Genomic DNA, 72,089 nt, shown 5'->3' with positions numbered 1-72,089 from the left:
CGGGTTTCCTACCACACTCACAAGACCTACTAATAGGATGTTTAGATTGTGAGCCCCAATGGGGACAATGTTGATGATGTATGTAAAGCGCTGTGGATTTAATAGAGCAATATCAATGAAAAAATATTATTCTTAATATTATGTCACAATACCAGGATCTGAGAATCTTCTGTTTCGAGGTCACAAGCTCTCTGATGAGATGTTGCTGCCTGTCTCGCTGTCTTCCTCTTTTGACACTGCAGTGTGGTGGACAAGAGAGCATTAACTGGTTAACAGCAAGAAGTATGGTGTCTGTACGAACTGAACTATAAACTATCCCCATACCATGTCCAGCAGACATTGGAGGATTACCCGTATATACTCGTGTATAATCCGACCCATGTATAAGCCGACCCCCTTAATTTTGCCACAAAAAACTGGGAAAACTTATTTTCTTGCGTAAAAGCCTAGGGTGGGAAATGCAGCAGCTACTGGTAAATTTCAGAAATAAAAATAGATACCAATAAAAGTAAAATTAATTGAGACATCAGTAGGTTAAATGTTTTTGAATATCCATATTGAATCAGGAGCCCCATATAATGCTCCATACAGTTCATGATGGGCCGCATAAGATGCTCCATACAAAATACGCCCCATATAATGCTGCACAAAGGTTAATGATGACCCCATAAGATGCTCCATAGAATAATATGCCCCATATGCTGCTCCATAAAGGTTATGGCCCCATAAGACGCTCCATAGATTATGCCCCATATGCTGCCCCATAAGATGCTCCATTGAATATGCTTTCATATGCTGCCCCCATAAGATGTTCCACTGAATATGCCCCCATTAAATGCTCCACTGAATATGCCCCCATATGCTGCCCCATAAGATGCTCCACTGAATATGCCCCCATATGATGCTCCACTGAATATGGCCCCATAGGCTGCCCCCATAAGATGCTCCATTGAATATGCCCCCATAAGATGCTCCATTGAATATGCCCCATATGCTGCCCCCATCAGATGCTCCACTGAATATGCACCCATAAGATGCTCCACCGAATATGTCCCCATAAGATGCTCAACTGAATATGCCCCCATATGCTGCCCCCATAAGATGCTCCATAGATTATGCCCCCATATGCTTCCCACATAAGATGCCCCATAGATTATGCCCCCATATATTGCTGCTGCCGCTACTGCAGGTGTTAAAAAAACTAAAAACTGCTCAGTCTCCCCCCGGCCCCCATTCTCCCACTAGCACTCATTAAACCCCCCCTGCTCATTCCTCTCCCCGCTGCTCAGTCTCCTCCCGGCCCCCATTCTCCCCCTGGCACTCATTCCCCCCTCATTCCTCTCCCCGCTGCTCAGTCTCCCCCCCGGCCCCCATTCTCCCCTTGGCCCCCATTCTCCCCCTGGCTCATTGCCCCACCGCGACGCGCATTCCCCCCGCACTTATCTCCCCCCCTGATCATTGCCCCCCAGCGCTCAGTCTTTCCCCCGGCCCCCATTCTCACCCTGGCACTCATTTCCCCCCCCTCATTCCTCTCCCCACTGCTCACTCTCCCCCTGACCTGCATTCTCCCCCTGGGTCATTGCTCCACCCCGGTGCTCATTCCCTCCGCGTTCATCTCCCACCCTGCTCATTGCTCCCCCGGAGCTCAGTCTTCCCCCTCGGCCCCCATTCTCCCCCTGGCACTCATTTCACCCCCCTCATTCCTCTCCCCGCAGATCAGTCTCCCCCATCCCCCATTCTCACCCTGGCACTCATTCCCCCCCTTCATTCCTCTCCCCGCAGCTCAGTCTCCCCCCAGCCCTCATTCCCCCCCTCATTCCTCCCCCCGCAGCTCAGTCTCCCCCCGGCCCCCAATCTCACCCTGGCACTCATTCCCCCCCTCTTTCCTCTCCCCGCAGCTCAGTCTCCCCCCGGCCCCCATTCTCTCCCTGGCTCATTGCCCCACCCTGGCACTCATTCCCCCTGCGCTCATTTCCCCCCCTGCTCATTGCCCCCCCGGCGCTCAGTGTTCCCCCCAGCCCCCATTCTCCCCCTGGCACTCATTTTCCCCCCCTCATTCCTCTCCCTGCTGCTCAGTCTCCCCCCCGGCCCCCATTCTCCCCCTGGCTCATTGCCCCACCCCGGCGCTCATTCCCCCTTACGCTCATCTCCCCCTGCTCATTGCCCCCCCGGTGCTCAGTCTTCTCCCAGGCCCCCATTCTCCCCCTAGCACTCATTTCTCCCCCATTACACTCCCTGCTGCTCAGTCTCCCCCCCCCGGCCCCCATTCTCTCCCCAATTCTCCCCCTGGATCATTTCCCCCCCGGTGCTCATTTTCCCCGCGCTCATTTCCCCCGCTACTCAGTGACCCCCCCGGCCCCCATTCTCCCTCTGGCTCATTCCTCTCCCCGCAGCTCAGTCTCCCACCGGCCCCCATTCTCATCCTGGCACTCATTTCCCTCCCATTCCTCTCCCCGCAGCTCAGTCTCCCCCCGGCCCCCATTCTCCCCTGGCACTCATTCCCCCCCATTCCTCTCCCCACTGCTCAGTCTCCCCCCCGGCCCCCATTTGCCCCACCCCGGCGCTCATTCCCCCGTGCTCATCCCCCTCCTGGTCATTGCCCCCCACGGCGCTCAGTCTTCCCCCAGCCCCAATTCTCCCACTGGCAATCATTTCCCCCCATTCCTCTCCCCACAGCACAGTCTCCCCCCTGCCCTCCTTCTCACCATGGCACTCATCCCCCCCCATCATTCCTCTCCCCGCAGCTCAGTCTCCCCCATCCCCCATTCTCCCCCTGGCACTCATTTAAATTCCCCCCTCATTCCTCTCCCCGCAGTACAGTCTCCCCCTGGCCCCCATTCTCACCCTGGCACTCATTCCCCCTGTCATTCTTCTCCCCGCAGCTCAGTCTCCCCCTGGCCCCCATTCTCATCCTGGCACTCAGTCCCCCCCTCATTCCTCTCCCTGCAGCTCAGTCTCCCCACGGTCCCCATTCTCACCCTGGCACTCATTTCCCTCCCATTCCTCTCCCTGCAGCTCAGTCTCCCCCCGGCCCCCATTCTCTCCCTGGCTTATTGCCCCACCCTGGCGCTCATTCCCCCTGCGCTCATCTCCCCCCCTGCTCATTGCCCCCCCGGCACTCAGTCTTCCTCCCGGCCCCCATTCTCCCCCTGGCACTCATTTTCCCCCCCTCATTCCTCTCCCCGCTGCTCAGTCTCCCCCCGGCCCCCATTCTCCCCCTGGCTCATTGCCCCACCCCGGTGCTCATTACCCCCTACGCTCATCTCCCCCCTGCTCATTGCCCCCCAGCGCTCAGTCTTCCCCCAGGCCCCCATTCTCCCCCTGGCACTCATTTCTCCCCCATTCCTCTCCCTGCTGCTCAGTCTCCCCCCGGCCCCCATTCTCTCCGCCCCCCGGCGCTCATTTTCCCCCGCGCTCATTTCCCCCGCTGCTCAGTGCCCCCCCCGGCCCCCATTCTCCCCCTGGTTCATTCCTCTCCCCACTGCTCAGTCTCCCCTGGCCCCCATTCTCCCCCTGGATCATTCCACCACCCCCCTCGCTCATTCCCACTCGCTGCTCAGTCTTCCCCCCGGCCCCCATTCTCCTTCCAGCTCACTTGTCGTGGCGCGGTCTGGTCCCTGGTCCTCCTGCTGCTGCATCATGTGCCAGGAGCCGCGGCATCGGTATCTTGAGCACTCTTCCTGTTTGTGTCAGCGTGCGGTCACGTGGTACCGCTCAGTAAGATCATGAATATGGGCGCCACGCCTACGAGAGAGGAGTGGCGTCCATATTCATGTATTAATGAGCGGTACCACGTGACCGCACGCTGATGCAAAAAGACAGATATCGGCGCAGCCGTGCAGGACCATCTGAGCTGCAACAGGCACCGCTGGAGCCTGGAGGAGGTGAGTATGATTGCGGAGGGGATGGGGGGGTGAACGAGGGGGAGGGCCGACCCCCGGACCCAAAAAAAAAAAACCTTGCTCAGGTGCCGCCCTCCCGCTAAATCCTGCCCAAGGCACGTGCCCTCCGGTGCCTAATGGTAAATACAGTCCTGCTGGCCACAGTGGAGCAGGATCCCAGGGTTGCTGCTGGAGGAGGCAAAAGTGCTGAGATCTCATTTCCCGAGATCTTGGTGCCGAGATCTTCATCTGCGCATGCCCCAGCAGCCATTTTCCTGGAGTCCACCGCACAGTAAACCATATAAGTGCGGGGACTCTGGGCTTTCACAAAATGTCGGCAGAGTCCCTGCACCACTGAACACCCGCAGTGGAGCACATCGGAACACCCCTCATCCCAGCCTGCGGCCTACAGCAACGCTCCACTCTTGCCTTCTCCAGCAGCGACCCTGGGAACCCGCTTCACCGCAGCCACCACCCCCGGTAAGCAATAAGATGCATGGATTATAAGAAGCATCATCATTTTATATAAAAAAAAGTTTTTTTTCTTATTTTTCTACTCAAAATTTGGGGTGCGTCTTATAATCTGGTATGTCGTATAATCCGCAAAATATGATCTATCTGTCTTTTTATCTCTGTTTGTTTACCAGTCTGTCAATCTATTTCTCATCTCTGTCTGTCTAGGGGCTGGCATACTATTGATGCAGTGAGCTCAAGAGGTAAAGGGGCCCATTTCCACCTCAAAAGCATGTTGGAATTGTGCATTATGATGAGCAGCACAGGACCCATATACTGTTCCTGCACAGGGTCCCTCTATCGTCTGTGTCCGCTCCTGTATTTATCTACTGTACATGCAATACTTTTGCAGCATTCATGGTAGTTCCTGCACATGGGGGGGTGCAGTGACCCTGGGCCCGTCACTCAGAGGGACCCACCCGGAGCAGTCGCCTCCCTAAACTGTATAGGCGTGTGCCCTAGGTATTACTGCCCTTACTGATGAATGGTGCCCGATGAGCAGAGGGGGCCCGCAGTGGGCGCCCTCTACTCTGTTCACTGGGCCCCAGTGGCATAATCTGCCTACTCAGTAACTGATCGTGCGTCCTCAGACACACGGGCAGTTAAAATTTGCTGAGGTATGGGAGATTCCTCCCACACGGAAACAGTTAACAGCCACCAGCTAATCACAGGTTGTCAGCTGACACAAGTGGGCATGTTGCCAGCGTATGACGTCACTGTCATATGCCGGAACGAAGGTCCGCGCCTCAGAAGTATCGAACGCAGGACACTGCTGGATCTCAGCCAGGTAAGGAGAATTTTTTTGATTTTTTTTTTGTAAAGCCACGGTATGGGGCGCATTATATTATGGGGGGTGAATTATACTACTATGGGGCTGCATTATACTTCTATGGGGGTGTATTATACTATGGGGCTGCATTATACTATGGGGGTGCATTATACTTCTATGGGGGTGCCTTATTCTACTATGGGGGTGCATTAAACTATAAGGCTGCATTATACTATGGGGCTGCAATATACTATGGGTGTGTATTATTTTTTATAAAAAAAAAAATAATTAACCCGATCACTGAATGGCGTAGTGAGAAAAAAAGTCAAAACGTCAAAATTACATATTTTTGGTTGCCACGACACTGCATTAAAATGCAATAAGGGGCGATGAAAAGCACCAAAATGGTATCATTAAAAGCATCAGCCAGGCACGCAAAAAATAAGCCCTCACCCAACCCGAGATCACAAAAAATGGAGATGCTACGGGTATCGGAAAATTAAATTTTTCTTTTTTTTTTCTTTTTTTTAGCAAAGTTTGGAATTTTTATCACCGCTTAGATAAAAAAGAACCTAGACATGTTTGGTGTCTATGAACTCATAATGACCTGGAGAATCATAATGGAAGGTCAGTTTTAGCATTTAGTGAACCTAGTAGAAAAGCCAAACAAAAAACAAGTATGGGATTGCACTTTTTTTGCAATTTGCACTTGGAATTTTGTTCCTGTTTTCTAGTACACGACATGGTAAAACCAATGGTGTTGTTCAAAAGTACAACACGTCCTGCAGAAAATAAGCCCTCACATGGCCATATTGACAGAAAAATAAAAAGTTATGGCTCTGGGAAGGAGGGGAGTGAAAAACGAAAACGCAAAACCGAAAAAAACTCAGAAGGTTAAGGGGTTAAACTACTATGGGGCTGCATTATACTATAGGGGTGCATTATACTGCTATGGAGCTGCATTCTACTGCTATGGGGGTGCATTATACTGCTGTGGGGGTGCATTATGCTACTATGGGGCTGCATCATACTACAGGGTGCATTATACTACTAATTGGCTGCATTATGCTACTATGGGGGTGCATTATACTACTATGGAGCTGCATTATACTATGGGGTACATTATACTGTTATGGGGCTGCATTATACTATTGGGGTGCATTATACTGCTATAGGGCTGCATTATACTGTTATGGGGATGCATTATACCCCTATGGGGGTGCATTATACTACTTTGGGGTGCATTAAACTACAATGGCACTGCATTATACCACTATGGGGCTGCATTATTCCACTATGGGGGTGCATTATACCGCTATGTGGGTGCATTATACTGTTATGGGGCTGCATTATATGGCTATGTGGGTGCATCATAGTGGTATGGGGTGCATTATACTACTATGGGGGTGCATTATGCTACTATGGGGGTGCATTATACTATATATGACTATGGGGAACATTATACTATTATGGGGGTGCATTATATAACTATATATAACTAACTTGGCCACAGTCTTCATCCCATCTCTAACACACCTCTTCAACCTTTCACTTACAAATGGTGTCTTTCCCTCATCCTTCAAACATGCCTCAATCACACCCATCCTCAAAAAGCCCTCCCTTGACCCATCCTCTGTGTCTAACTATCGCCCGATATCTCTTCTCCCTTACGCCTCAAAACTACTGGAACAGCATGTATATCTTGAACTGTCCTCCCACCTCTCCTCCTGTTCCCTCTTTGACTGGTTACAATCTGGCTTCCGACCGCATCACTCAACTGAAACTGCCCTAACTAAAGTCACTAACGACTTACTAACCGTCAAGAGCAAGCGACACTACTCTGTCCTCCTTCTCCTGGATCTGTCCTCTGCCTTCGACACCGTGGACCATTCCCTCCTGCTACAGATTCTCTCATCTCTTGGCATCACAGACTTGGCCCTATCCTGGATCTCGTCATATCTAACAGACCGAACATTCAGTGTCTCCCTCTCACACACCACCTCCTCACCCTCGCTTTCTCAAACTGAACATGGACAAAACAGAATTCATCATCTTTCCCCCATCTCACTCTACCCCTCCACCAGATCTATCCATCAACGTCAATGGCTGCTCTCTTTCCCCAGTCCCGCACGCTCGGTGCCTTGGGGGTGATCCTCGACTCTGCGCTCTCTTTCAAACCACATATTCAAGCCCTTGCCTCCTCCCGCCACCTCAAACTCAAAAATATCTCCCGGATCCACTCATTCCTCAACCACGAAACCACAAAAACACTAGTGCATGCTTTTATCATCTCCCGCCTCGACTACTGCAACCTCCTCCTCTCTGGCCTCCCCTCTAGCACTCTGGCACCACTCCAGTCCATCCTACACTCTGCTGCCCGACTAATCCACCTGTCTCCCTGCTACTTCCCAGTCTCCCCCCTATGCCAGGCCCTTCACTGGCTTCCTATTGCCCAGAGGCTCCAATTCAAAACCCTAACCATGACATACAAAGCCATCCACAACCTGTCTCCTCCATACATCCATGACATGGTCTCCAGGTACCTACCCGCACGCAACCTTCGATCATCTCAAGATCTCCTTCTCTACTCTCCCCTTATCTCTTCTTCCCACAACCGCATACAAGACTTCTCCCGTGCTTCCCCCTATACTCTGGAACTCTCTGCCGCAACACATCAGACTCTCACCATCAACGGAAACCTTCAAGAAGAACCTGAAGACCCACCTGTTCCGACAAGCCTACAGCTTGAAATGATCCTCGGTCTACTGAACCACCGCATGACCTGCTCTACCCTCTCCTACTGTATCCTCACCCATCCCTGTAGACTGTGAGCCCTCGCGGGCAGGGTCCCCTCTCCTTATGTACTTGTGTGTCCCTTGTCTTACACGTTTATTATACTTGTCTATATTTCCCCTTTTCACACGTAAAGCGCCATGGAATAAATGGCGCTATACAAATGCACAATAATAATAATAATATATGGCTATGGGGTACATTATACTATTATGGATGACTATTGGGGCAATATGGAGAGACATGGAAGTATGGAAAAACATGAGGCAGAATGGGAGGACATTATTACTGTAGGGGCTAATTAAAAGATATTATTTTTGAGGATACTGTTTTGAGTGTGTGGGTGGAGAGTTCCTACTACTGTGCAGGGCAATACGGTCACTTTCTGTATCATCTGGCATAGTGTAGAGGTTGGGGAAAAATTGGGAATGTGCTCTAGATAACTGTTATTTTCTGCAGAGACGAATCCTGGCTGGAAGAAGAGATGGTGGTCTGACCTGGATGAAGGAGAAAAGCGAAGATGAAGGACTTCAACTACAGGTATCAATGGTGAATCAGTGTATTACCTGTGCACTGACACTATAAACTATATACTATATAGAGAACTCCTGTGTATAATGTCACTGGTGATTGCTGTATTACCTGTACACTATATACAGCATTCATGTGTATAATGTCACTGGTGATCCCTGTATTACCTGTACACTGACACTATATGCTGTATACAGAGCTCCTGTGTATAAAGTCACTGGTGATCACTGTATTACCTGTACACTATACACTATATACAGAACTCTTGTGTATAATGTCACCGGCGATGACTGTATTACCTGTACACTATACACTATATACAGAGCTCCTGTGTATATCACTGATGATTGATGTATTACCTGTACACTGACACTAAAATACAGAGCTCCTGTGTATAATGTCACTGGGGATCCCTGTATTACCAGTACATTGACACTTGTTGTGAGTTCATTTTCCCCTTCACCGTCGATGTCTGATGAACTCCCTCTTCTGGTGAAGGAAGGTAGTGAGGCTGATTACCAAACACCTGATCTGGTAGATGATGACTGGGTAACAGGAACTTCTGACTGGATATAAGGCAGCCGACGCCCTTCTGAGTCGCTGGTGATTTCTCTGCTGGATTCTGGGAGACCAGTCTGATTCCTGATTCCCAAAGATAAGTTTTTGCTCTGCTATTGAACTTATTAGTTTTGTTTTGTTTACCTTGTTTTTTGGAGTTCAGTCATCCCCGGTCGGGGTTGTGCTGAGTTCCATTTTTGTCTCTGATCAGTTTGTCTCTTTGCTCTGTCTTCAGAATTTACCTGAGTGCTGATATAGTCATTTTGAAGTCCTAGCGACTTCAGGGCCTGTTTTTCCTATCAGACGGTTGGGACATTTTTTGGTAGGGTTTTTTACGGATTGCAGACAGCAGCTTTTCTATCCTGTCCTTTTTAGTTAGCTTGGGCCCCATCGTTTGCTCAACCTATCTTTCTATCTGTGTTAGTGTTTTCATCTTGCTTCACCGTCATTATATGTTGGGGGCTGCCTATTGTTTGGGGTCTGCTCTGGGGCAGTTTAGATTTACCCTTTCTTTCTTTAGGCCTATTTAGTTCTCCGGCTGTGATCGAGGGGTCTAGGGCATCGTAGGAACCCCCCACGGCTACTGTTAGTTGTTGTGGATAGGATCAGGGGTCTGCAATCCAATAGCTACCAACCTCTCCGGTTTTCTGGACTTAGCTTGCATTTTTGTTTTTTCCTCCTTCGGTGACTCATTCATAACAGAATCACCAGCCATACCGCAGATCCTAGGGTACGCAATAGCAGGAAAGAATTGTAAAAAAAAAAAAAAAAGGAGTTTGTCAGAATTTTTTTTTTTTGTGTGTATATTTTTTCCTCTATGTCTCTGAGGCCGTAGGGGGAATTTTTTTTTTCTCTCTCAATGGAGATGAAGCAATTGTCTGATTGTGTGGAGCAGCTCACTGCTGAAGTGCGGGTAATTTCCGCCTATCTTGCTCATTCACATGCTGCTGAACCAAAGATCGCCACTCTTGATGTGTTTTTTGGGGATCGGTCTAAATTTTTGAATTTTAAGAATAATTGTAAATTATTTTTTGCCTTGAAGCCCAACTCATCGGGGAGCTCCGCGCAGCAGGTTAAAATTGTCATCTCTTTGCTGCGCGGCGATCCCCAGGATTGGGCGTTTTCTTTGAAACCTGATGATCCTATTCTTACTAATGTGAACGCATTTTTTCAAGCCTTGGGGTTGTTGTATGATGAACCTAATGCTATTGATCAGGCTGATAAGGCCCTGTTGGCATTGAGCCAGGGTTGGGATTCTGCAGAGTTGTACTGTCAAAAATTCCGAAAGTGGGCGGTCCTTACTACCTGGAATGATGGTGCCTTGGCAGCTCTCTTTGGGAAGGGTTTGTCAGAAACCGTAAAAGATACCATGGTGGGATTTCCTGTTCCCTCTGGTCTTGACGATTCTATGTCATTAGCCATTCAGGTTGATCGCCGTTTGCATGAACGCAAAACCGCACGAGAGGTGTTGCCACCTGTTGAACAAATGTCTGAACCTATGCAATGTGATAGATTTTTGTCTAGGGCGCAACATCAGGAGTTCAGAAGGCGTAATAAGCTGTGTTTCTTCTGTGGTGATGCCTCGCATATTATTTCTGTCTGCCCTAAACGAGAGAAACGTTTTGCACACACATTTGCTGTGGGTGGTGTTCAACCTAAGTTTCTTCTGGCAATTACTCTGATCTGCTCCCTGTCCACATTTTCCGCTAAGGCTTTTGTGGATTAGGGAGCAGCTCTGAACCTGATGGACTTGGATTTTGCTAAACGTTGTGGATTTCCTATGACACCTCTGCGGACGCCTATCCCTTTGAGGGGTATTGATGCTACTCCTTTGGCGAAGAATAAACCTCAGTTTTGGACCCAGGTGGTAATGCGGGTCGCCCCAGACCATCAAGAGAATTGCAGATTTTTGATGTTGCATAATTTGCATGATACCATTGTTTTGGGGTTTCCCTGGTTGCAAATCCATAATCCAGTTTTGGATTGGAAATCTGTGTCTGTTGTGAGTTGGGGTTGTCGGTGTGCCCTTAGTGATGCTCCTGTTTTCTCCACCTCTCCCCAGTCGCATGATGTTCCTGACTATTTGGCTGATTTTTATGATGTATTTAGTGAGAATGAGTCTGCGTCTTTGCCTCCTCATAGAAGTTATGACTGTGCAATTGAGCTGAGCCCTGGGTGTAAATTTCCCAAGGGTCGACTTTTCAATTTATCTGTATCCGAGCACGAGGCTTTGCGATCCCTATATTAAGGAGTCGTTGGAGAAGGGTCATATTAGACCATCCTCTTCACCCTTAGGTGCTGGGTTTTTTTTCGTGGCTAAGAAAGATGGGTCATTAAGGCCTTGTATTGACTATCATTCCCTCAACAAAATTACTGTTAAATATCAGTATCCGTTACCCCTGATTTCTGATCTATTCTCCAGAGTTAAAGGTGCTTGCTGGTTTACAAAGCTTGACCTCAGGGGGGCGTATAATCTTATTCGCATTAAGCATGGGGATGAATGGAAGACGGCGTTTAATACTCCGGAGGGACATTTTGAGTACCTGGTGATGCCTTTTGGGCTCACTAATGCCCCTTCTGTCTTCCAGTGCTTCATGAATGATATTTTCCGAGACTTGGTGGATAAATTTTTGATCATCTATCTGGATGATATTTTGATCTTTTCCAAGGATTGGGACTCTCTTGTGGAACATGTTCGGACTGTGTTCCGGATTTTGAGGGAGAATTCCCTGTATGTCAAGGGATCGAAATGCCTTTTTGGTGTACAGAGGATTTCATTTTTGGGATTTATTTTGTCTCCGTCAACTATTGAAATGAACCCTGCCAAGGTACAGGCCATTTATGATTGGGTTCAGCCCACTTCTTTGAAGGCCCTCCAGAAGTTTTTGGGTTTTGCTAATTTTTATCGAAAATTTATAGCTAATTTTTCTGGTATTGCCAAACCATTGACTGATTTGACTAAGAAGGGTGCTGATGTGCTGAATTGGTCTCCGGAGGCTGTTTCTTCCTTTCAGGAGCTGAAGCGAAGGTTCACTTCTGCTCCGGTTTTGCGGCAACCTGATGTCTCACTCCCGTTTCAGGTAGAGGTGGACGCTTCTGAGATTGGTGCAGGAGCTGTTTTGTCCCAAAAAGATCCTGTAACATCTAAAATGAATCCCTGTGCTTTCTTTTCCCGAAAGTTCTCCCCATCTGAACGTAACTATGATGTGGGGAATCGGGAACTGTTAGCCATGAAATGGGCATTTGAGGAGTGGAGACATTGATTGGAGGGAGCTAAACATCAAGTCGTGGTCCTTACTGACCACAAGAATTTGATTTACCTGGAGTCGGCCAAACGCTTGAATCCTAGACAGGCTAGGTGGGCCTTGTTTTTCACACGTTTTGATTTTGTGGTCTCTTTTCTTCCGTTCACTAAGAATGTCAAGGCAGACGCCCTCTCTACGAGTTTCTTTGCTGATTCTCCTGTTGTGACCAAGCCTGCTACTATCTTAGGTGAGGGGGTAGTTCTTTCTGCCATCTCGCCCGATTTGAGACGTGCTCTGGAAGAGTTTCAGGAGGACAAACCTGAGCGTTGTCCCATTGGAAAATTGTATGTTCCTGACCAGTGGAGGAAGAGAGTGATGTCTGAAGTTCATTGCTCTGCATTGGCTGGTCATCCAGGTATTTTTGGTACTAGAGATTTGGTGAGTCGGTCTTTTTGGTGGCTTGCCTTGTCTCGTGATGTCAGGAATTTTGTGCAGTCCTGTGGGACTTGCTCTCGGTCTAAACCTTGTTCTCGCTCTAGTGGGTTGTTGATGCCTTTGCCTGTGCCCAGGAGGCCATGGACCCATATTTCAATGGATTTTATCTCTGATATGCTTGTCTCTCAGAGAATGACTGTTATTTGGGTGATTTGTGATAGATTCTCTAAGATGGTCCATCTCGTACCACTCCCTAAGTTGCCATCTTCCTCAGAGTTGGTGCCCTTGTTTTTTCAACAGGTGGTTCGCTTGCACGGGATTCCTGAGAACATTGTATCTGACAGAGGAGTTCAGTTTGTGTCTAGATTTTGGAGGACTTTCTGTTCCAAGCTGGGAATTCAGTTGTCCTTCTCCTCTGCGTTTCACCCTCAGACCAATGGGCAGACGGAGAGAACAAACCAGACTTTGGAGTCGTATTTGAGATGTTTTATTTCTGCTGATCATGATGATTGGGTTTCATTTTTGCCCTTGGCCGAATTTGCTTTAAATAATAGAGCTAGTTCTGCCACTTTGATGTCACCTTTTTTTTGTAACTTTGGGTTTCATCCTCGATTCTCTTCAGGGCAGGTGGAGCCTTTTGCCTGCCCAGGTGTTGACACTGTGGTGGAGAGAATGCACCAGATCTGGGACCAAGTGGTGGATAAGTTGTCTCTCTCCCAGGAAAAGGCCCAGCGGTTTTCCAACCGGCATAGGACTATTGGTCCCCAGTTTAAGGTGGGTGATATGGTTTGGTTGTCATCAAAGAATATCGCTTTGAAGGTGGCTTCTCCAAAGTTTAAACCTAGATTTGTTGGACCTTACAAGATTTTGGAGATTATTAATCCAGTCTCTTTTTGATTGGCTCTTCCTGTTATATTTAAGATCCATAACGTGTTTCATACGTCTCTGTTAAAGAGGTTTGTTGAGCCAGTAGTTCCTGTGGTGGCACCTCCTGACCCGGTATTGGTTGAAGGTAATGTGGAATATGAGGTTGAGAAGATACTGGATTCTCGCCTGGCTAGACGGAGACTCCAGTATTTGGTTAAATGGAAGGGTTATGGCCAGGAGGATAATTCTTGGGTCCCTGCATCCGATATTCATGCCGAAAGATTGGTTCGTGCCTTTCATCGGGCCCATCCTGATCGCCCTGGTGGCGTGGATGAGGGTTTGGTGACCCCTCCTCAAGGTGGAGGCACTGTTGTGAGTTCATTTTCCCCTTCACCGTCGATGTCTGATGAACTCCCTCTTCTGGTGAAGGAAGGTAGTGAGGCTGATTACCAAACACCTGATCTGGTAGATGATGACTGGGTAACAGGAACTTCTGACCGGATATAAGGCAGCCGACGCCCTTCTGAGTCGCTGGTGATTTCTCTGCTGGATTCTTGGAGACCAGTCTGATTCCTGCTTCCCAAAGATAAGTTTTTGCTCTGCTATTGAACTTATTAGTTTTGTTTTGTTTACCTTGTTTTTTGGAGTTCAGTCATCCCCGGTCGGGGGTGTGCTGAGTTCCATTTTTGTCTCTGATCAGTTTGTCTCTTTGCTCTGTCTTCAGAATTTACCTGAGTGCTGATATAGTCATTTTGAAGTCCTAGCGACTTCAGGGCCTGTTTTTCCTATCAGATGGTTGGGACATCTTTTGGTAGGGTTTTTTACGGATTGCAGACAGCAGCTTTTCTATCCTGTCCTTTTTAGTTAGCTTGGGCCCCATCGTTTGCTCAATCTATCTTTCTATCTGTGTTAGCGTTTTCATCTTGCTTCACCGTCATTGTATGTTGGGGGCTGCCTATTGCTTTGGGGTCTGCTCTGGGGCAGTTTAGATTTCCCCTTTCTTTCTTTAGGCCTATTTAGTTCTCCGGCTGTGATCGAGGGGTCTAGGGCATCGTAGGAACCCCCCATGGCTACTGTTAGTTGTTGTGGATAGGATCAGGGGTCTGCAATCCGATAGCTACCAACCTCTCCGGTTTTCTGGACTTAGCTTGTATTTTTGTTTTTTCCTCCTTCGGTGACTCATTCATAACAGACACTATATGCAGAGCTCCGGTGGAAAATGTCACTGGGGATCCCTGTACAGGTAACATTGAGACTATATACAAAGCTCTTGTGTATAATGTCACCAGTGATCAGTTTATCACCTGTACACTGACACTGTATACTAAGTACAGATCTCCTGTGTATAATTGAATTAGTATTATTTCTTTATTAATGATCAGTATTGTAGTATTCGGTCACTATGTGGTGGTAATATGTGATCTGGTCATGGTGTGGTGGTATTTGTCCCTTGTATGTGGTGTTATTCGGTCACTGTGGTGGTAATATGTGGTCTGGTCATGGTGTGGCGCTATTTGTTTCTTGTATGTGGTATTATTCGGTTACTATGTGGTGGTAATATGTAGTCTGGTCATGGTATGGTGGTATTTGTTCCTTGTATGTGGTATTTGGTTACTATGTGGGGGTAATATGTGATCAGGTCATGGTGTGGCGGTATTTGTTCCTTGTATGTGGTATTATTTGGTCACTATGTGGTGGTAGTTAGAAATGAGCGAGTATGTTCGGGTCCCTTCTTATTCGGCAAGCTATAGCACTTACCGAATAAGCTCCAGAGGGAACCCAGCTACCTGGATTATTATTATTATTATTTATTATTATAGCGCCATTTATTCCATGGCGCTTTACATGTGAGGAGGGCTATACATAATACATACAAGTACAGTAATCTAAAACAATACAAGTCACGACTGATACAGGATGAGAGAGGACCCTGCCCGCGAGGACTCACAATCTACAAGGGGATGGGTGAGGATACAGTAGGCGAGGGTAGAGCTGGTCGTGCAGCGGTTTGGTGGATCGGTGGTTACTGCAAGTTGTAGGCTTGTCAGAAGAGGTAGGTCTTCAAGTTCTTTTTGAAGGTTTCCATGGTAGGCGAGAGTCTGATATGTTGTGGTAGAGAGTTCCAGAGTAGAAGGGATGCGCGGGAGAAATCTTGTATGCGATTGTGGGAAGAGGAGATAAGAGGGGAGTACAGAAGGAGATCTTGTGAGGATCTGAGGTTTCGTGCAGGTAAGTACAGGGAGACTAGGTCACAGATGTACGGAGGACTCAGGTTGTGGATGGCTTTGTATGTCATGGTTAGGGTTTTGAACTGGAGTCTTTGGGTAATGGGGAGCCAGTGCAGGGATTGACAGAGGGGAGAGGCCGGGGAATAGCGGGGAGACAGGTGGATTAGTCGGGCAGCAGAGTTAAGATTAGATTGGAAGGGTGCGAGAGTGTTAGAGGGGAGGCCACAGAGCAGGAGGTTGCAGTAGTCAAGGCGGGAGATGATGAGGGCATCGCTCCTGCTGATCAGCTGTCCAGCGCTGCAGCTGCATGTGTCACGGCTGTTTCACTGTTACAACACATGCGTGGAGAGCCCAACAAAAAGGCTCTCCATGCATGTGTTGTGAATGTCACACAGCTGTGACACATGCAGCTGCGGCACTGGACAGCTGATCAGCAGAAGCGATCTAGATAGTTGAGTTCTCTCTGCAGCTTATTCGGTAAGCTCTAGTGGTAATATGTAGTCTGGTTACGGCGTGGTGGTATTTGTTCCTTGTATGTGTGTGGTATTATTGGTTACTATATGGTGGTAATATGTAGTCTGGCCATGGTGTGGTGGTCAGGGCCGGCCCGAGAGATTACGGCGCCCTAGGCGAAACTATTTTGTTGCGCCCCTACTATTCTTGGCAGTAGATGAAACCTTGGGATTTAAATTTAGGAGCAAAATAAACCACAACAACAATGATTAATTAACTCTCTCCTAACTCTTTAATCTTCTGAGAAGTTGTATAGGACAAATATATACAAAGTAATCAATAACACAAAACAAAAACGACCATAGGTAATTAAAATTTTTGTTTCCTTGCCTTTTTTTTTTTTAAAAGGATGACACTAAGTCACCAAGATTAATTTGTTTAGCAACTTCAGATTCTATCGAAATTGTTGCCAACCCAACCAACCTCTCTTGCGTCATATTTACCCTTAAATATGTACACTTTTCTTTCCATCCCTAAAACTTTTTGCCTTTTGAAAAGATTTTTTATAATTTTTTCTATTTTTTCTCTGGCGCCCCCTTTTGGTCGGCGCCCTAGGCGGCCGCCTCGTTCGCCTATATGTTCGGGCCGGCCCTGGTGGTGGTATTATTGGTCATCTAGTGGTAATATGTGATTTGGTCATGGTGCAATGATATTTGTCCCTTGCATGTGATATTATTGAACATTTTAAAAATGTAAAAATAAATAAATATATACCTAAAATTGTATTGGATATTATACCAAATGTTTAATAAGTTACTGTAGAGTAGAGCCAGGCCAAAAGAGTCTACCTTGTCGTGGTGGCGGATTAAAAAATCTTTTGGCCAAAACAAAAGCTGCTGACTATGTATGTGATCTGGTGATGGGAACTCTTAATGTGTGATTGGTGAGGACATGGTGCAGAAAGAGGATGGTGGGACTGTGGAAGGCTCGAGGGGTGGAGGTGGGGCTAGGGTGGTTCCTGGGTGGAGTTTCAAGGGGGCCCCGAAAATTTTGCCAGTACGGGGCCTGAAGTTCCTAGTGGCAGCCCTGCATGCGCCACTCTAAACTGTATTAGGCTATCATACAGTATGGGAGAATACTGGAGTCCATCATTCAGTGTGAGGGTACTGCTGGGGGCGATCATATAGTGTGTGGGGGCTACTGGGGACCATTATACAGCGTGGGGGGACTACTGGGGCCATCATTCAATACAAGGGGGCTACTGGAGGCCATCATTCAGTGTGAGGGTACTGCTGGGGGCGATCATATAGTGTGTGGGGGCTACTGGGGACCATTATACAGCGTGGGGGGACTACTGGGGGCAATCATTCAATACAAGGGGGCTACTGGAGGCCATCATTCAGTGTGAGGGGGATTCTGGGAGGTATCATTCATTATGAGGGCCATCACACATTGTGGGGAGGATTGCTAGGGGCCATCATACAGTGTGGGGGCTACTGATGCCCATCATACAGTGTAAAGTGACTACTGGGGGCCATCATTCAATGGGGTGGTGGCTACTGTGGGGCCCATCAAACTACGTATATTTAGCTATGTATGGGTTGATCATGTTTTGAATGTGGGAGCTGCGGTGGGCATCATGCTGTGTAGAGGGGAATTATATATGGAGAGACTTAGGTGACTTTATTAAATGTTAACTGGGCACTTAACAAGCATAATTGTTATAGGGGCACTTGTTATTGTGACTGTCAAATGGGCACACAGGGGGCATTATTAGTTTCTGGGGGGGGGGGGGGGCAAATCGGCCACAGCTTTCTAGGGCATCTTCATTCATATTATTCAGGGCACAAATTTTACCATATATAGGGCACAAAGGAAGCATTTTACCCTGTAAGGGACACAGTGGTGGGCATTATAATATGGGGTACAAAGAGGATCAGTAATAGGGACACATATGGCAGCAGGATGTGGAGTTTGTGCAAGTTGGGTGATGGTGCTGGAAATGTGAGAAGTCAAATGTGTCTTTGATGTAATCTCTGCAGATGAATTGTTGCTGGAGAAGTCGTGATATAGGCCTGGACCAGAGAGAAAAAATGGAAAGTGGCAAACTCCATCAGAAAGAACGTCAGCTCCATATCATCATCAGTAACTGCACGGTAATCTCTTATGTGTTCAGCAGCACTTGTATCTACCACTATGTGGTCACTATATGGCGGTAATATCAGTATGAATCTTTGTATGGAGATTGAGCGTTCCCTAGATCCATGATTGGGGGCGCCACCACAGTTGTAATCAGGGTTACTGGTTAGATGTTTTGCTTCTCTCCCCCGAGCTGATCCCCTGCTAGCCTCCACCTTCATGTGCATCAGTTGATTATGCGAAACCAGGACAGGGACAGTGATTTGCGTCCTTTAGATGCCACTCATTATTGCTTGTGAGGAGTGTGTGCAGGATTATTCCTGTGTGTCTGTGTGGTGACTGCTGGCCCCTATACGCGTCTGCATCAGACAACATGTCATTACGTTCTAGTTATTTCCATCCCAGGCCACTTGGCAGTGACACTGTTGACAGTGGTTACCATGGAGACAAGAGGCCTCACCATCGCCAGAGCTTTCTGCGGACTGAGAGCCAATCAGAGGCGTCGCTGCGGGTCACCTGACGTGCTGCTTTATATTGGCGTGTCGCCGGCTCGTCCGCTCAGTTCAGCGCTGAGCTCGGCTGGACTCGGTGTCGGCGGCACGATGTTCGGGAGCCTGCTCAGAGACTTCGAGGATGATCCATTTTTCTCGTGAGTTGCTTTTGTTTTGTCATGTGCCGGAGACTCCCCGGCGTTTTCCTCACTGTACCCGGTGCTGACACTCAGCGGGCGCATGTAACAGACGTGATGCATGGCCAATGACAACTGAAAACATCAGCACGGGCTGGGGCACTACAAAGCTCAGCAGGTGCTAGAGACCATGTGTGCATGATGTAAAACTACTAGTCCCAGCATGCCCTGTAGTGTGATGCGCATATGTCACAGTGTGGAGGCCACCTGTCATCACCATTGTGACCTTTACCTGCAGAATTCATCAATGAACAAAGAGCTTCCCAATATCCTAAGCTGCATTCACATGCCTGCGGGCTTCAGAGCAGAACTCTGGGCATCAGGGTCTGTGCTGAGCCTAGTGGTTGATTTTCCTTCTGTACAGTGCTGATCTCACAGCTGGGTCTGGGCTGTGATCTGGTCTCACTGCCATACAGGAGGTGAGCGAAGCTGGCGGAGCAAACATGCTGACTGTTTCCACTATAAGTGCTAATGCTGCTTAGAGGGGACATATATTCTCCTTATCTCTATGGGACAGCTCCTCCATTGTAGTGATTAGGACTGGAATAGCCCACTAATGCCGACCTCTGATAAGAATCAATGAGACGGTCAGAGATGGGTCACAGGTCACTTCACAGCTGTCCAAGATGTGTTATTAGGCGTCCATTCTCCCAGCGGCCGCGTCTCAGCATCGGTGTCTACATCATCTACTCTAAAGGATTAACACTAATGGGCCATTCCCTGCTCCACTGAGATGTCCGGGCAATGCCTGGACTCTATCAGGGCCGGACTGGCCATCTGGCAATTCTGGCAAATGCCAGATGGGCTGGTCCAGTTGTGGACCGCATTGACGGCTATGCTGTTAACAGTATCAGTGTCCTCAGGGTGCAGCTGAGACGAAGCATCAGGAGGGAGGAACAACATGGGCCTATGTGCTTTCAAATGCCAGGGCTGAATTTCCCTCCCAGTCCTCCCTGACTCTGATGATGCACTGTATGTTGTTCGTATGATTTGTGCAGCTGCTGCTGTGGGGTTTAGCTCACAGAGCATTGCCTCGAGTGAATAAAAAGTGGATCCGCCTCTAGGTTTATACAGATTTGTTGCCTCTATGAAACAAACATTGTTCTCATTCACCGACAGCAAACAGAAATATTGTAAATGATGAGAACTTAAAAAATAAAATGATAATGTAGTAAAACTGTATGCTTTTTGGATTGGGACATCCATCAGATTCTGTCATTTTCACCAGAAAATCTTTGTAAAATAATGGATAACATTACAAAAATGCGATGGATCCTATTATGAATTAATGGTGCCGCGTTTGCCATATTTCCACCTTCTACTCCTGATGCTGAACGTAAAAATAGAATTCCTAACACTCATTTGAACCCAACGATAACGAAATCCAGATAAATCCAGCGAATCTGTCTGTAAATTCACACTGTCCGAACCACGAGCAGCATGAATCCGATCCTCGCTGCACGACTGCAGACAGGAAGGTTCTTCTCTGAATTACTTCGGCGTTTTCACAGAAAACATAGTTTTAGGCTGTGTACCCACGTAGGCGTTTTTTTCACGTTTCAGCATTTTTACCGGCAAAAAAGCTTGCAAGAAGCATCCCATTCATTTTAATGAATTCCGCACTTTTTGTACACATTGATGTTTTTTTTTTTCCACGAAAAAAACGCATTGCGGTAAAAAATGCAGCATGCTCATTAATTTCGCGGAAAAATCCGTATTTCTAACTATATTCTATGAGCAGGAGGCTGCTCCTGAAAAAAACGCGCAAAAAAAGCACTTTTTTCCTGGGAAGGAGTCTGTTTTACTGCATATGTCGGTACATAGCCTAAAGAGCTGGTCAGGGACCACAGCGGGAGACATGACTAGTTCAGCATTGCTGGTGGCCGACTGCCCTCCTATTGCTGTAGATTGACAGGTCTCTCTCATGAGTGTAAATATCGAGAAGGGAAAGACCTATCAGTCAACTAAAGTGGTGAGGGGAGAAGCCATCCAGCAATGACAAAGTGCAAGAGTGACCAAAACAGCCAAAAAGGATGAGAATAGAGAAATGGTCTGTGGTCACCCCCTGCAGAACCACTCCTTTAGAGGTCTTGTCTTGATAATTGCCTATAATTTATATTTGTTTTCTGGTCTCCTTGCTCAACAGCAGGAGAAATTGATTCACAATCAGTGTTGCTTTATAACTTGACAGGTTGATTTCACAGAAGTGGTATTGACTTGGAATTGCACCGTGTTAAGTGTTCCCTTTATTTTTTTTTTGAGACTTGTATATCAGATTATGAAATAGGAAAAATGTCCATCCTTACTTCAAAAATGTAAAAATTGGGTTGTCCAGTCCCATGAAAACTTAGGTACTTGTGTTGGAAATGCAAATTTAAGAGGTATTCCAGCACCGCTCACTATAAGCACCCATCCAATGTGGGAGCAGTGCTGGACAACCTCTATTAACCTATTAATTTGTTTTCAATTTTATGGTTATTATCCCAATGTTCTCAATTTAGTGCCTGTTTCTCTTTAGGGATTATTCCGACATAGAGAGCGCCACGTCCTCCCTGTGATGGCACGTGATCAGTCTGGCCTCATTGTGATAGTTAAGCTAGTCGTCAACCAGTCACCTTCAAGTATGTGACTACTTATGGTTCAAAAAGGGGGAAGCTGCCATTCTGTGTCAGAACGAGCCCAGAAGCGAATGCCAATGCTTGTAATCGGTTTGCTGTTTTTTGTTCTATTTTTTATCTGCCTGAACAAGCCCTTTAAAAAATAATCTGTGCTGTAAGAAAAGAAATTGTTGCATGTACACATGTTAAAAAGAAAGAAAAGTTTATTTGGCCATCATTGGACTAGACCAATATTCATAGAAGGACAGCTGAGTGCCCCTTTATAAAGGGTCAAAATTGGTGGTACAGACAAACATTAGAAGGCTACATTCACACATGCGGTATACACGTTGGTGTGCTGTGTATTTTTTGTTTTTTTGGAAAGCACCCTGATGCATAGTTTTTATGATCCATACATATCAGTTTTTTAAAAATTAATCTCAACATCGCGCCTCATTCTGGTGCATGATCTTCACCTTTCACCTACGTGTGCCATCCATGGTTTTCACGGTTAGAGCACTAACCCTTTATAGTCTGTGACTGTTCACATCTCTGTAGGGTTTTTTGCAGACTGGATGATGGATAAGAAAACAGAGTCATGGTTGTTTTTTTTTTTTTTTTACCCGAATTACAGATCAAACTTGTTTCAACTCAAATAAGTGTGTATGTGCTAGAACCGGACAGCATATGGATACCATGCTTGTGTCATCTCAGTTTTGTCTGTTTTTTTTTTGACTGTTTAATGCAGTGGTCCCCAACCTTTTTTGCACCAGGGACCGGTTTCAAGCAAGACCATTCTTCCATGGCCCGGCAGGGCGGGGATGGAGGTGTGGCAGGGGCGGGGCTTTGGTCATAAGAGGGCGGGGCTATGGACACGGTTGTAGTGTAGCAGTGCATACTTATAATTAAATAACATTTATAATGTGACTCAACTCACCATAGGTTTTGAATAAGTGCTCCATCACCCCCTTCTCCCCATCATTGCCTTCACCCCATCACTCCCTTCTCCCCATCATTGCCTTCACCCCATCACTCCCCTCTCCCCATCATTGCCTTCACCCCATCACTCCCTTCTCCCCATCATTGCCTTCACCCCATCACTGCCGTCTCTCCATCATTGCCTTCACCCCATCACTCCCCTCTCCCCATCATTGCCTTCACCCCATCACTCCCTTCTCCCCATCATTGCCTTCACCCCATCACTCCCCTCTCCCCATCATTGCCTTCACCCCATCACTCCCTTCTCCCCATCATTGCCTTCACCCCATCACTGCCATATCTCCATCATTGCCTTCACCCCATCACTGCTGTCTCCCCATCACTCCCCTCATGGCCTTCTCCTCATGTCCCCATCTCCTCCAGGGCCAGGCTACACAAACACAGACCAACACACACACACACACACACACACACACACACACACACACACATTATACATACACACAGACACCACCTCTCTCCTCTCACCTGCCCGCCGCCCGCGCTTCCTCGCTCTGACACAGCAGCGGCGCGCTCCTCTCTGTGTCAGTCAGACAGGAAGCGCGGGCGGCGGGCAGGAAGCTGGACGGGTCCTTGCAGCTCCGCTCCTGCTATTCCCTCTTGCAGGCAGCGGAGCTGCTTGGATCGCTCCCTGGCCGCCGCTAAGAACTGCTGCGCGTCGCCCCAGCCCCCGCTACGCCACTGACCGCCCCTGGCTCCCCTTGTGTCCGCGGACCGGCAAGGGCACTGCAGCGGCCCGGTGCTGGGCCGCGGACCGGCGGTTGGGGACCCCTGGTTTAATGGATAGGAGAAGGAAAATTGCACTCTGCACTGATGGTAAAAATGGAAAAACAGACCAAATTGGATAAAATTGCATCTAGCAAGCCAGTAAAAAAGTCACTTTGTTCATATGAAAGAAAAAAAGAAATGTTATACTAGTTTTAGAAAAAATATCAGCTGTCATGAGATGTGCCAAATTCATGAAAATGTGTCAAATTAATTAATTGCCTATGCCATCAAAGAACCGAAGTAGATGTCTTCTATAACTGATGCAACTTTCTGGAGTAAATTAAAGTGAGACCATCAAGCTGAGAATGACAATACTCATTTACCAAACCCCAATTACTTGTTAGAAAAAAAATTATAGGCTGGTGTAGAAATTGGTGGTCTGACAAACTGTCAAAAAGTGTGGTGTCACGAACCAACACGGTTAACATCCTGCGGAAGGCAGAACTAACACAACAACAGGATGGAATGGTGAGAGGAAGGCCCTCTCAGTAGGGAACAAGGGATGGGGCACCTCCTAAGCTCCAACCTCTGCCTGTCCCTAAACTCACCTAACTCCCTAAACTGGTCCTTCCCACTGCCACCGTCATGTGCCTGGTCCCTAATTGTCACTTCATTACTCCCTGGCTAGTGCACTGGCTGGCAAGGATGCTAGACTCACCACTGCGGATGGTGAACATCACAGGGAGAGGGACAACAACAAGACAGCAAAAGGGGAAATGGTACTTAACACCGTCCCTGCTGTAAAGCACCACACAGCTGAGGATAAGGCACCCGGACCACAAAGTCCAAGAACACAGCAGATGCACCACTGAAACCAGAGAGCTCTTTACTCCAGGCTTCGTCAACATAGAAAACTATCACTGACAGCTGATGCGTCATGTGCCTTTTTATAGGATGGTGGGAGTGGTCACCACCCACATCAGCTGACCAGCAACAAAACAGCTGCCAGCAAGGAAAACAGACAAATTATAGTGGAACCAGAGCGGCCACAAATCCAAAAATGAATTGTGACAGCACCCCGTTTTCAATGAGGGGCCTCTGGACCCGCAACACCAGACTCACCGGAAATGACGTTTCCACCCACTAGGATTCACCTCCGCAGTCACCTGATCCTCAAGGTTACGGTAAACGCAGCCCGATGGAGATGGCAATAACGTAAGCTCTGGAGGTACAACAAATCTCCAGAGCACCGACCTGTGGAATACGTTGTGTACCTGCATTACTGGGGGGATAATTTCAGCTGGAAAGCCCCCGGGCTAAGAATGGCTGACACCCGCTACGGCCTGATCAACCTAGAACTCCAGGTCCCAGATGCGTACTTCCACCTGATGTTTTTGGTGGACGCCCACACGTATTCATTCACAAACAGGTCCGGACCTGAAAGTTTATTTCCACACATACGTTTGCCAAAAGATGATGATCTCTTTGAGGAATAGACAACAGAAGCATCCCCCTGTGTCACCAGACTCATACCCTTACTACATTCAGGGGGAACAACCACCCTCCCCTGATCCCCTCTTCCTGAGAGGACACCGAGACTAAGGGTTTACTTGTGATGAGGGTTGAATCCTGCCTCTACTCCCTGGTAGCACCTTAGCTGCTCCCACTGGAGAAGAAGAGGTAGGTTTGAGAAGGACGGCAGAGATCGTAGCTCCCAGGCTGCAGTCTTAGAAGACTGGGCCTAACTGACTACTTCCCTGGACCGCCAATTTATGACCGGGTTGTGACTCTTCAGCCAGGGAAGGCCTAAGACTATGGGATTTGGCATACCCTCCAAGACGTAGCACGACAGGAACTCTTCGTGAAGCGTCCCTATCTGCAGGTTAATATTATCTACGACTTGGGTCACACTCCCATGGCTGAGAGGGGCAGAGTCAATTGCCCGAACGGTAATAGGTCTCATCAGCGTCCTACTGATAAGACCATGGGTCTGAACAAAGTGAGAATCCACCAAATTGACTCCAGCCCCCCTATCCACAAGAACCGGTATAGTCTCGGCTTCCCCACCAACCACCACTTCAGCCAGAATGGTAGACTGAGACGTAAACGTGGAGTAAATATACACACCCTGGTCGTCTCCCTCAACACGACCAGGGGAATGCAGCTTTTGAGATGAATTACATACTTTGGTGCTATCTGGGTAGATATTGATGTAATGATCAGTCAGGCTGCAGAAAAAACATACCCCAGTCCCACGGCAAACTGCAGGCAACCTAGTTGGAGAGAAGGCTCCTTCCACCTGCATTGGTTCGTCCATCTGCACCAGTGTCTCCTCCTCTCTAGAAAGAACAATAGGGGGCAGATTTGGGGTATTTCTCTCCCTGAGGCATCTATCCACCCGGGTAGCAAGGGCCATGGTGGCGTCCAACAACCCAGAAGTAGCATACTGCACCAGAGTATCTTGAAACCTAGCTGACAGACCCTGACAGAAATGGATCCTAAGTGTCAGTGGCCCGTCTCCAAAACTCAGAGCAGTACTCCTCAGCTGGCCGGCACCCCTGCTTGATTTTATGGAGTCTAGACTCAGCCAGGGAGACGCCATCAGGATACCCATACGCCAGCGTCAAAGTTGCGAAAAACTTGTCCTCCGACCGTAAAGATGGTGAATCGGTCAGCAGAGGAAGGCCAAGGATTGGGGATCACCCTTGAGAAGGGAGACTATAATCCCCACACACTGTTCCTCACTCCCTGAAGGAGAGCAAAGCCTGAAATAAATTTATGGTCTTCAAAGAGACCTGTAAATTGTATCTCTCACTCCAGAAAATCTGGCAAGCAGAGATACTTTAGGTTCCGGTTGAGCCAGTACTTGAGTCGAGACAAAGAACGCCATCACCTGCTGAAGCTGCAGCACCACCTGAGTCCGTAATTCGGAAAACTCATCCGTGAGGAACTAGATCAGGTGAGCAAAAGCCTCAGCATGAGCCATGGGTTTGTAGTAATGGCAGGTACACAGGATGCAGTGACGAAAAGGGAGACGGGATGAACTTAGGATGCAACTATATATATATATATATATATATATATATATATATATATATAATTAGGCTAGCTTGAGCAACCATCAAACAGTGCCGTGGTATGGCCGCCCATGGGTCCTAAGTATTAACTACAACATGTCACTTATCCTCTCTGATGTCCGGCAGAGTAATGGTCGGTGCTTCTTCGGCGTTTCAACCGCTGGGCCCAGCCGACGAGGATCTGGCGAAGACTATGGGCGTTCCTACGCCCCGGCGAAGTGGGGGCACAGCAGACCCCTGAAGACTCCCTCTGCGTTGCACCTCCTGATGGAGGCGGGTCGGCGTAGCCTGGGAATCGGAACGTGCAAGCCGCGGCCACCAGCTGCGGGCGGGCAGCAAAGGCCGTGGGAGGTAGTGAACAGTCTGCAGCCGTGGGCCGGAGCTGAGCTGCGGTGACCGGGGGTGGCGGCGGACAGGCCGCGACTGCTGGCTGGATAGTAGCGGTGACAGCTGTGGGCGGTCGCGGCCTGTCCGTGCTGGAGCAGCTGTGGACGGCAGAGGACAGGCCGCAGCTGCGGGCTGGAGACAGGCAGTAGCGGCCGCAAATGCTGGGAGCGCTGCCGGGCAGTCAGTGTCTTTCTGCTGGGCAGCTCGGTCTTGTACACCTTCTGTCGGTGGTGAGCCTCCCTTCAGCCTCTCTCGTTGCTGTGCTCTCCTTCTTGCTCTGGCTCTCTGGCGCCCTCTAGCTTCCTGACTCCTCTCCTGTTCTGGCGTCTGACGTCTCTTGGCTCCCTCCCCTCCTTTTATAGTCGCTCTGCCCCCAACTGTTCTGGAATCCTCTGTGGTCCGTCCTCTAATTCTGTCCCCTGGAAACAGTCCCCCTAGGAACCTTGGTGACAGTCCTCTTGGTTCCGGCCCGGACACATAGCGGGGACTCCTCCTCCTACAGGTTCACCAGAAAAAAAGTATGGGTCAGAGATAATGTCACAAACCGACACTGTTAACGTGTGGCGGACGACACAACAGACACAACAATGGGATGGAATGGGGAGAGGAAGGCTTTCACAGTAGGGAACAAGGGATGGGGCACCTCCCGAACTCCAACCTGTGCCTGTCGCTAAACTCCCCTAATGCCCTAAGTGGGTGTCCCCCCCATTGGTGTCACGTGCCTGGTCCCTAATTGTCACCTCACTACTCCCTGGCTAGTGCACTGGCCGGCAAAGACTCTAGCATCACCTCTATGGATGGTGAACAACACAGAGAGGGGGACAACAACAAGACAGACAGAAAAAGGGTAAATGGTACTTAACACCATCCCTGCTGTAAAGCACCACAGAGCTGAGGATAAGGCACCCGGACCACGAACTTCAAGAACGCAGCAGAAGCACCACTGAAACCAGAGAGCCCTTTACTCCAGGCTTGGTCAACATAGAAAACTCTATCACCGACAGTCAGCTGATGGGTCACGTGCCTTTTTAATGGATGGTGGGAATGGTCACTATCCACATCAGCTGATTAGCAACAAAACAGCTGCCAGCAAGGAAAACAGACATTAACCCTTGCTGGCCCGAAAGGAAAAAAGGTACTTTTAAATTATAACGGAACCAGAGCGGCCACTAATCCAAAAATGAATCGTGACATGTTTGATGAATGCAGGTAATGGAATGTGTGTTTTATCCTATTGAAGATAGATATAGCCATTATTAAAATGACAGATATCACAATGCAGAAAGATATCCCAGCACTGAACAGTGTATGGATCTATTTCAGCTGAGCTTAGCGCTGTTACATTTTCCATTTTTCATGGTATTTTGAACTTACCGTACATAATTTGGTAGTTTTTACTTATTACTTCATCATGTTATATTTGTTACTTATAAAAGTATCTAATACTTACATAAATGTTCAAAAAAATGTGAAATGTCATTCCCACCTAAATGTGAATCTAAGCAGCGCTTTGTGCGCCCATCTCATCACTCCTGCTGATGAAGACTTTGGTCTGGAGCTGAAAACTGGTTTGTGATTTTTGAAAACCCTAAGTAAAAGGTATTTAATTTTAATTACCGTGTCCTCTCCATCTCCACTGGCAGCGCACCAACACAACCTTCTATGTTTTTATCTCTCCTGGTTCTATACCACGGATATTGTTGGGTGCTGCACCTCCTCGCCTCTACTCCAAAGTGCTACCCCCCCCACACCATTGGATTTATCAGCCATTTCAGCGCCACCCTCCCCACTCATTTTTTAATGTTAGATCACAAGGCACAGATGCCCTGTAAAGGGAAAGTATCTTTTCTAACTATATTGCGCCCAGATTCACTGTGACTTCTACATTGGTGTAATGGATCGGGACAAGCTCTCCCCTGTCAATGTCTGCTGTTTATGAACATGATGTTATTATTTTACCTGATAAATGGTGGAAAGCTGATATTGTAACTTGTAGCCAGCACGGTGCTGAAATCTAGACATTTTAATTGGAATGGAGGATGACGATGGTGTAGAAAGGAGTAAATATACCAAAGCCTGGCGGGAGGTCACCGTGGCCTCGGAGTAACCTTAGAAGTAAGTGGAAGGAGATGTGTTCTAAGTATAACGTGGATTGAGCGTGTTGATAGAAGAGTTTAAGCAGTGTACTGTAGGGTTTTTGGACTCGCATGCAAGATCGTCTGCTGGATAAATCTATGTAAAGCCCCCTTCTAATCTGATAACATGTGCAAGGAGAACACCGTACAGTACCTAGAAATCTAGTTGTGCACCATGGCAGCCGGATATATTTGTCATCTTATTAGTACAGGTGTATAATATTAGTGTTGAACTTTCTTTGTAACTTTGCCTGGGATAACTTGCATTATACTATCAGTTCTCGGTGATAGGGTGGCAGTGTGGAAACAGTAATGTCACATTACCCTGTGTGATGATATTGTTACAGTAATTATTATGTAATGTTTGTGTTATGTGTTACATACATCATTTTTTTAACCCCCAAACGGACACTGCCAATTTTTTTGCTCTTTTCATTTTTTACTTCCCTTTTTCATTCCCTTTACCATATTGTGTATAGAGAAACTGGAAAAACTGTGTAAAACAGTGACAACCCCGCCCACAGTTGTCTTGTTTTCGGGTTTCATTTTTACAGCAAAAAGTGTGCAGTACAGATTATCTCCGGACATGATTCTTCCACGTCAGTGTGGTTACAACAACACCAAACATCCTATAGTTATTTTTTTATTTTTTTTTTACTTTTACTGTCTTAGTGGCTTAAAAAAATCTGGAGTTTCACCATTTGCCTAGTCCATTAACTTTTTTTTTTTTTTTTAAATTTCTGAAGATGGCGCTGTGTGAAGGCTTGTTTTTGGTATATAGAAGTGGTATCACTTTGGAATCAGGACTGCCACCAGACATTTCAGGGCCCCATACCGACAACATTTTCGGGCCCCCTTGAGACTCCGCCCAGGCTCCACCCCAGCTCCGCCTCCACCCCTCAAACCTCCCACAGACCACCACCCACTCTTGGAAAAATCCAACCATTGGGAACTGCAACGATCGGAAGAATGGGGAACTTTTATCCCCATTTTAAAATGTACCGTCAGATGAGATGGCTGTCCGCAGCTGCATTCATGCTCTTTGGGGCTTCCAGAAAAAGCCAAGTGCAGCCACTGAGGGAGTGAAAGGATCAGTGGTCGAATCGCACATGAGCTCCATTCTAAAGAGGATAAAAGTTCCACATTCGGCCGATCAGTGCGGGACCCAGAAGTCAGACCCCACCAATCAATAAGTTATCACTTATCAGCAGGCCACTTTCACACGTTCAGTATTTTACATAATTTATTTGTAAGCCAAAATCAGGAGCCGAACAATCAGAGAAAAAGTATAATAGAAACATGAATTGCAGTGCATAAACACAGACACAAACATGCAGTACACGGCACATTTATTAGACAATGCAAGGAAGCGGACGGCACCGCTGTTACCGTGCTAAGGTCCGTGGCTGGCAGCAGGCGGAGAGCTCACGTCCAGGACTCCCGGGTGCTTGACCTCGTAGCAAGACGATTGTAGTTTCCAAGAGAAAAAGGTCGCACTCTGCGGGATAATGATGAATGTTTATTGACACTGAATTACATGTCACGTCGGAGATGTGAAGGAGAGTGTGTCAAATGGCTGACTACGGCCGTTTCACGCTACTCGAGCGCTTCCACGGGTCCGTGGAAGCGCTCGAGTAGCGTGAAACGGCCGTAGTCAGCCATTTGACACACTCTCCTTCACATCTCCGACGTGACATGTAATTCAGTGTCAATAAACATTCATCATTATCCCGCAGAGTGCGACCTTTTTCTCTTGGAAACTACATTTATTAGACATACGCATCACATGTACTGTGCATATATCATACACAGGTACACGTTGTAGCGGACCGGGCATCGTGCATCCTCATGCTCAAGCGATGGGGGGTACAGGACCCTCACTAAGTGCTCTGTGTGCAGCTCTGTGCACAGCAGACTGCTCCCCTCCCCCTCCTATTTGCCGACTACTAGATGTGCTGGAAAGGCATGAGGGGGAGGTATAATGATTGCTGTGTGGTTGGTTAGAAGCAATGGTGCAGAGTAATGCAAAGGGACTAGTATCCCTCATCCTGTTGTAAGAATAAACCTGTGGTCAGCAAAGAGGGGGTTTCTTCATCCTGGAGGCAGCAGTTGTCTGCTCTACAGGATGCTCAGGGGAGTGGGCAGAGTCTGCACTGTCTGAAGATTGCAGCAGCCAGAGCAGAGAAGTTAATGCAGCAGTGCGGCAGCTCCTGGCTCTTGTATAGGTGCTCTCCTGCGTGGAGCACAGACACTTGCAGGAGCCGTCACATCTATGTTTAGTGGTCCCAAGTGCAGGAGAGCAATCAGGAAAAGACAGCGCTGCTGTGTCAGGCTGCTCTGGAACAACGTGCCCTCAGGAAGTTCAGAGTATCAAGCTTTTGATCCGGGGCTCAGGCCCCGAATGGAACAGCCTAATGACGCCCTTGCACTGAAGCCCGGAGAGCAGAAGCAAAGTGGGAGGCCTGGACTGGATGAGACACACTGCCGGCATCTCTCACCCAGTCCAGGCCCCTCCTCTTTGCTTCTACTCACCAGGCCCCATACACCAGTAAGGGTAGTAATGCCCTGATGGCGGCCCTGTTTGGAATACATGCTATATATATATATATATATATATATATATATATATATATTTTATTTTTTTTATTGCATTTTTCCTGGTGGCTGAAGTGGCAAACAAATGGCAATTTTGATTTTTTTTTTTTTGCTTTCAACTTTTATTGTATGCACTAAACAATTTTATATTTTGATCAGCCTATTACAGACACCACCATTACGGAATATGTATATTTTTTCTTCCTTTTTTTTCACTTGGGGGGGAAGGGGGTATTTTGAATTATTATTATTTTAATATTTTTACAAACAATTGCTACTTTTGACTTTATTAGTTTCCACTTGACTTGAAATTGTGATCTTTCTAGTTCTATGCACTAAAATACTATGGCATTGCATTATAATTTTCTCCTAACCACGATCTCCTATGACAAGGTAGCGGGCTTCACAAATGTACCAACATAACGCAGGCCTTCAGCAGATCTCCACTTGCCAGGTTGGCCTACTGAAATGTAGTTTCAGTAAATGCTCTCAATACTTGGTCGGGGCTCCTTTTGGCATCAATTACTGCATCAATGCGGCGTGCCATGGAGGCGATCAGCACTGCTGAGGTGTTATGGAAGCCCAGGTTGCTTTGATAGCAGCTTTCAGGTCATCTGCATTGTTGGGTCTGGTGTCTCATCTTCCTCTTGACAATACCCCATTTACTGAACATACATTTCAGTAGGCAGGTGAATGAAACCTGACAGACTACGGCCGTTTCGCGTGATTCATGCGCTTCTATGGGTCCATGAAGAGCGCAAAATGACCATAGTCCGTCAGGTTTCTTTGACCTGCCTACTCCCCTGTCACCTGCACACCGCACTTTATCAATATGTGGATGTCATCTTAATATGGATTAAAAGAAATTTAACAGCAAGGACCGGCTGAGTTCTCCATTTCTTTGCCTCTCATTTGTTTCCTACAAGTTATTTCTCTTGGCAGGGGTATTTATATAGGAATATTTTCCCCAAGAAAAGGAAAGCCTGGCAACATCTATGGCAAAGCAGTCAAAGATTTTAGGTATGAAAGAAGAGAAAATTTGCTCCAGCTTCCCAATTGATCCAAAAAAGTTTTTTTTATTGTTTAAGAAAAGAATCATATTAAAACAGTTCACATGAATAATGGCAGCAGTGCTACGCGTTTCGAACACACAATGTTCTTTCTCAAAGCTGCATGGCACAGAGTACAAAATGATTTTATACACAAAGCCACCCAATTAAAACAATTGACACAAATCACGTGACATGATAATTAAAACCAAATGTGAAGAAATCCAATATAAAACACAAGGAAACAAATTTACAAATATTAAAAAAAAATAATAAATGGACAACAATGAAAAATGAAAAAAAACACAAACATGTGTTTTTTCATATTTTGTTAACATTTATTATTTTTATATTGGATTTGGTTTTATATTAGATTTCTTCACATTTGGTTTTAAAGGGAATCTGTCATCAATTTTTTTGCCTATCCGCTGTGGCCATCGGCATCAGTGGCTAATGCTGTAGATAAGCCCCCGATGTTACCTGAAAGAGAAGAAAAATGAGTTATATTATACACACCCAGGGGCGTTCCGGGTCCAGTCCGGTGCCTCTCATCTTGCAGCGATGACGTCCTCTTCATTCCTGGCCGTCGCGGCTCAGGCACAGGCGCACTGCTTTGCCTTGTTGAGGGCAGAGCAGATTACTGCAGTGTGCAGGCGCCGGAACAGGTCCTGCGCCTGCGCACTGCAAGACTATGCTCTGCCCTCAACAGGGCAGAGCAATGCACCTGCGCAGGAGCCACGACAGGCAACAAAGAAGAGGACATCATCGCTGCAAGATGGGAGGCGCCGGACGGACCGCGATTCCCTCCGGCCCCGAAACGCCCCTGGGTGAGTATAATGTAACTCTTTTTTCTTATCTTTCAGGTTACATCGGGGGCTTATCTACAGCATTACAGAATGCTGTAGAGAAGCCCCTGATGTCGGTGGCCGCAGCTGATAGGCAAAAAAATTGATGACAGATCCCCTTTAATTATCATGTCACGTGATTTGTGTCAGTTGTTTTCATTGGGTGGCTTAGTGTGTAAAATCATTTTGTACTCTGTGCCATGCAGCTTTGAGAAAGAACACTGTGTTCAAAACACGTAGTGCTGCTGCCATTATTCACGTGAACTGTTTTTATTTCTTTTTACAATGATTTTAGGTACACTGCTATTATATTTACTGTTGATGGGAAAACATTCATGTTGTGCTGACTCTTTAGTTTGTGGGCCCCTCTTCCATATTTAGTGGGGCTATGCTCAGTCCATCTTTACGTTGCCTGAAGTAGTTGCATTTCCTTGGACAATCATAGGAGATTGAGCCCTGGAACATATTCTCATTCTGAATTGATGGTTTCATGACATCATCATCTGGATGAATGTTCCTTAAAATTGATTTTCTTTCATGTCTGTGTCGGAATCTCATTATTCTTTCAGTGGTATGTTGGAAAATTGGCCATCACTGTGTGAAATATCTTGGACAGCTTTAATGTGCAATATACAGCAGTTTCTGCCAGGCATCTCTTTTTATGAAGGAATGATACAATATGTGACCGATCATATGAAATCACTCTTTGATATATTGTGTTTGTAGTTAATCATTTCGCCACACCGGCTTCCTCTTATGTAACGTTTTCTTTCAGGCTTTGATGTAATATTTTTTTGTTTTTATGTAAATTAACACTTTGTAAAACAACTTTGTAGACTTTCAAAACTTCAGCCAAGTATTAGGGAATAAATATTTCTTATAGTAAAACCTCTGCCCGGTCTCCTTTCTTTGGCTTCTCTTCATTAATTCTGGCACTACATCTTGCATAATTCATGAGAATAAGGTTAAGCATCCATCTTTTAATCTTCCCTTACAACTCTTCCATTTGTCTTTATTTCCAAAGTGTCAATGTCCAGGGGAACCAAAGAGGGAATCCTTCATGAACATCTAAATTACATATTTCACCTTGCTTTTTGGTCCCCCAAAAATACATTTTCACTGGACACTATGTACCCCATTGTGGGTGCCTATTGTACCCAGGATAGCCTGGCAGGGCTCCAGACAGACTATTTTAATTGACAAAAAATATCATTTTGCTCCTATGTGGCCAATCAGTATAAATGCTTTCTTCATTTTACATGTAATAATGTTAATTTTTTTTAAATTTGGCAACCAAAATGTATCACTTGGCTACTAATTATTTCAATTTGAAGCCAAATCAAATCTTTTTAGCCCAGAAACCATCCTGGGTACAGTGATAATGATATTATTCTTGTGAGCAAGGTTACATTTTATGACAAAGTGAAGTTTTAAGGACTAGGTTTTTATATGGTTTTGGAAACTAAATAGTATTTAGCTTAAAATAAATCAGATTTCATGTCTGGACATGTTTGTCACAGGTTCTTGGAACCATGACTCTGCACCTACTAAAAATATATTCGTCACAATTCTTTAATTATCACTTGTCTGAGAAAAGCAACACGGTAATCTAATATAGAGCAGCCACATGTTTAGTCAGTATTTTCTTGGGTTTCTGATTTCCAGGGATATTTATTTCTTTCATAAGAGACTTTTCTTTTTTTAATGAAAATAAAAAAAAAGGTTATAGGTAGAGATGGGTGAATTCGAACAGTAAAGTTTGGCGTCTGTACCAAACACCTACTGTTCGGGCACGGACACCGAACACGGACTTCACCAGGAAGTCCGTGTTACTTTTCGGGTTCGGCTGCCCGAACACCAAGTGTTTGTCTTGCTGTCATGTGCTTGGCAGCACGGCAAACACCGCTTTTGATCGGTGGTGAAATCATCCCCGCCAGTCAGAGAGCCGCGGTTCTCACGCTGTCAAAAGACAGCGTGATCGCTCATCTGTGATCAAAGGTATAAGTTTACTTCTGATCACAGGTGTCGGCTGATGGGACTACTGATCCCAGCATTCGACACCTGCTGCCGCTAATAACAGTGAGCAGGGAGTGGCAGATGGGAGTATTCATCAGCTGCTCCTGCGCTGTAAATAAATAACTTAAATTTTTTTTGTATTTTTGATAACCAGCCAAGCAAAACTCACAGCTGGGGGCTGAAACCCTTAGCTGTCAGCTTTAGCAAGGCTCGTTATCAAGAATAGAGGGGTCCCCATGCTTTTTTTTTTTTTATTTAATTTAAAAAATGGTGTGGGGTCCTCCCATTTTCGACAACCAGCCTTGGTAAAGCATCCCACAGCTGCCCAGAAAAGGCACATCTATTAAATGCGCCAATTCTGGCGCTTTGCCCGGCTTTTCCCACTTGCCCTGTAGCGGTGGCAAGTGGGTTTGATGTCACCTTTGTATTGTCAGGTGACATCAAGCTCACGGCTCAGTACAGGAGAGGCATCTATAAGACCACCTTTCGGTTTCCTTCCACACTCCAAAGACATACTGATAGTGAATCTAGATAGTGAGTCCCGATGTGGACAGTGCCGATTAATGTCTGTAAAGTGCTGTGCAATTAATGGCGCTATATAAGTGAGTAAAATAAATGAATACCATCTTTAGAAATATATTTATGTAGAATATTGATGACATGTTTAATACTTATTTCACAGTCTGTATCTGTACATAAGGAAAAATAACTTGTTATTAAAACATTAGTAAGGCTAAGATCACATTTGCATATATGTGCACAGCGTATCCTCTGCATGCGCTAACGTGGCATTTTTTATCCGCATCAGCTTATGCATGACGCCAAAAAAAGCTGTGTGTGCGTGCGTTTTGGCATGCGTTTGCGTTATTTATGCACAGGCGTTCGATAGGACAATGCTTTTCCAGGAGAATTTCCTTGACACAAGCCACGTCCAATGGGCGTGTCTCATGGAAATTCTGTATATAGACCCTTGTACAGATTAAATCCTCAACTTTTGCTGCTGTATCCAGCTGCAAGATGGATCTTGGCATGGAGAGCTTCTATCGTAATCTGGATTTGGACTTGAAATTGGCTGTTGCCTTTGCTGTGGCTTATGAAGAAGAAAGAAGAAAAGAAAGACGGAGAAGACTTCGTCGTCGCTACTGGCAACACCCCATCGTTGAAGTCCGAGAGAGCCTTGGAGCTTACCACTTGTTGTACACCGAGCTGCGTGCAAACCCTCAGAAGTTTTTCGACTACACGAGGATGTCGGACAGAGCTTCGATGACTTGCTGCTACTTGTCCAAGGATCCATCACCAGGCAGGACACACAACTATGTAGAGCAATTCTTGCTGAGGAACGTCTGTTGGTGACTCTAAGATACGTAATTTTGAAAAAAATAAACCAGTTGTCATTAATATTATTGTTATAAAAGCCATTGATTTTTTTTTTTCCCATTTTCTGTTCTGCAGTTTCCTGGCTACGGGAGAGACCTTATCATCTCTACATTTTCAATTCCGCATTGGAGTGTCCACCCTTTCTGGGATTGTTGGAGACACCTGCCGTGCTTTATGTGACGTTCTGAGTTAGGAATTCCTCCCCAATCCACAACTGCTCTGGCTGGAAAATGCTGAGAAATTCCAGGACATTTGTAATTTTCCTAACTGTTTGGGGGCTGTGGACGGCAAACACATTCAAATTAGGAAACCTGCTGGAAGTGAATCCGAGTATTTCAATTACAAAAATATTTTTCTATTGTTCTCAGTGCAAATGCTGACTGTCGATTTGTGGACGTTGGCTCATTTGGACGAGGAAATGACTCACAGACTTTCAAAAACTCTGACGTGCCAACGTTTTTTATGGGAATAATTTCAATTTTCCACAGCCACGACCTCTTCCGCACACTGAAGGACCGCCAATGCCGTTTGTTGTGGTTGGGGATGAGATGTTTCCAATGTGCGCCAACCTCCTAAAACCGTACTCAAGACGGGACTTGAATCACACCAAACGGATTTACAACTACCGACTGACAAGGGCATGAAGAGCTGTGGAGTGTGCCTTTGGTTTGCTGGCATCTAAATGGCGCATTTTGTGAACACCCATCAATCTAAAAACTGAGATAATTGATGAAGTTGTGAAAGCGTGTGTTATGCACAACTACATCCTGGCAAAAGAGCCACCCAACTTAGAACTTGATGAACCTGTTGCTACCACATTGCAAGATTACCAAGATCACTGTCTGAGGACTATAGTGGAAGTTGCCCAAATGAGGGATACATTTGCTGCCTACTTTTTTTTTGGATATTGGATGTGTTGCATGGCAAGACAAAATGTTTTTAGCCGCTAAAATGTACCTGTAATGTTATGTACATGTAATGCTATGTACCTGTAATGTTTGCTGACTTTAATAATAAAACACCTCTAGTGAAACACCCTTTGTTACAAGTTACCTCAACAATACAATACACACGTGTGAGTTGCAGTGCATAAAGAGACAAAGAAAACTCAGTGATTGTGCAAACAAAAGCAAATTATTATTGAACAATATAATCAGTAATTAGCTTTGGGTATGTCGGAGGGTAAGATATTGTGGACGTTTGGGGTGTGGAGCTGGGATGAGTGGCTACCATGAGTGGTTGACGAAGGGGTTCCAGGGGTAGGGCCTATAAAATGCATGGGGTCTGGGAGGTCATGGATTGGAGTAGAAACATTAGGAGTGGAATCGTGGGAATGGAGAGACACATTGGAAGGGAGAGACAAATTAGAAAACAGAGACACATCGGTAGATGAGGGTGGAGGTGGTTGGACAGTTTTGGGGCGACGTTTGATGCTCCTAGTCTTCCTCTTCTGGCGGTGCTGAGCAGAGCTGGTACCGGGCATCTGTTTCCTGCTTTTTTTCCTTGGTTGTGTGGGAGTAGTGGCTTCAGGCTGCCGTGCTACAGGACTCAGCATGGTGGTGGCTTGAGGCTGGCGTGCTGCAGGACTCGGCATCGTGGTGGCTTCAGACTGGCATGCTGCTGGATTTGGCATCATGGTGGCTTAAGACTGGCGTGCTGCTGGACTCGTCATTCAGAGTGAAATGCAGAGTCTTCACAGCAAATCCACTGGCTTGTAATAGCATCCAGAGGCTTGAGAGTACTGGACTTCCAGTGCCCACACCCTCTTTTTATACAGCTTTGTTTTGGGGGTGGTTGAAACCAGTTCCTGGACCTGCTCATTTTGAAGTACGCATGTGATGCGTATCGATCGCCTTAGTATGCATATCCTTGCGTACCAATACGTTCCCATAGACAGTAATGCATTGTTTTGACGCACTTCATCCACACTCATGCGCATGCGTATGGCTGCGTATATTTGATGCCTCTAAAAATGCAACATGTTGTGTTTGCCGCACACGTATGCATCTGCAAGCGAACACATTCAAACGCATGTCTCTGCGTACACCATGTTAAAGATATGTACGTATGACGCATGCGGATCTGTGCTGATCAAACGCTGCGCACAGATACGCAAATGTGACACCAGCCTAATATAGTAATATTTATAGTATATAATATATTTATAGTAATTAGTAATAAATATAAAAAGCACACTGATCTCATACATCTTGTAGTTTGTACATTGCCACTGATAATACTGCCGTTCTTATAGGGATCCATTCACCGCACACCAAGAACATGTGAGACAGATGATGAGAAGTTTCTCTGATCCTTTTGGCCGGGATCCCTTTTTCAGTATCACAGATGGCAGATCTTATGGCCGGAGAGGGCAGCAAGGTTCCCAGGTGGCTCTGAAAGAAGATCACAGGGTAAGCGTTCTCCGAGCAGTTCCTCGGTTCACACTTCTGTCATCAGCTGAGATTTTATAGTCAGATTCATTTCAAAGTGCTGATTGTTACCATAGGTGCAGGTTCTGTAATGCCGGCCTGTGGCTGCCCAGGTTTTAACTTCTCTTTTCCTGTGATCTAATCCCCAGCTGTTGCCGGCAGTACCGTTCCTATTATAGAGTAACACTCATTAATACTGTTCTATTATCAGTTTCAGCTACCTAGCGAGGCCAATAATTGCACTTACAGGCACTGCTGTACGAGTTTAGTGCTGTTGAGCCTCGAGAACAGATGTCACTTTCTAAACGCTCAGTGTGTAGCTGATAAAAGCAAGCCTGGCATTCTTCCATCAGCTATATATAGCATGTCAACTACGTCCCAAGAAATCAGCCCGCCGCCTCACTTCCATGATTTTCTGTCATAAAAAGTCCAGTATACAAGACATGCAGCAAGTAACAGGTTAATCACAAAGGCAGTACTATTTGAACCCCCAGGAACGTTACACCAAGAATAAAGGCACCGCGGGGGTGCTGGACTTCTGCCAGGTTCACACACTGTAATCTGAACTTAGACACCAGCAGCTCAATAAATGAGCTTCAGAGCCATGGGCTTTAGAGACCCGTGTTTCTTAGTAAATGCTTGCTCTTTCTGCGAAATTACACTTGGAACCGCTTTTCTAATAACTCTACATCATGCCATTCCCCTGCTTCTCCTACTAAGAATTCTTGGAGAAATTGACAGCTGGGTGTTGCCTTTTCCTTTTCGGGGTGTGTCCTAACATAGCCTGGTAAGACACTAATTGGATAGTTTTATTGTGTAAGGACACACCCTCTACTGGTAACACCCATTTGACAATTTATTCTGAAATCTCCATGTATAAGACAGTGCTATATTGAAATTTCTCTTGACAACTCCCACTTTTTTTTTCCAGGCCTCAAGTTTGAGTCATATGCCTAGTGCTTCCTTTTCTAGTATGGTCAGTAGTCTGTGACTGCGTGTGGTTTGTGGTCCTGGGTGAAGGCATGATGCGTTCCTCTAACACTGGGTTTGGATTTTGAGTAAATGAACATCATTGTGCACTGCATGTATTATGGGCTACATGGGTTGAAAGATTGATTGCACATTTATTAATAAATAAATATTACATGTTTTTGTCGGCCAACCTCTGCAATGTACATAAACAGTGGCTATACTTATTAAGCCTGGCTTTAAAGGAAACCTTTCAGAAATGTTAAGCCACTGCTCAAACCCCCTGCCAGTGACCAAAATCATTACTATGTATCTGTAGCCCTTTAACAGATAAATCAATTGATCCATTTTTGACCCAAACGGGAAATTGTGTTTTGAAATTCTGTCTGAGAGTTCATTGGGGACTAAGGATGCACTTACAGCTTCTCAGCCTCTGCCATATTACCTACCTAGCAGTACCCTCTCCTGGCTAGCTAGCAGATTGTTTGCTCTGGTACGCTGGCAATCAACTGGGAGAGTGTGTTCTGCTAGCTCTGAAATATAGCAGCTGAAGAGCTGTAAGTGCATCCTCATGTTCCAATGCACCTCAGGACCCCAAAGTGCTGAACTGATTTATCTTTTAAAAGACTACATATTGTTGGTTTGGTGCTGGTGGGGTGATAATCTAATCTTTTACTCCATCCTACCATTAATGTGGGCAGCTCGGCTTTGCCCAGGATGCAAACACTCACATCTCTTTTTAAGTTAAAAGTTACCTCTCTTTTGAATATACACTTTATGATATATTAGGGATTCCTCCACTCGTGACCCCCCCGCTATAAGACAGAAATGTATGAGTGGCTTCCTTTCTGGTGGACTCGCGACTTCTGACTTGGACCTTTGATTGGGGGCCATGCAGTACTACACTGCCTGAAAGGCCATGGCTTCCTTTGACAAAATCAATAGATTACCTTGGGGTACCAGGAGAAGACCCAGAATGATCGGCTGATCGTCGCAGGAACCAAATGACAAACCCTAATAGTGCGGCTGTCAGTGTGTGAATGGAAGAAATATATTAGTTCCCAACCGATCACGAAGTTGCCCATAAATGACCATCTACTGTATAAACCAATTAGATATTTAAAAACATGCAAATCTGGAATGCAACCCTAGAAGTTTCACTTACTGTGTTAATTAAAGAAAATTCTTGCAACCTATTTTCTCATTGGGGTCAGGTGTCCCTCCAGTACTGCCGGTCATACTGTAGTTATATATGTCTGATCTGCTAGCAGTCATGGGTGATGGTCAGTTTAGCCTGGAGTTATTCAAAAGACATTAAGTCCCCATGATCATACAAATCACCTACCGAGGAGACATTATATAGAATCCAGAAGTCAGTGGATGGGTGGCTTAAAAGCAGCGGAAAACAATTGTTATTCCACAAGGGCATTTCAGCTATGATGTCTTCAAATCTAATGACTTTTTTAATTTGCCTCCAAACTGATCGCGCTAGACGAGGTAGTGGCAATAGACAGGGGACACTAATTTTTTCCAACTCCAGGAAACACAGTGGGCAGTCAGCTCATGCAGCATGGAGCAGATGACTTTCAGAATTGGGAAAATAATTACCAGGCATCCATTTACTTAGGGCTTTAGCCTGTCCAGCCAGATAAGCTAGAAAGAAATCCGATAGCGCTGCTCCACCCCCCTGTTTGGGTCTCTGTAGGGTGGATAACCTGAGTTTGGGTCTAGTTTTCCCCCATATAAAAGATGTAATTTGGGAATTTAAATTTGCAAAGAAGGATTTAGGTACCAGTACAGCACTGTGTTGAAGGGAATAGCTGAGTTTAGAGCGCAATATCATTTTGATCAGATTAATACGACAAGCTACAGATAGCGGGAGTTTACTCCAAGCTGCAAATTTAGATTTGACTAGTTCTAGCAATGGGTATATTAAGTTGTAGGTCAAGTGTACTGTATTGAGATGTGTGGATACCTAGATATTTAAAATTAGATACAAACGGCTGCGAGGAGAGCAGGGCTGTGGAGTCGGTAAGCCAAACCTGCGACTCCGACTCCTCAATTTCCCTTACTCCGACTCCGACTCCACGACTCCGACTCCACGACTCCGACACCGACTCCCACACATATTGCTTATATTTAAGTGAAAAATGTATTGTAGTACAATGTGAACCTCAGACATTTAATCATTTTTATGATCCAATAATCAAGATATTTAGATAGAACAGAATATATATTGGTGTACTCTTCGGTTTTCATTCTTTTTGGTACAGATACGATATGGATAGACAGATATGGATAAATGGATAGATAGAGCAGATTTCTAATCTGCTTTTGCTATTGAAAACATTATCTATGAGCTCAAAAACCTTTCAGGTGATGCAGTTTTTTTAAAAAGATGATCAGCTTTTGCAGCTGAAAAACGTATCCTCATAAAACACAGGAAAAACGCTGTGTGTGAATGTAGCCTTAGATCTGGAATAGAACAGTCATTTATAGGACATTTCATAACTTTCCCAAACTCCTATGAAAAAATATTCAGCACATCCTGCATTGAATTACTGTACCCAATTTATTATATATTGTCGGAGTCGGTCCATTTTATACCGACTCCAACTCCGACTCCGACTCCACCAAAATGAGCACCGACTCCGACTCCACAGCCCTGGAGGAGAGGGTATGGGTGATGGTCAGACTCGCTTTATACCAGGTATCCTCCACATTTACCCTATGACCCACAAGTGTCAATGTTTCATTTTATATCAGCTTTCACATATGACTTTGGTGGAGACTTGAGCTACTTTAGACATTAGTTTTAGGTCTCAGATCCACCTAAAAATGTAATATCTCTGAGGGCTGCTAGACAGTCCTACGTAAAGTGCTTTAAAAATGTCAAGTTAAATTTGTAGCATCAGCTCATGTAACGCATTCAGTTTCATGTTAACAGGAATCTGTCAGCGCAAAATGACTTTTCAAACAAACCAGAGATGCCCGGTGCACCCATGATGTGGCCATACAGTTCAATGCACCTACCCACCTACTTGTTTTCTATCTATCTATCTATCTCCGCCCCCTCTTCTTTGATTGACAGCTTTGGGTTTAAAAAAGCCAGAGAAGGACTGAGATTGATGAAAGACAAGAAGCTAGGGAGATGCACTGAACTGTATGGCCATGCCAAGGGTGCATCGAGTGCCTGTGCTTGGTTTGAACAGTCATTTTGTGTCGACAGACTCTCTTTGACATGAAGTTGTATGTGTTACGTGACATGACTCATACATTTATGATGTAAGCCATATGAATTTTTAGTAGTGTTGTTAGACACGTAACTGATCAGTAATTGTCATCTAAAAGGTAATTTACTGCGCAATACTCCATGCTATAAATCATTTACCGTATATACTCGAGTATAAGCCGACCCCCCTAATTTTGCCACAAAAAACTGGGAGAACTTATTGACTCGAGTATAAGTCTAGGGTGGGAAATGCTCCATAGATTATTCCCCCATATGGTGTCCCCAGAAGAAGCTCCATAGATTATTCCCCCATATGCTGCCCTCATAAGAAGCTCCATAGATTGTTCCCTCATATGCTGCCCCCAAAAGAAGCTCCATAGATTGTTCCCTCATATGCTGCCCCCATAAGAAGCTCCATTGATTATTCCCCCATGTGCTGCCCCCATAAGAAGCTCCATAGATTGTTCCCTCATATGCTGCCTCCAAAAGAAGCTCCATAGATTATTCCCCCATGTGCTGCCCCCATAAGAAGCTCCATAGATTGTTCCCCCATATGCTGCCCCCATGCTGCTGCTGCTGCATGTAAAAATAAAAAAATGACATACTCACCTCTCCGTCGCTAGGTGTCAGATTCTCACCTGTCCTGCATCCATGGCTGCTCACCGCTATCTGCCACGTCATCAGTCAGTGACGTTCAGACTGCAGGGGGCGCGGCGCGCACTAACCACGTCACCGCGCCCTCTGCTGTCTGAAGTCACTGACTGATGACAGACAGCAGCAAGCAGCCATGGACGCAGGACAGGTGAGTATCGCTACACTTACCCGTCCTGACGCTGTGTCTTGAGCCCCCAGCTTCTCCGCGCTCTCTCTTCCTGCCTTCAGCGGTCATGTGGTACTGCTCATTAAAACTCATGAATATGCGCATATTCATGAGTTTTAATGAGCGGCACCACGTGACCGCTGAAGGCAGGAAGAGAGAGCACGGGGAGAAGCTGGGGGCTCAAGACACAGCGTCAGGACGGGTAAGTGTGACCTGACACCCCCGCCCCCTCCGACCCCCTTTGTATATGACTCGAATATAAGACGAGAGGGGGACTTTCAGCCCAATTTTTTTGGGCTGAAAATCTCGACTTATATTCGAGTATATACGGTATTTAGGCTGCAATGGTTTGTGCTCCAATACAAAGCGATCAGTTCAAGTTATGTAATATGTTCCAAATTACTTGGGTTATAGCTTTATTAAGGGGGCTCTCAAATGTGTTCTAAATATTGGTATTTAGTCGTATAATGAAAAAAGAAAGCTTTTTACTTTACAACATTAAACAGTCTTTAGATTTCCAGCTTTTGAGCTATCTGAGTACCTTGTTATTGCCAGGACTGTTTCCATGGACATGTGCAGGTCTTCTATTCTACCATTGTTTCTTTTGTTAGTTTATTTAGCATGTATCACCTTGTATATTAAAGACATGACCATGGCCACCAGAAGGTACCATATTTATCTATATTACTCACTTATATAGTGCCATTAATTCCACAGCGCTTTACAGACATTATCATCACTGTTCCCATTGGGGCTCACAATCTAGATTCCCCATCAGTATGTCTTTGGAATGTGTGAGGAGACAGGAGACCGGAGACCCTGGAGGAAACCCACGCAAACAAGGGGAGAACATACAATAGAAACCTCAATTGTGCACTAAAAAATATGAAAAGTGACTTCATTGCATATGAGTTAACAGTATAGCTTTAATAAAAGGTTTAAGCCCCTTTTATAGGTTCAAATATGTTATCGTTTAGGGCAAAGTAAGTAATTTTTACTAATTTTTATGCATGCAATTCTGCAGATTTTGTTCTGGTTGCAAACGTTTTTACTCACATATTCCATTTATTAGTTTTGAGATATTTGATAAAATGCTTACAGTATGCAGCTATGATAGATACCATGATCAACCTAATGTTTTCTGGAATTATGTGTTTTTGTAGGTCCCCGAATTCAAGGATGGGTTTCATTCCATTGATAGTATGATGACAAACATGAGGAACAGAATGATAGACATGCACAAACAGTTTGTAAGTTGTTTGTTTTTCCAATTCTGATCATCCTATCTGAATAATAATTGAAATAATAGTGTTTAATTATGATTTTAATGAAACTAGCGGCCATTGGTGATTTCTTGGCTAGTCTCCCCTCATTTGCTTTGACATTTTTTTGTGCTAGAAACGTACATCCATTGTTTGCTGCATGAGCTGTCCGCTGATTTATGCTGCCCAAACCACCGCAGCAGTCTTTGCACTGTTGTAGCTGTGTGTGTTTTACGGTGTGGCGTTTTTAGAGAAACCATACATTATGAAGCCTGCCGGGCACTGTGTGTCTCGGATGATTGGTCCACAGCAGATCGCCACCGGTTTCTGCTTTTAAAGGTCTTCCCTTCTGCACAGACTAAAAAAGATTTGAAGGGCATAGTCAGCAATCCCCAAACCATCCTTTTCACTAGTTGCATTGTCTGTGAATGGCGTTTTGACCTTTGCACTATGGTCCTTCCCAGCTCCATTTATAACCCTGCACTTTTCATGGTGTAGTGCTGATGAAGCTGTCCTTACTCAAATGCTAGACTAGCAATAATTGACTTTATTAGTACCTTTTACCTGGCATCAGTCAGTTAGATTAACCCTGCTAAGCCGTCTACAGGAAATCTACTATTTGGGCACACGGCAGGGCTCGGAAGGGAAGGAGCGCCATTTGACTTTTTGAATGTAAAATATCCTGGAATCATTAGCGGTTGCCATGTCATGCTTGGAGAGCCCCTGATGTGCCTAAACATTGGAAACCCACAACAAGTGGCACCATTTTGGAAACTAAACCCTTTAGGGAACTTGTCTAGATGTGTATTAAGCACCTTGAACCCACAGAGCCGTGGAAATAAAAAAAAAAAATCACATTTTTCCCAAATAAATCTTTTTTAGCTCCAAATTTGCATTTACATAAGGGTAAAAGGAGAAATTATGCCATACAATTTGTTGTGCAATTTCTCCTGAGTGCACTGATACCCCATATGAGGAGCAATACTACTGTTTGGGTGCACGCCAGTGCTTGGAAGAGAAGGAGCGCCATGTGACTTTTCAAAGCAAAATGTGATGGAATAATTAGCAGACGCCATGTCGTGTTTGAAGAGACCCTGGTGTGCCTAAACAGTGGAAACCCTCCACAAGTTACACCATTTTGGAAACTAGACCACTTTGAGACCTTATCTAGATGCGTATTAAGCCCTTTGAACCCCCAGGTGCTTCACAGAAGTTTATAATAAGCCGTGAAAGTTAAAAAAAAATAAAAACATTTTTCCCACAAAAATCTTTTTTTAGCTACAAATTTTGTATTTTCACAAGAGCAAAGGAGAAAATGGACCCCAAAGTTTGTTGTGAAATTTCTCCTGAGTTCACTGATACCCCATATGTGGTCGAAAACTACTTTTGAGGCACAGTGCAAAGCTCAGAAGGGAAGTAGCTTCATATTTCAGTATAGATTTTGCTGCACTTGTTTGAGGGTGCCATACATTGGCAGAGCCCCAGAGGTGCCAGAACCGCAGAACCCACCCATAAGTGACCCCATTTTACCAATTAAACCTCTCAATGAATTAATCTATGGGTGCAGTTATTATATTGACACTACAGGTGTGTCATAAACTTTCATACCATTGGGCAGTGAAAATAAAAAATAATTTACATTTTTATCACCAAGATTGTGTGTTAGCCCCAAGTTTTACATTTTCACACTGTGAAATGGGTAAAAATGGCATCAGTTTGTCCCACAATTTCTGCTGAATGTAGAAATACACCATATGTGGCTGTACAGTACTAATTGGCCATGCGGAGTGACTCGGGAGGGACGGAGTGCTTTTTGCCTTCTGGAACGCATATTTTCCTAGTTTGTGGATTCCATATAAAGAGCCCCAAAAGTGCTAGAAAAGCATAATCTCCCCTCAAGTGAACCCATTTTGGAACTTATAACCCTTTGGGAATTTACCTACAGATGTAGTAACGATTTTGACTCCATCTGTGTTTTCCAGAAACAGGCAGCAGTGGATGTTGCTGATTGAAAATTGCAAATTGTCGTTGTATTAACCAGTACGCTGCAGTCACCAGTACATTATGCCCAGCTCATGCTTCTTGAGACACGTACATGTAAATTAGGCGGGCTCTCATCACTACAAAAATGCCTAACATATGGGCGCTATATGTGGTTTAGGCACACTGGGACTCAGAAGGGAGGGGGGCATTTGGATTTGGGAGCGAAGAATTTGCTGAATTTCTTTTGGCGGATGAGGAGCCATTTAGGTTTTCCAGAGTCTTTGTGCTACCAGTATCGTGGAAGCCTCCTATACTTCTGTTAAGGGTCTGTGCACACATTGTGGATTCTGCTGCGGATCTACAGCAGTTCCGCAGGAATTGTACAGTACAATGCAAAACAATGGGATTTCAAAACTACTAGAAAACTACTGACAGCGGTATCAGACGAGTTAAATCCTCACGATCGGTGCTATCACCGCTCGTGGGCGTTGCTGCGGGGTGTCAGCTGTCACATACAGCTGACACCCACACCCAATTGCTACGGTGCTCATTGTGAGGCTACGCGATCCGTCCGCCGTACTAGTACTGCTGTTTGCGCGAACGCACCTCCCACAGAGCGGTACTAGTACGGTGCATGTCGCAAAGGGGGGGTTAATATGTAAATGATCTGTTCCAGGCTGTGGGCCGGACACTGATCTGCCTGCAGAGATTGTTGTAAATGAAAGGGGGAGAAACCAGTGTGATGTGAAATGGCTGCCCTCTGCTCTCCTGATCTCACTGCAGAGCTGTGTGTGATTATAAGGGCGCAGTCAGACTGACGTATTACTCTCGCAAGCATCGCAACCCTCGGACTGAGTACAAATAGATGCCGTCACGCTCAGATCAGAAGAGCCTACGGCCAGTCCGAGGCTTGCGAAGTGATCCTCGCGTGAGTAATACGGCCTACTGACACATCTGCTGGTTCCTCTCAGTGCTTAAGCTCTTCTTACAAGCCGCCATTGTTGCAGTATTGTTACAATACAGCAAAGTTGTGAGAGCTGCAGCAAATGTGTTTGTAATGAGGCAAAGTTCAGTTCTGCTGTTCTATGTTAGTGACATGTCTCATACTGGTAACTCCCCTTTTATATAAAATAAGCTCTGGAGGCAGATTCTCATGCAGATCAGTGTGCGGCCCATAGATTTTAACATATAAGAAAAACGTGGATTTCTCTGGAATAAGGCCTCAGATCGCAGATATCAAGGTATCACTTTATTCAACTTAAGCTGACCTACATGTCTATATAGATGGCTTAGGATCGTTCGGCATAATGACAGATTTGCTTTAAGTGCAGATACATTCTTATGTCATTCACTGTTCATAAAATGAATTTATTACTGGCTCACTAGTTGTGGGAAGTGGTAACTTAATAACTACATCGTACACCATTCTAAATATATATATTGTCTCGGATGCAGCTAATGTTTGGGCCGTTGCTATGAGATTGTCTCTGTAAGCAAAGTATGTAGGCTAATTCATATTTAGGAGCCTCCCAAAGATTACAAAATATTGGACGATGCCAGTTATCATTTCATTCACACCCACATCCAATTTGCAAAGCATAAACTAAAACTCACAATATGCCAAAAGCAAAATTCCACCAACATTCACTATCATGTCCTTATTATCATTTCTTGCCACATATTGCAATTTTGAAAAGCAAAAGCTGGATCTTGCAGGAAACCTTCATCATGTACTACTCTATTATTGTTTGAACATGTGGAGAATACACTTAGGATTCATTTATATGAACATATTTTCAGTGTGTGTGCTGTCTATGTAAGCGTCAGAGGACACTGACCAACTGTGGCCAATGTCCAAGTGCACATGGTCCAATGGTCTGCATGAAAAAAACAAAACACTGTACACAATATTTTCCATTTTATGGACCAGAGTATTGACTGGTGATTTTATCAAATATAAGTTATTGTCAAAAGGGCTCATTTGGAACCCTAATGCCCTCCAGAGGGTCTGAGTCTCTAGCAAAAGTTAGAGAGTATACAGCATAGAGAGTGAAGCTAAAACTTAACTTTTACTATAAATGGTGGAAAATGGCAAAAATCCCATTAAACATCTAGACACACAAAATGTGTAAAAAGCATACAAAGCCTGTATCCCTATCCAGGAATAGTGCTGACGGTGGTCAAACAATTAAAGGGTAGATAATCTTAATCATCAAAATAGTACACTTGTATTAAAGCATGCAACATATCAGGTTCTAAGACCAATAGTATAATGCAGTACAGTGTTTATATGAAAAAAGGAAAGTAAAGAAACAGTCTCACCAATTTTGTGGCTTAGGCTGTTCCTCTTGGCAGTTCCAAGAAGGTCCTGTTTATTGCCCCAGTCAAGTGCCAGACTGACCCTGGCACCCCAAGACTCTTTACAAGGGCAGTCCACAGCTAACCCTTTTAGACTAGTCAGCCCTGGACTGACCCTATGTGCCCTCTCGATGCATTTCTTTAACAAATAATTCATCAGGGGGATGGCACTAACTATGTCATCAGGAACACAGGGCAGAGCACCCCTCACTAGGGATGTAGGACAACCACTGCCTGTATGGTCAGTCCAGGGCTGACTAGTCTTTGAACTGGCCAGAGGAACCATTGGTAGGACTGCCTAAAACTCAAAATTGGTGAGACTGTTCCTTTACTTGCCTATTTTCATATAAACACTCTGCTGCATTATACTATTGGTCTTAGAACCTGATATCTTGCATGCTTTAAAACAAGTGTACTATGTTGATGATTGAGATTATCTCCCCTTTAATTGTTTGACCACTGTCACTGGCTAGGAATACAGGTTTTGTATGTTTTTTATGCATGTTTTGTGTGTCTAGATGTTTAGTGGGACTTTTACCCATTTATAGTGAAAGTTACCTTTTTGCGTTGCACTCTATGATGTACACTCTCTGTAAATAGCGGAATTGGCATATTAAGTACTGTCTGATAGATTATCCCCACTTTTTGCTTTATTTAATTAACTAGCAAAAGTTAAACCCGAGCTTCTGGATCGTGAGCATGCAAAGCGGGATCCACAATCCTCTGCTGCCCCTCTCACAGTGAACTCGCTCCTTATGCTAACCCAGTGCTGCTCATCATTTACGATAACACCATTACAGCCATTTCCATTCTGTAACTGCTTAGTACAGAGCAGCCCTGGGTTAGGGCAAAGAGTGAGACCTAGTTCTTTCACTGCAAGAGGGGCCATGGAGGGTTGTGGACTCTCACACTTCATGCCAGGATCCCACAACTTAGAAGTTCAGGCTTGGCTTTTTCTAGAAATTCAGGCCATTTTAGGGGTGGGGAGGTGGGTGCATTAGAGTTACTTATGAGTTCTTTTGGCTATAACTTATATTTAGGAAAATCACTAGTGTAGGGATGCCCTCTCTTTTAATAAAAAGGACCACCCCAGACTAGTGCTAGGTACTCTTTAACTTCACCAAAACAGAGAGCTGCCCTGGTGGACCTAGCCCGTCCATATAGTTCAGTATCTGGACAGCTCTGTAGCTAGACTTTTTTTGGAATAGGTTATCTTCATGAGACTACCGCTTTAATCCCCACCTGTTGTCCCTTTAATAATCAATTAGAAACATTAATATTACTCCCCACTTCTAGAGGATCATATTGATTTGCCTTCATCATTTGCATTTACTGTTTATTCTCTTTTTAGCAACCTGTGAGTTGAGTCTAAAATAAAACCTAAAATAAAGCAAGCAGAGGCCGTTGTAGAGGAAGAAACGTTCATATCATATTGGTGTCTTAGTTTTCTGTTACAAAATGATTGTGGTCCAGGTCATATGGGTGCATGTGATCCCCGGTTATGATATGCTTTCCACCCCTGCACAATGGCTGCCAAGAAGATGTTCTCTGTGCCCTATCAGAATCTTCATTCACCGTTCCTGATGGCGATTAATAGAAGCTTTTCAAGCCTTTTGGAATTCTATTTCTATGCCAGACTAAGATCTGTTTAGTCTTTCCAAGAAAATGCCTCTTTTATACCTAGACTTGATTTAATGCCCCATTTTTATATTTCATCGTTCTTGCTATATATAACCTTTCCCTTCATATACACTCTATTGTAACCGTCTACCATGTTTGGTCAGGGTGGAAGGCTGCACAGACTTGCTTATGTGTACAGTGTACCAGCCAAGTCTATATATGAGTGATTCATACTTTAATGTAGTAATATTATCTCCCCTCTAATGCTGCATCTCCAGTGTTAAAAAAAATTCTAATCTTCACTCGCACACGAGACACTCAAGCCGTGGGATCATAGTGCTATAATCGTGCTATCGGCTCGCAATCTCACATTTGCTGTTCCAAAAACCTAGCACACCAGTTACAGCCGAGCTTGTGAATATCCTGTAACAGCAAAAGGCATCCTCGTGCTGGCAGCAATATGGTACACGTGTTATATTCACTGATATAGTTTTTTCATTAATAAATAACGTACAATGTTTTTTTTCCATTTCTGTCTCTGTATACTGCACTTGTTTTAGATTTTTTTTTTTTTTTAAATGGAGCAATGTTTTGTGTATTAAAAACGTACGGTATATAATATCTAGTACTGCCACTTTCTAATATAGCTATTCTAATTATAGTCCCATCCCCTGATGATGCCGCCTCTGCGGTGAAACATGTTGGTAGGACAGTTTTTACTGAAGCACATGTCCAATCTGCCTTATAGTGTCGAAACCCCAGGGCGTCACTAAGTGATATTTTGGCAATCGCCTTTACACTATATTAGAATCGTTTAGGGACAGATTGTTTCATGTTTTGTATTACGCCACAATTTTAATTTATAATAAAAGTAACGTTTGAGGACTTGTTAGTGAGGGTTCTCGTTGGGTTATCCCAAATTGTAAATAATTGCCTTCTAATATAGTTTGTGTTTCACGATCTTCACCATTTTCCAAAGCTCTGCTTTTTGTCACCAAATGGAAATTTGTCCTGGTATTGAGCAGTCGTGGCAAACCGTTTTGAGACTGACACAAATTTTGGTTTTCACAAAGTTTTCTTCGGTGTTAGTAGATCTTTTAGTTGGATGTTTCTACAGTTTCAGGAGTAAGCATCTAATAAGTTTTAAACTTTTCTTGACAAATACAATGAGTTTATGGAAAGACTGAATATATAGTGTTGACCCTAATTTTTCAAGACTTCTGCAGTTCTCCCCGACAGATGGATATCAGTATCTGGGCCAAATCCTGACTGATGGCAACACATTCTTGTGTAATCAGTGCTTGGGCTCTATCAAAATTTCTGCTTTTTTATCCATGTCATAAAGCAAAAGGGATAACTAAGTTGTTCAGCCAACATAACATAGATATGTTGGGTCCATGGCCAGGAAGCTGCCCAAATCTCAATCTCATTGAGAATCTATGGTCAATTGTCAAAAATTGGAGAAAGCATCATGCTAGAAAAATCATAGTTCATCACCTAATTTTTCTGGGGATCATCAAGGAAAGTTGCTGTTTGAGAATATTTAACTTCTCCCAACGATCCAGCAGCAATTTGGTGATGAACATTGCTTTTCCCAGCATGAATGGAGACCATGTCACAAAGTGGAAGTGATAACTACCGTAAGTGGTTGGGTGAATAGAACAATTAGGGTTCTGGAAACTGCAGACCTCAATCTCCGTGACAACCTGTGGTCAATCCTCAAAAAGTGAGGGGACAAACAAAAACACAGAAATTAAAATGTGAGAAACTCCAAGCACTGATTGCACAAAGTGGGTTCCCGTCATTCAGAATTAGGCTCAGTGGCTGATATCCAGAATGCCAGGGTGAATTGTAGAAGTCTTGAAAAATAAATATTGATTCCTTGCATAAACGTTATGTATTTGTCAGTAAAAGTATAAAAAATTTTGAAATACTTATAATTGTACTTAAGGAATCCTAGAAACATTTGACTAAAACACTGAACCAACAAACTTTCTGTAAGCCAACATTTGTGTCAGGCTCAAAACTCTTTGGCACAACTGTACACCTGACACACGGTGCATGTCTCCTCAAATTGAATATCCTATCAGAATCACTTCTTTCATATGGATGTTAGGTCTCATTCACATATTTATGTTTCACATATATGTTGTAGCTGTGCTTTTTCTAGTAAGAACACTTACCAATTGTTGTCTAATTCCATGTCCACGTTTTCCTTTTTTTCTAGTATTGTTCTTTTTTTTTTTTTTTTTTTTTGGGGGGGGGGGGGGGGGAACTTTTTTTTGCATACAAAAAAAATGTTTTTCACCCTTACGGTAATAAGGTATTAACGAATTGGATGAAAATTGGATCAGGCACACTTATAATAGAGGTCCATTTTTTAGTACACATACCCCCTCCTAAAAAACGGACAAAGTCTTGTTGCTTTGGTTTACAAATACCAGCTATAGGGACAAATGCAACTCTACTTTACAAGGTTTTGTACACCAGAGAAAGGGCACAGTCAGACGTCCATATAACACTGACAGCGATCACATCGCAGAGCACGGACTGGCCGCTGGCTAACCTGACACGAGCGTGACACCTGCATAGAAATACATGCTGTCACGCTCAGGCCAGGAGAGTCGCCAGCCAGTCCAAGCTTTGTGATGCGATCGTCGTCTGTGTTATAAGGCCATCTGACTTCGCCCTATCAAGTGGGGCTATCCTCTCCTGAACCTCATGGTCATTTGTTAGATCAAGGTAGGACAGATCTGTGTTTCGTTCTGTTTCCACCATCATTTATTCTACACCTTTTATCTTGTTCTCTGCAGGAAGGATTGTCAGACAGACCTGATGTTCACTCATTCAAGTCTTCCTCGGTGATGACATATTCCAAGACTGGAAACGAACCTCCTAAGATTTTCCAAGCAACAAGTCAAACCCGTAAAGCTCCTGGTGGTGTAAGTGTAATGTTAGTTTTATGTCTATAATAAGCTCTGTATGTTATTGTCTTCACATGACTTTATTTTATAGCTTTGGTTTCTAATAAATATTCTGGTTTATAAAATTAAGTTGACTCATGGAGTAGAAGTGTGAACTCTTAATATGTAGCATGGTGTATAATGTGCTTCCTGCTCTTCTTGATGGATAGCATTGAGTAATTTTACTTTGCTGCTTTGATGACTAATTTAACCCTGGCCTTTCAGTTGCTCCTTGGCAGCTGCTGTACCTTATGCCACTAAGAAATATGAATTTGAACCCTAAAGCCGCGCACGTCTCCTTCTAGACGGAAGTAGAAAATAGCAATCTGTCAAAGTAGTATGTGCTTCAACAAAGGTCTCAAATAATGTGACACGGGAGCTTCCTGACAGTCAGCGGCATGGTGCAGCAATTAGTTGTTGTTTCGTGAAGAAAATATTAAGGCATGATTATTAGCCAGCATGTCAAGGAGAGTGCTGAAGGCCATACAGTTTATATTTAGGTAAGGCCAAGGGTGGCACATCACTGACTTAAAATAACAACCACAAAGCATCACCATCCCGAAAAAAAATCAAACCTAAGAGGTGACATGAAATACACCGTAAAACACACATCTTTATAGAATTTGAAGAAGTTTCTGGAAGTCTGTATTTATCCTACAGCATGGACTAGGCTGGTCTAAAGGGTGTGTGGCATGTACATCTCTGACACTTCTAAAGGCTGGCGCTACTGGAACTGGTTTTCTCGGAAGTTGGGGCCAGCATGCCCAGATCCTCATGCAGTGCCAAAAAGTGTGGTAAGGCAGCTGCACAGAGCATGGTGTACTTATGTTCCCTAGTTTATTACAGAGATTGTTCCCTTAAAACTATGTTTTAAATGTGTTCCTAGTATAAATATATAAAATCTTACTATTTACACCCCTCAACATTGAAATTGTAACACAAAGAAGTAAAAGTTGTGGAATTATGGAAATCACAGGAGGCACAGACATGTTATGTGCAAATTATGAAAAAAATGGAAATAACATTTTCAAAACTTTTCAATTTTATTCAGTATGGAGTATACAGAAATACATGCAAGTAAATGGATGCTATCAGTGAGGTTATTAACGGTTGAGGAATGTTCTGCCATGATGATTGCACTTGGGCATGCAAATCATCAAGTTCTGCAGTTGGCAGCTCCCTTTTCAATTACCAACCAATGATGTCCCAGATCTGGTCGATGGGAGACAAGTCTGGAGACTCTTCAGGCCATGGTAACATTTTTAGACCATGCAGGCTGCTCACAATAAGAAGAGCAACATGCTGCCAGGCTTTGTCGTGTTGAAAACCGGCTCCAAGGAAACGATCATGTTCCCTCATGAAGGCCGCTTCATAGCTTTGCCCACGTGTTCTCCACACCAATCTACGGCTATTATTTTGTCTAAGACAAAAGCATGACTCATCACTAAAGAGAAAACCCAAGAGAAAAAACAAAATGTGCATATATCTTACCTCAAATAAATAAGTAAACAGTACTAGTTCATGTAAATAACATGGGGTACTTAGTTAATGCTATTTTGATCATAAAAGCCATCCCACCACAACTAAAGGGGTGCACCTACTCTAAGGGCTCTGTCACACATAGCGATCTCGCTAGCGAGATCGCTGCTGAGTCACAAGTTTTGTGACACAACAGCGATCTCACCAGCGAGATCACTGTGTGTGACAGCGATCAGCGACCGGCCCCCCTGCCGGTATCGCTGACCGCTATTGGAAAGCCCTGGACATTTCTTTGATCGCTGGTCTCCCGCTGGCCAGCACGCATCGCTGTGTGTGACAGGCGGGAGTCCAGCGATCAGCTGGTAACTAAGGTACACATCGGGTATCTAAGGTATGCATCAGGTTTCTAAGTGACGCACGTCCCTTAGATACCCGATGTGTACCTTAGTTACCAGCTCCCTGCATCAGCGCACTGGTAACTAATGTACACAGCGATGCCGCGCACTCGGCGTTGCTGGTGCTGATCGCTGGTGAAGCTGTCTGTTTGACAGCTCACCAGCGATCATGTAGCGACTCACCAGCGATCCTGACACGTTGATATCGTTGTCGGGATCGCTGGTGAGTCGCTAAGTGTGACGGTACCCTAACAGTGTTGTAATAGGAGTTGTAATGAAAACTACCATTTACATGCAGATAAAAGAAACAAAGAAATCTGTCAAGGACTCTGAAAGTGGAGTTGAACAAATGGCTGTTGGACATCACATCAAAGACCGTGCCCACATTGTCAAGCAAATGAAGAACAACAAGACTGGAGATCAAGAACTTAATCAGGAATTTTTAAATATGGATGAATGTGAGTCCTACATCTTTTTCTTCCAGATCCTTCTAGATACTTTGCACTTTTGGTATTTGGGTTAGTCTTCACCTTCCTGATGTCATGCCTTTTATGTGGCCAACACGGTGATATTATATAGTTAAAGTATTAACAAGGTAGACATAATGAACATTGTTAAAGCAGCCAATAAAAAGTGTATTCTCACAGGGACCTTCATATAACTTTGCATCATTTGAAAACATAATCTAAAGACCTGTCACCAGGTGAAAAGTGACCGGTTAGTGCTCTTATTTTATTCCTACTGCTCCCCTGAGGATTTAGTTTAGTTTTGTAATTTTGCCATAGGGTTCGATATTGACTTAGATTTGACTACGTTTTTATTCCTGTAGTCTTTGTGTTTTGGGGTTTTTTTTTTGTTCCTGTATGTGACGTCTTTGCCGCCGGCGTTTTACAGAGAGTACCCACCTGAGAAAGACACATGCACAAAACCTTAGATCATGTCATACTCCAGTCACCCAGCCAACATCCTGCTGTGCACTGATGAGGGACAAAAAACACAAAACAAAATGGACAAATGGAGTGTCGTATGCTAAGTCACGTGGCAAAGCCCTTTAAAAGGTTAATATTAACATTTGGGACTCTTACTTCCAGTAGTTGGCACTACAGTTGCAGTCCACTTTCTCTCTAAAAAAAAAAGGCTATTTGCATATTGAATTCCCAAGAAAACATTACATGACTTAAGGGTCCCGTTTCACTAAAGGGCCCGTTACACATAGCGATATCGCTAGCAATATCGCTATAACGTCACTAGTTTTGTGACGCTGCAGCGATATTGCTAGCGATATCGCTATGTGTGATACTTACCTCCAACCGGCTCCCCTGCTGATTATCGCTGATCGCGCGAGAACGTCCTGGGCCATTTCTCGTCGCCCACTTCCTGCTGGGCTTCCTGCTGTGGCGACGAGTGACGCGTGGACGCGGGCGGGAGGACGTCAGGATCGCCTCGTTTGACAGGTAAGTAGAGACCCCCGACCGCTGCTATGTCGCTGGTGAGATCTGCCTGTTTTGCAGCTCACTAGCGACCACTTAGCGATGCACCAGCGATCCTGACCGTGTCATATCGTGGTCGGGATCGCTGGTGCATCGCTAAGTGTAACGGTACCCTTAGCAACGCACCAGCGATCCCGACAACGATACAACCTGTAGGGATCGCTGGTGCGTCGCTAAATGATCGCTAGTAAGTTGCCAAACAGGCAGATGTCTTCAGCGACGCAGCAACGATCCAGCGATCAAACACAGCGATGCATGCTGGCCAGCGGGACGCCGATGTTTAAAAAAAGGCCCAGGACATTCCTGCACGATCAGCGATATCCAGCAGGGGGGCCGGTCGCTGCTGCGTGTCACATGTAGCGAGATCGCAGGTGAGATCGCTGTTGCATCACAAAATATTTCCCGCCATTACTTGTATCCTCAATCTTTTCAATAGTTTTCCTTTTTACAGCCTCTATTTCTAATTTTCAGCTTATCTGAGCTTATGGGAGCTGCTATAATGTCTCCCATACACTGCACACAGACATGAGGGAGTCCTGCTCTTCTGTCTTCATGTACAGTGGGGGAAATAAGTATTTGATCTCTTGCTGATTTTAAGTTTGCCCACTGACAAAGACATGAACAGACTATAATTTTAAGGATAGGTTAATTTCAACTTTGAGAGATAGAATATCAAAAATAAAATCCAGAAAATCATTGTATAAATTATCATTTTGCAGTGAGAAATAAGTATTTGATCCCTCTGCAAACAAGAATTAATACTTGGTGGTAAAACCCTTGTTGGCAAGCACAGCAGTCAGACGTTTTTTGTAGTTGATGATGAGGTTTATGCACATGTCAGGAGGAATTTTGGTCCACTCCTCTTTGCAGATCATCTCTAAATCATTAAGATTTTGAGGCTGTCACATGACACACAGTCAAAAGCAGCAGCATGGAGGATGTTTTACCTTTCACCTGAGCAGTGTGTAGCTGTTGGACTGTAACTGTGCTTTCTTCTGTTGCAGCTGACGCGCCATCGTTTGACAATGAATGGGAACGGGTGATTTCAAAATATAAGCCACTTGATAGACCGTTTTCCATAGAAGCTCCGAAACACCAAAAAGTTCAGTATTCCACCAAAATAGGACCTCCCAAATTGCCTAAAAGGTGAGCTTGAAAAGCAATTATATAAAAGTGTTAGTAGTATGTACAATGTCAATAATGTGGTGTTATGTCCACTTGCAGATCTTAAAGGGAATCTGTCCGCAGGTTTGTGATATGTGATCTGAGAGCAGCATGATATGGGGGCTGAGGGCCTGATTCCAGTGTCACTTACTAGGCTGTGTGTTTTATCAGCAGGAGATTATCACTACAGGACTAGGTGTCTCATACCTACTAGTCAACTGCTCTATTCAACCTCACCCCTACCACTAACTAGCAGCATTCTGTCAATGCCCAGTATACACAGAAAGCTGCCAATCAGTATTGTGGGCTGGGTTATACAGTGCTCAGCATTCTCAACACTGCTAAGTCTGCAGCAGAGAATACAAGGATTGTATCAAAATGACAGAATACAGCACAGCAACAGACACATCACTAAAATTAGGATTTCAGCCACTATATTACGCTGCTCTCAGATTACAAAGCAAAAACCTGCTGACAAATTCCCTTTAATTTCTTGAAAATTATTTTCTTAATGTTTCGTAATATTTTTGTCAAAGTTGCTCAATACAATAATATGGTGAAAATCCTCATGTGGTTCATATACCTGGTTCTCTTCCTACTAACTAGACATGCTTCAATTAGTTAACTATATATTTTTTCTCCTTTATAATGTACTTCCTGTCATATGACTTCCAAAATCATATGCTCTTATGAGAGATTGTCACATGAATGGCCATATTAAAATAATATTCTACTCAGCTCAATATCATCTAAATTACTGAACCCTTAGCCCATTGCTGCCACAGCCATTTTCTGCATTTATGGCAGGGACATATATATACTTGAGTATAAGCCGACCCGAGTATAAGCCGAGGCACTAAATTTTACCACAAAAAACTGGGAAAACGTATTGACGAGTATAAGCGTAGTATTCATGCATGGCTCCTCATCCCTATCATGGTCTGCTTGACTCCCTCATCCCCATCCTGATCTGCATGGCTCCTCATCCTTATCCTGGTCTGCATGGGCCTCAACCCTTTCCTTGTATGCATAGCTCCTCATCCCCATCCCGGTCTTCATGGCTCCTCATCCCTCTCCTTGTATCCATGTCTCTTCATCCCCATCCTGGTCTGCATGGCTCCTCCCTATGCTTGTATGCATGATTCCTTTTCCATATCCTTTTATGCATGGCCCCCATTAAAAAATATAAAAAAAAAAAAAACATCCTACTTACCTTCCTGTGCTCCCTCACAGCGTCTTGGTTTGGTGCAGGCAGCCGATTTATGCTTGTAAGCAGTGCATGGCAGGGACGTCTTGTGCTGCTTACAAGCAGAGCACAGCTGACGGGAATACTCACTGTTCTCCACACCCAGACTATACGCTGTCACGCTCACCTCCCCAGCGCGTCCTCCGGCCTCTGCAGCCGCCGCTCGGACCGCTGCCACCACAGCGCGTCCTGACCTTGCTTCGGGCCCTGCTCCTGCCGCCGCCGCGCCGCCCGCCTCTGCTGCGTCCCCTGTTGCCATGACGCCGGCGGTCTCCGCTCTCCTCCCTGGCTCCACGCTGTCCAGGCACTTCCGGTCCTCTCGGCCCGCCTCCTCCACCTCTCTCCAGGTACGCAGGCGCACGCCCCCCCTGTCCAGGCGTCCTATCCCTCGGATCCCTGACTCCGCCTCTCCCTAACCCGGAAGTCCTCCTGCGTGCCCTATATCAGGCAGCCTCTCCCTAGGCTCCCTGCCTGATTATCAATTGTGCTTCGCGCTCTGATATCGGGTCCACGTCTCCTAGCGCTCTGTCTGTCTCTGTGCCTTGTACTCCTCCTGACTTCCCGTTAGTCTGCCTGTCGGTTACCCTCTCGTGTTCCTTTCCAGGTCTGCTCCGTTCCTGTCCTCGCCCGCCTGTGCCAGCTTCCCTTCTGCTACACGTTCCAGCATCCCTCCTGGTGGTCACCTCCCTCCTCGCGGCAACAGCAGTCTCCCCTGTGGTCGTCTTCATTCGCACCGGTTCTCCAGTCCTCCCCGGCTTACGTCATCCTCCGGTTGTCCCCGGGTATCAGCTTCCGCGGCGATAGTCTCCCTTGGGCCTGCCCCTTACACTCCCTGTATAGGGGGTGGTCCACCTGGTCAGCTCGCCTAGGGGAGGTTCGTCGTCGCGGTCCTGAGGGTTCAGCTCCCGGAGGTTTCCAGCCTCACATCATAACAGTATAATCAGGCCATGGACCCCGCTGGTACCCCGACCCCGACTCAGAAGGAACTCCTGTTCCTACGAGAAAACCAGGCGAGGATAATGTCCTTCCTCAAGTCCATGCAGACCATGCAGAGGTCTTCCATACAGACCTCTGATCCCACTAGCGCTCCTCAGGTGGCGAGTCTTCAGCAGGAGCTCGCACAGCAGCGTGACGCTCAGGCCCACATTTTAAACTATATGGCCTCAGTGGATAACCGTCTTCTGGCTCTCCAGTCCGCAGCCTCCACTCCACCCCAGGCTGCAGCTCCCCACTCATCACCCCGTCTAGCAAAGCCCCCATGCTTTAACGGCGATCCCAAATTATGCAGAGGGTTCCTGAACCAATGTCTGCTACACTTTGAGCTGTCCCCTCTGCAGTATTCCACTGACCGGGCCAAGGTTGCTTTTGTCGTGTCCCACTTGGAAGGGGAGGCTCTGGCTTGGGTAAACCCCCTCTGGGAACGAGATGATCCCATAATCTCCCAGCTGTCCATTTTTCTGGACACCTTTCGGAAGGTGTTCGATGAACCGGGTCGCTTAGCCTCTACTACCGAAGCGCTGTTTAATCTACACCAGGGGGCGCTCTCGGTAGGTCAGTACGCCATTCGGTTCCGTACCCTATCTTCTGAGTTGGGGTGGAACAATGAGGCCTTGGTGGGAGCCTTCTGGCGGGGACTCTCTGCTCGAATTAAAGACGAGTTAGCAGGCCGTGATATTCCAGCCTCTCTGGAGGACTTGATCTCCTTGGCCACCCGCATCGACCTACGATTCCAGGAGCGATCCCGCGAGGCCGCCAGAGAGAGAAGACCTCGCGTCCTACCGGTCGCTCGCAGCCCTCTTCGCTCCCGTCCGGCGTCGTCTTCTGTGGTTCCTGCACCGGAGCCCATGCAAGTAGATCGGCTAAAACCGGTGGAGGAACGCCGGAGAGAGAGGATCGAACAGGGGCTCTGCTTCTATTGTGGGAGTGCTTCCCACTTCCTCCGTTCCTGTCCTATCCGCCCGGGAAATGCCTCCGCCTAGGACAGGTAAGAGAGGCCTCCCTAGGTGATTATGATTCCTCTCTACCTTTGGTTCTCTCCGTTCTTCTGCACATAGGCTCCAAACGTTTCTCTGAGTGGGCTTATCTTGATTCAGGCGCAGCGGGTAACTTTATTCAGTTCGAGGCGGTTAAGAGACTTCGGATCCCTGTGCGATCCCTGGAGACTCCTCAGCAGATTGCTTCGGTCGACGGCCGACCCTTGCGGATGTCCGTTACTCAGGTCACCGAAGAAGTGGAACTTCAGATTGGAGCCTTACACCGGGAGAAGATTGTCTTTTATGTACTGCCCGCGCTATCCCATACTATCCTCTTGGGCCTACCCTGGTTGAGAACGCACGAGCCTACCTTGAACTGGCGCTCCGGGGACATTCTGCGCTGGGGACAGTCTTGTCAAGACCGATGTCTGTCTGCCGTTCTACCGAAGAACTTCACGCCTCTCACTTTGACCTCCACTGATCTTCCATCGGCCTATTGGGCTTTCTCGGACGTCTTCGATAAGAAGGAGGCAGAGGTTCTACCCCCGCATCGACCCTACGATTGCCCAATCGATCTGGTCCCAGGCTCAACTCCACCTCGAGGTCGGATCTATCCTTTATCCCCTCCCGAGACTCTGGCCATGACCGAATATATCCAGGAGAACTTGGCCAGAGGCTTTATTCGCAAGTCGTCGTCACCTGCAGGAGCAGGCTTCTTTTTCGTCAAGAAAAAGGATGGATCTCTTCGCCCCTGCATTGATTATCGGGGTCTCAACAACATCACCATCAAAAACAAATACCCGCTGCCTCTCATTCCGGAGCTATTTGACCGTCTACGGGGAGCACGAGTCTTCACGAAATTGGATCTCCGAGGGGCCTATAATCTAGTCCGCATTCGCTCCGGAGACGAGTGGAAGACCGCTTTCAATACCCGAGACGGCCACTACGAGTATTTAGTTATGCCTTTTGGCCTGTGCAATGCTCCCGCAGTGTTTCAGGAGTTTGTCAACGACGTGTTTCGAGATCTTCTCTACTCCTGTGTAGTGGTGTATTTGGACGACATTCTCGTATTTTCCCCGGACCTGGCTGCTCACCGAAAAGACGTCCGTCAAGTCTTACTACGATTAAGAGAGCATCGTCTCTACGCCAAACTCGAAAAATGTGCCTTCGAGCAATCTTCCCTGCCATTCCTGGGTTATATCATTTCGGACTCGGGCCTACGTATGGATCCAGGAAAAGTGTCCGCCGTGCTCAAATGGCCGCGTCCCCAGGGAATCAAGGCGATTCAACGTTTCCTCGGTTTTGCCAATTATTATCGGCAGTTTATTTCACACTTTTCCACCTTGACTGCTCCAATCTCCGCCTTAACCCGTAAAGGAGCCAATCCTCTCCCCTGGCCCTCGGAAGCTGAGGATGCTTTTCAAGCCTTGAGACAAGCTTTCGCTACGGCTCCCATCCTCCATCGTCCTGAGATCAATAGACCTTTTGTTCTTGAAGTAGACGCATCAGCCATCGGAGCAGGGGCGGTTCTTTCCCAGAGATCTCCCTCCGGCCGTCTGCTCACCTGCAGTTTTTTCTCGAAGAAGTTCTCCACCGCAGAGAGGAACTACGCCATTGGTGACAGAGAGTTGCTTGCCATCAAATTGGCCCTGGAGGAGTGGCGGTACCTTCTGGAGGGAGCTGTGCATCCGTTCAAAATCTACACCGACCACAAGAACCTGGCATACATCCGGTCTGCACAAAGACTTAACCCCCGGCAAGCCAGGTGGTCACTATTCTTTGCCCGCTTTGACTTTGAACTGCATTTCCGTCCTGGAGACAAGAATCTCAAGGCAGATGCGTTGTCCCGGTCCTTTCTGGTCTCGGATCATGAAGAGGAGCCATCGCACATCGTGGATCCCAGCAAAGTTATCATGGTCGCACCTGTTAACTTGACGTCATTACCATCGGGTAAGACCTTCGTGCAGGAAAGTGAGAGGAGACGAGTACTACGTTGGGGCCATGCCTCCAAACTAGCCGGCCATGTAGGCCTCAAGAAAACGCTCCTTCTCATTTCTCGTTTTTATTGGTGGCCATCGCTTCGTCAAGATGTCCGAGACTTCATCGCCTCGTGCCCATCGTGTGCCAGAAACAAAGTCCCACGACATCTACCCTCCGGACTCTTACACCCGCTTCCGATTCCTTCGGCTCCCTGGCAGCATGTTGCAATGGACTTTATTACCGATCTGCCCCGGTCTTCTGGTCACACCGTCATCTTGGTTGTGGTGGATCGGTTTTCTAAGATGGCCCATTTTATTGCTCTGCCCGGCTTACCCTCCGCGCCTGAATTGGCGAAGATTTTCGTCACCCATGTGTTCCGGATTCACGGCTTCCCCAAACATATCGTTTCCGACAGAGGGGTTCAGTTCACCTCACGGTTTTGGAGGGCCCTGTGCAGCATGATGGAGGTAACGTTGGACTTTTCCTCTTCCTACCATCCCCAGACCAACGGCCAGGCTGAACGCACGAATCAAATCCTTGTTTCTTATCTTCGGCATTTTTCCAACGCCCACCAGAATGATTGGTCCAACCTACTCCCTTGGGCTGAATTCACCTACAACAACCATACCAGTGAATCCTCCTCCAAATCACCCTTCTTCATTGTCTATGGACAACATCCAGGTGTACCTCTGCCGGTACCTCCTGTCTCGGGTGTGCCGGCGGCCGATCTTCTGACCGAGGAGTTCTCCAGGGTCTGGCAGGAGACCAAAACCGCGCTTGATCTGGCTCTAGGTAGGATCAAGAGCCATGCGGACAAAAAACGCCTGGATTCTCCACTGTACCAACCTGGAGATAAAGTATGGCTGTCTTCAAAGTTTGTCCGCCTAAAACAACCCTCGTACAAACTGGGTCCTCGGTATATAGGTCCATTTGAAGTCTTGGCTCGTATCAATGATGTCGCCTACAAGTTAAAACTTCCCGCCTCGCTGAGAATTCCTGATTCGTTCCATGCTTCTCTCCTAAAGCCTGTTATCCTGAACCGTTTTCACTCCTCCACTGGCCGCTCACCCCTGCCTGTGTCCGCACAGGATGTCTTTGAAGTTAAAGACATTCTTGCGATGAAGAGATCCAGAGGTAGGACCCTCTACTTAATTGACTGGAAAGGATTCGGTCCCGAGGAGAGATCTTGGGAGCCTCGCGAGAATATTCAGGCTCCTCGTATCCTAGCCCGATTCCTTTCTGGCCTTAAGAGGGGGGGGCTTAAGGAGGGGGGTACTGTCACGCTCACCTCCCCAGCGCGTCCTCCGGCCTCTGCAGCCGCCGTTCGGACCGCTGCTACCACAGCGCGTCCTGACCTTGCTTCGGGCCCTGCTCCTGCCGCCGCCGCGCCGCCCGCCTCTGCTGCGTCCCCTGTTGCCATGACGCCGGCGGTCTCCGCTCTCCTCCCTGGCTCCACGCTTTCCAGGCACTTCCGGTCCTCTCGGCCCGCCTCCTCCGCCTCTCTCCAGGTACGCAGGTGCACGCCCCCCCGTCCAGGCGTCCTATCCCTCGGATCCCTGACTCCGCCTCTCCCTAACCCGGAAGTCCTCCTGCGTGCCCTATATCAGGCAGCCTCTCCCTAGGCTCCCTGCCTGATTATCAATTGTGCTTCGCGCTCTGATATCGGGTCCACGTCTCCTAGCGCTCTGTCTGTCTCTGTGCCTTGTACTCCTCCTGACTTCCCGTTAGTCTGCCTGTCGGTTACCCTCTCGTGTTCCTTTCCAGGTCTGCTCCGTTCCTGTCCTCGCCCGCCTGTGCCAGCTTCCCTTCTGCTACACGTTCCAGCATCCCTCCTGGTGGTCACCTCCCTCCTCGCGGCAACAGCAGTCTCCCCTGTGGTCGTCTTCATTCCCACCGGTTCTCCAGTCCTCCCCGGCTTACGTCATCCTCCGGTTGTCCCCGGGTATCAGCTTCCGCGGCGATAGTCTCCCTTGGGCCTGCCCCTTACACTCCCTGTATAGGGGGTGGTCCACCTGGTCAGCTCGCCTAGGGGAGGTTCGTCGTCGCGGTCCTGAGGGTTCAGCTCCCGGAGGTTTCCAGCCTCACATCATAACATACGCGTGGAGGGCAGTGAGTATTCATTGCTATTAAGTAGCGCGCATAGTGTCATTCGCAGCAACCGTGGGGTCACGTGTGCCCGCTACATAGGTGAAATGAATACTCACTTCTCTCCACTCCCTCCTCCACTGCTGCCTCTCCCCTTCCATCTTCTGGTGCCCTCACTCAAGTATAAGGTAAGGGGGGCGTTTTCAGCACAAAAAAAATGTGCTGAAAAACTTGGCTTATCCTCGAGTGTATACGGTATATTTGATGTGGTGTGTGCCAATAATTTTTGAGATGTGGAGTCTCCAAGTTGGGTCTCCTGGTGAGTTGCCTGTAGTGGAAGGGGTCTCTGAGCACCAGGCCTACACCTGTCACTCACGTACCTATTATTGATCAGTTTGTAAGCTAGAAATGCTGGTCCAGTCCCTGCACCATCCATCCAGTGCAATTATAACATTTCTACTGTGGATCAATTGATGCCACTTTTCCTGGTGTCTGCCTCTAATTTTTGGGAATGTTTGGACTCCAAGTTGGCTCTCCCTCATGTGTGTTGCCTGAATTTGTCAGGGCTCTCAGACCACCAGGCCTACACTGGTCACCCACCTGTTACTGATCAATGTTTAAGCTAGAAATGGTGGTCCAAGCCCTGTCCCATGCATCCAAGCTGCACAATTATACTATTTGTACACTGGGTCAATTGATGCCACTTTTCCTGGTGCCTGCCCCTAATTTGAACTGTTTTGGCAGCTTCTGGGCCCCCCTGAAGGTGTTGTCTATACGTTTGGTTTTGCCTCCCATTGAATTCAATGTGGTTTGGATAAGTTCAGCGAACATTAAGAAGTTCGCCAATCTGAGCCAAACTGAGCCTTAAAAGGTTCCGTCATTTTTAGTTGTAACATTACTTCTGTATTTCTTATTTTAGGGAACGGTGCATCTCAAAAATGGTCATCTAGAAGATTCGCCAAATAATGTGACACCAGTAATTACAAGAATGTTTCAAGGTCAACTAAGAAACATTTGAAGGGACGTGCAAGATGTAACAAGGTCTCTTAAATAAACCAGACGTGCACATTTGATTGGTTCTGTATCTTATTTTTAAGGTCATTCAATACTGATGGTGCCTGCTCTCCTGTGCCAGCTTAGTGTTGTGCAAAGCTTCGTGTAGGACTATTTCAGCACTTCTCTATCATGTTTGGCAATGTAATATTTTATGGCTGAAAATGCACTTTTCCAGGTTCAGTAAAAGATGTAAAAAACTAAACTTAAGCTAAACTTTGTGATTGTCCTAAACCATTGCATCTACTTTAGTGAGATGCTACTGTAGGAATGTCATATACTGTAATTATACTGTGAATCAGAAGTGTCTAAACTTTTATAGCACAGAGGCCACTAACTCCATATACCGTCTGATACATATGAATTTTATACATATACACGCATATTTCATACATAAGAATTTTATATATTGCAATGAAAGCCTGTACAGGGATGACTTTACCATTAGTGACTTTTCACTATGATCAGAAAATGGGTGATATATGAAAAAACATCAAAAGGTCAAAACAATACATTTTTTAATTTGCGTTTTTTTAGATCTGGTTACTGCTTTCACTATGGCTATAAATGGCAATGTAAAAGCTTAAAGAAGCACTCACACTAACATTTTTATTCATTAAATGTGTGTACATGCATGTTATGTAATGTGAGCGTAATAATATACTCACCTACCGCTTCTTTCTCTGGTGTCCAACGTCGTTCTTCTCTGTGACCTCACCGCAATATTGACTAGCCAGCTCGTTCTATGTGCTATCCATGAGCCGGAAGTTGTTTTACAATGAAAGCCTATGGAGCTGTGTTCTAATGTGCTATAGCATTTCATTGTAAAAGCCACTTTTGGGTCATACAGAGAGCAGCGCGACCCGGAGAGTCTGCGGAGCGGTGACGTCACGGAGAAGCCGAGCAGAACGGCGCTGGGCACCGGAGAAAGCAGCGGTAGGTGAGTATATTTATTACACTCACATTATATAACATAATCTTTATTTTTTTATTTTTATATAGCGCTAACATATTCCGCAGCGCTTTACAGCTTGCACACATTATCATCACTGTCCCCGGTGGGGCTCACAATCTAAATGACATGCATGTACACACATTTAATACCTAGAATAGTAAGAGGGCTTCTTTAAATAAGAACGTTTTTTGTTAGGTGACAACATTTTATGGTAATAAAGGAATTAGGAATGTTTAGACTCCAAAAATTAAGACATTGCTTAGGATTGTGATATGATTGTTTGGGGGTCTTTTTCTTGCAGGTGATAAAGGTAGAGTACGGAATCACATTTGTGAAGCATCATACAGAATAGATCACGTTTGAATTAGCAGAGAAAGTACATATTTTCCACATGCTCGTTTGCTAGAATATTACCCTCCATGGGCAAGAATATGTCTTAACCTTGGTTGTATGGTAACAACATATAGCGCAGCTCTGTACGTAGGTTGTATAAACTCTCATCAACCCCTGTCCGCAGTGCGTCTCATCCAAAGCCCTATCTCCATAAAAAAACAAATTTTTTGAAACTCAATTAGCCTAGATTTTGGAAGTAGAAGGAAACATACACAATTTGATGGAAAACATACTAATGCCTTGCACATGTTGATCTTCGTCAGTTTGCACCTAGAAATCAGTGGTGCTAGGAAAGAGTTAACCACAGAAACTTGCATGTCTATGTAATAGTCAGCACTACAAAATATGTTGCCTTTGTAAAGGCAATAACAAAAGAAGAAATAACTAGTCTCTCCAAGTCTGTATTCACACACATGATGTTCTTATGCAAGGGCTGAGTATAAAATAAAAAAGGCAAAAACTTTTCAGCTAACCCCTTGCTAGATGGTAGTCTCAAGCAGGATATAGTGTCAGTGGATATTGGAGAGCCGGTCCCAATAAGAGAGACTAATCCGACACATATCCAAATTTTAAGAATAATGACATTTATTCCAACATATTAAAAGTCAACAATACAAAAAAATTGAAAGGTGACCACTAGTGATGAGCGAATGTACTCAGATAAGGTTTTATCCGAGCATGCGCATGTGCTAAACGAGTGTTTTTGGCATGCTCAAAAAATATGGTTGAGTCTCCGTGGCTGTATGTCTCGGGATTGCCTAACAAACAGGCAATCCATATGTGCCGTTGAGCAGCCGCAAAACATGCAGCCACGGAGACTTGACCATATTTTTTGAGCACGCCGAAGACTCGGTTAGCACATGAGCATGCGCAGATAACACCTTATCTGAGCACATTCCCTCGTCGCTAGTGACCATATTCACATGATGTAATAGAAACATGTTCAGCATATATACTGGAAATGTTCCCGCTTCGTATGCCAAAGATAACAATAGGTCCTCATTTACCCGATGGAGGTTGAAAGCGTGTCCTCTTGGCTCTTCCATTGGGGTGCTGCACTCTCCTGTACATTCTGCCACTAGAAAAACCGTATACTGCATGAAATATATTTTTAATTTTGCAATTGTGATCAGTGTGGCTACACAGTGACTTGTGTCTGTTAATGCTCCCAATGTATACAAATGTGAACATACCCTATCACACTAATTTGCATTTTTAGCTTCATGTATATAGATCTAGTGATGTAAAGTCATCCCTGTACCTATATTTTAACAGTATATTAGTGCTGGACTTATTCACAATCAGCGTAAACCAAGCCACTGCTGTTAAGCCCATGCATTGTGATCATTTGTATAACATGAAAGAGGTACGTAAGTTATTCATTCATTCGTCTTTGTTTCCCCACCTTTTTTCTAAACTTGGCTGATTAATTGAAAAAGCAATCCTATTATTACCAAGGCTGTATGTAATGCAATTATAATTTGGTCGGAATTCTCAGTCATCTGAACTAAGAATATGTTAATCATATTCCTATTTCCAGGCTTTATAATGTATTGCAGAATAAACCTCCTTGTACACTTTTGCTGATTTGTTGATTTTTTTTTTATTTTTTTTTTTTAAATGAACTATAAATTGAACAGATGTTACAAAATTGATTCATACCAGACAGAATTGTGCACTATTCATACATTAAAGGTTTTTTTTATTTTATGTAAAAATGCTCAACTATTGTATTTTTTTTTTTTCTAGACCATAAAATATATTGTTAGATTTTCCCACAAAAGACATTTATTACCTATTCACAGGATTAATTATAAATGTCTGATCACCCAATGCTGGGATCCTCATAGATCTTGAAACTGGATAAAATATGTTTAGCTGATTAGACATCTAGAAAGCTACCAAGTATTAACCTTATATCACAATTATAATTCAGATAAAAATTAACTTTTAACGAACCTATTAAAACAGACACAAGACATCAACAAACACCGTACAAGCAACCGTGCTGGTTACCATCACCCTGCACAATTGTTCCTATTTAAAATTCCTACCTACCAGCGGAGGTTGGCACCCTAAACACAAAATGAGATTGGCGCTCCTGCTCCTCAGCGGCTGACCCTAAATCTCCTAGATATTCCTATGTTGGTGAATCATATGGTCACCCATTTGTACAAACACAGGAAAAAGGAGTGTATAGGGGTTACCATATGAGGACTAAGGGTATGTGCACACGCTGTGGATTCTGCTGTGATTCCGCAGCGGTTTTGGCCGCTGCGGACCTGCAGCAGTTTTAGCTGCGGTGTACAGTACCATTCAAATGAATGGTAAAAAAAAACCCGCTGTGTAGACGTTGCGGAAAAATCCGTGCGGATTTGCTGCGGTTTTGAAACCGCAGAAAGAATTGACATGTCAATTCTTTCGGCGGAATCCTATCTTCACCATTGTGGAGATGGTGAATCCGCAGGACCAAACCGCAGGCAAAACCGCAGATAATCCGCAGGTCTTTTGACCTGCGGTTTATCTGCGGTTTTTGCAAAATCCGTGCAGATTAATCCGCAGCGGATTCTGCAGCGTCTGCACACACCCTTATAACAGAAATTGTAGGCAACAGGTAATGCCTCAAAACCATTGGCTGGGGAGGAAATAGCAAGTGCATGCTCTGGCCCTTTAAGAGGGCGGGAGCGCACGTACGTGCCCTTAGAGCATGGCCAGACATCCGGCTGGAAGTGCTGCTGGGAGCATGAGGAAGAGAAGAACAAACTGCAGCGTGGGTGGGTGAGTGAACTGACATGCTGGGAACCCGGTGTGGAGCTAACAAGTAACCACCAACAACAATCTCCAGCCATGCAGAAAAATCTAGCTCTGACAATGAGTGGTAGCCAGGGTCCAGTTTTAATAGGAGAAGGGAGTTGCTAACAGTACACAGCTGAGAGTTTTAATGCATGAAAGCTTCCAGGAGCTCTCGACTGAACATCAATAAACAAAAAAATGTACATTAAATTTTTAGCATTCACAGCAATATTGGAGTTCATGTGTATATTAATTGCAGGGACCTGACGCATAAGTATGTTTGTGTTTGTATGTTGGTCACATAGCGTATTTGTGCACCTGTACATTAATTTAATACTAAAGGTGTGTGTACCCTATTTATTTGCATCATTTTACGTGATGATAATTTGTTTTCCTCATTTGATTTTCATATATTAACATATCTGTAGAAAAAGGTATGGACCAGAAATCCAAAACTTATACAGTGATCTGTTTTGCAAGTAAGTGAAAACTTACAAAACTGAACACGAAATACATAACAATGGGTCTCAAGCAGTCTGATCAGAAAGTTATGTCACGGCGA

General features: G+C 45.5%; 1 protein-coding gene across 4 annotated transcripts; it reads left to right on the top strand.

The window, feature by feature from the left end:
- The first annotated feature begins 18,915 nt into the window (after positions 1-18,915).
- Positions 18,916-70,316, top strand: MLF1 (myeloid leukemia factor 1). Of its 4 annotated transcripts, none has more exons than XM_073578987.1 (8): positions 18,916-19,061; positions 39,140-39,296; positions 40,246-40,290; positions 45,499-45,585; positions 54,372-54,500; positions 56,694-56,853; positions 58,890-59,031; positions 67,253-70,316. In XM_073578987.1, the coding sequence occupies exons 1-8, from the start codon at positions 19,015-19,017 to the stop codon at positions 67,281-67,283; spliced, it is 798 nt and encodes a 265-aa protein (XP_073435088.1). In that variant the 5' UTR covers positions 18,916-19,014; the 3' UTR covers positions 67,284-70,316. The 4 variants fall into 4 exon arrangements, with proteins under 4 accessions (XP_073435088.1, XP_073435086.1, XP_073435087.1 ...); XM_073578985.1 differs by lacking the exon at positions 67,253-70,316 and adding an exon at positions 60,900-61,248; XM_073578986.1 differs by lacking the exons at positions 40,246-40,290; positions 67,253-70,316 and adding an exon at positions 60,900-61,241.
- The last annotated feature ends 1,773 nt before the right edge of the window (positions 70,317-72,089 follow it).

Source organism: Dendrobates tinctorius, unplaced genomic scaffold (assembly GCF_039654945.1).
Source record: "Dendrobates tinctorius isolate UK_male_01 unplaced genomic scaffold, ASM3965494v1 ptg000060l, whole genome shotgun sequence".
In the NCBI taxonomy this organism is placed as follows: domain Eukaryota; kingdom Metazoa; phylum Chordata; class Amphibia; order Anura; family Dendrobatidae; genus Dendrobates; species Dendrobates tinctorius.
This window is presented reverse-complemented; position numbering and strand designations above follow the sequence as displayed.

Excerpts from the sequence above, each read along its gene's own strand:
- MLF1 (XM_073578985.1), top strand. The coding sequence starts at position 19,015 with ATGTTCGGGAGCCTGCTCAGAGACTTCGAGGATGATCCATTTTTCTC. Across the intron at positions 39,297-40,245 it reads CTCTGAAAGAAGATCACAGG|GCCTCAAGTTTGAGTCATAT; the intron begins GTAAGCGTTCTC and ends TTTTTTTTCCAG. Across the intron at positions 56,854-58,889 it reads ATTTTTAAATATGGATGAAT|CTGACGCGCCATCGTTTGAC; the intron begins GTGAGTCCTACA and ends CTTCTGTTGCAG.